This window comes from Rattus norvegicus, chromosome 1 (genome assembly GCF_021556685.1).
Source record: "Rattus norvegicus strain SHRSP/BbbUtx chromosome 1, alternate assembly SHRSP_T2T, whole genome shotgun sequence".
Lineage (NCBI taxonomy): Eukaryota > Metazoa > Chordata > Mammalia > Rodentia > Muridae > Rattus > Rattus norvegicus.
The window spans coordinates 60242901-60307428 of NC_141534.1; the positions used below are offsets into that span (position 1 = coordinate 60242901).

Consider the following 64528-nt stretch of genomic DNA (forward strand, 5'->3'; position numbering starts at 1 on the left):
AAGGCTACTAACTCAGTGGTAGAGTACTCGTGGGGAAACAGACTGCTGTCCATTGATACCTCTCCTTCCTTGCTCGGAAATACACAATGGTATTAGAAGAGTCAAAGGTTCCTGGCCTAGCATCCACTATTCTATTTGCTACATCATTAAGGGTGCAGTTTTTGGTATTTTGGTCAGGGATCAAATCTATGAAATAAAACTTAAGCAATACTCTCATTGCTGTCATAGTGCGAGGTGGATGATAAATGCTTGCCCACCTGCATCAGTACAAAGCTGGTTCCTTGGACTCCCTGCAAACACATCACTGATAACTGTGTGCCTTGTATAGGCTTTTCCAGCACTGTCATAGCTTGAAAACCTTCCCTGCTATGGACCCTTGAGTGGGCATCCTGCCTTTCTCAGTCTCAGAATGGAGCAAAGATCCCCTGCTCACCTCTAGGCTCACAGGTCAGGGACCTCTTCCATCCCATAGTGAACAAGACTGGCACAGCTGCACACACCTTGGAAAAAGAATGTATTGGCAACCCTTAACAAAAAAGATGGTTCTTACTTTCGATTATGGCATTCTATAAAATACGGGTATTTCCTGGTATAATTCCACATGTCATTGATTGTGTGTGCGCGTAGGTTTTTTGAGGTTGGAGGGGGATAATTCATTTCTCTAAGCCCCTTCCTCAATGCTGGGTGATAAACATTGACTCTCATATAGATTTTAATAATTATACATTTATTTTTATATTTTTAAGATTTGTTTATTTTTCCAACTTTTGTAGCTCTTTCTCTCTCTGTGTGTATGTGTGTGTGTGTGTGTGTGTGTGTGTGTGTGTGTGTGTGTGTGTGTAATTAGATATAATACTCAGGGTCAGTAATCCTACCCTTGAGCTACCTTATAACTTTTTATGTTTTAAACAGCTTTATTATGATATCTTTGATATATAAAGCTGATATGTGCTAGAGGTGAGCATCTTGATGTTCTTAAAGACATGTTCTTCCTCAGATACAGAACGCGAGCTGGCTAAAATCCTTGCTACTCCTGCAGATTAACCTTGTCATGCACTGAAGCAATGGGGCACATACTAAGCACACTCCCTGAGATGCCTCCTAGGTTGGTTGCACTGGCTCCATCCCAGGCACAGCTGGAGTGGGCAGCTGTAAGGTTGAGGACCTGCACTCAGGACACTGGGCCCCAGGAGCACCTCACCTGCTGGTCATCATGTGTACCTCTGAATGTCACTCCTGGGTTCTCACTGACTGGCACTTAACCATAGTCACCACTGTAGAACTGTCTAAGGCCAGAAGGGCAAAAACATTGTTGTTATAAATTTCTACTATGGAAACATCAAACGTTGTGCTTCTTGAACAGTTTTATTAAATGAACCTGGGAGAAACGCAAGAAATATGGCCTGAAGTCTCTTCTGGAACTGCCACTCCAGCATAAGCATCCACAGGCAGTCAGTCTCCTCTGCACTACCGTCCCCCTTGTTTTGCAACTCATGGATCTCCTTGCTTAGCATATCCACAAGGTGCATTTGCTGTTGCTTCTCCAGCTTCTTCCTGACATCTTATTTTTATGGGTCTGGAGACAGACTCCCCAGAGGACAGCACCTCTTTTCTGATAGTTATGAACTGCAGATCCCTGTGCTCAATAGTGGGGGGCTGCTGCAGGGACTACAACACCAGAATGACTGTTTCTTGGGGCCTCTGCAGTGTGGAAGGTTTTCCTGGTTTGGTCGGTGTGGTCAAAGTTGAGAAGGAAGCAAGTTCAGGGAATGAGAGTGCATCTGTCGCCCTTTCCTCTCCTGCTCCCTGTGCTTCCTCTCTGCTTCCTTGTCCAGACAGGCCTTCTATATCTCAGACCACCACTGCTGCTCCTCACTCTTTTTTCCCAGCCACCTGTGCAGACTGGGATGCTGCCTTGTTTGCAGAAGGAGGGGGGAGTGGCAAATCCACTGAAATGCCACCAATATCTGGTGTAGTGGACCTGTGGTAGAGGAGGTGGTGGAGGGAGTTCTGTTCATATGGGCTGGGAGACAGTCACAGGGGTGGGCAGCACCTCTGCTGGGGTTTCCCAATGGCCAGGACCACTCTTGGTCAGAGTGGAAGCAGGGGCAACTGACTTGGAGGAAGAGTTCAGGTGCTCCTGGCTGCATGTGCTAGATTCCACTGAGGACCTCTGGATCCACATATCACTGTCACACTAGAGACCCTTGCCAGCCTCTACACAGTGGAGCTCAAGTAGGTAAAACTTCCTGAAGCTCTTCCTTGGAAGGGGTAAGAGGCTGAGAAAAGAAAAGAGGAAGCTATACTACTTCAGGGACTCACCAGAGATATAACAAAATTTCATGCATGTTTCTTCCTCACAGAGGAGGTAACAAAAACTGGGGAATGGTTATATAACCAGACCTGACACTGCTTTATGGCTCACTGGCCAAGTAGCCAGCTGTTCCTGTGTCTACAAAGGAATAAAAAGATTTTTTCTATACACTGATGCATGCTGTTTGTGGCATTGTCACTCCTGAAATTTAGCTCCTAAATTCAGGTCTAGGTAGAGGGGTCTGTTCTTGTGAAATGTAAAGAAGTAAACAATCAGATGCTTAAAACTGCATAAAAGGCATACTTTTTCCTCAGGTATCTGTTTTACAATCTTTTAAAAAGCATTCATGGGGGTTGACACCCCGAAACAAGATTTGCCATTTCAGGAAAAGTGTGATGGAGGGAAGATTTGTATGGTGGGTTACTGGGAAGACAGGATTGTAAAGGAAATAAATAAATGGTTTTCTAAAAAGCATGTATTTTAAATGCCCTGCTAAAAACTATAATTTTGACACTATGCTTTCAATAAAAAACATTTCACATTTTCTTATTTACTCATTTAAACTAATTCTCATTTTCCCAGATTCATTAATTTAGTATTAATTTACTTGAGTAGCGTAATAAAAATAAAACTGAAAAAATAAAAAGTAAAAATAAAAGCTGAGTCAGGGTCATAAGGGGATTCACAATACTGCACCTAACAGACTGTGAATATATCTAGTAAACCGTACCATCAGATCTGATCTGTATCATGATCCAGAAGTATTTCTCAGCATCATGCACTCAGTCTCAACTAACTTCTTCCTTGAAAAGCTGAGCAAGAGCTGTGGTAGGAGCTACTACATGGGACTTTTAGGGTCTCACTTTATAAAAATAATTTATGTGTATGAGTGTTTGCCCAGCATGTGTGCACATGAATGCTTGACTGGTGTCCAAAGAACTTAGAAGAAGGTTTCAAATCCCCTGAAATTAGAGTTTTAGGCAGTTGTGAGCTAACACTGGTGTTGTAAAATACTGAACCATCTTTCCAGCCCCAGATTTTGATAACTTTTAGGAGGAGCCATATCTCAATACAGGATTACTATATGTTGGCTAACCTGGCTTGATTCACTAGCTCTTACCTCTCTGCACCATGGAGGACAATGGCTGGGTAAGACAGGTGGATAGGCAGTGAGAGAGGATGCCTTGATTTGCAACTTCCAGTGTAACCATGGAACTGGTTGTAGTCATGAGTTCTGCTGCCCTAGGAAGAAAATATAAAGAAACAGTGCTCACTGTCATAGAGGAGTCTATGTTCAGAATACTTGTTCTTAGGTTCCTCAGCCTGGTTGCTGTTTGGGGAAATAAACCAGACTTTCAGAAGATTATGTCCTGTCCACATCACTTATGATAATTAATTATAAAACAGGTAAATATATTCTATTCTATAACATAAACATTAAGATATTTAAAGATTTTATAAGCTCTAAGTATATGTGTACATATTTATATAATTATTTAATGAAATGTTCTATACTAATATACATTCTTATGAGTGAACCCAAAATGAGATTCATGTGCTCTAAGAACTAGGGTTATAGTGAAGGTGAGTAAACACAAAGAGCTTTTATATCACTTCTTTTTGAATTCAAAATTCAAAATTAAATGCAAACTATCACTTCAGTACACTAAAACTAACCAATTAGTTGACGTGTTTAAGTGACCAATTAGTCATACCTTTCCTAAGAAAGTCCAACCAGACTAAATTCATCCACAATGAGGAGTTGGTCATGGGCACCTAGTTGTCCAACCTGAGCCACCAGAAGGGTGTAGGGAGAAAAGAAAAAAGGCAGCGTCACTGGTTGCTGCCGCTGCGGAGAGCTCATAGGCAGCACCCCACGAGCAAACTTGAGCCTCGGGACCACAGGTAAGACCACCTTTTCTGCTGCAAGAGACCTGCCTGGTGAACTCAGGACACAGAGAGGCAAAAATCCTCTAGGACCAGGCACTTCCGGGGTTTACCGAGAGTCCCAAACCCGCGGATCCCGAAACGCAGCAGCTCTCTGCTCCCGAACCCTGTGGGAGAGAGACCTCACCACCTGGTCAGGTGGGCACTCCTGAGGCTGCAGAGCAGAGGAGACCACCAACACTGCCCACCCCAGCCCACATCCCTGGCCCAAGAGGAAACTGTATAAGGCCTCTGGGTTCTTGCAGAGGAGGGCCCAGGAGCAGCAGGACCGCTGCGTCTGAGACACCGCCAGAACCTGAAGGGACAGACCAGATAAACAGTTCTCTGCACCCAAATCCCATGGGAGGGAGAGCTAAACCTTCAGAGAGGCAGACACGCCTGGGAAACCAGAAGAGACTGCACTCTGCACACATCTCTGACGCCAGAGGAAAACACCAAACACCATCTGTAACCCTGGTGCACGGAAGCTCCCGGAAAGGGCGGTGCAGATCTTCCTGGTTGCTGCCACCGTGGAGAGCTCATAGGCAGCACCACACGAGCAAACTTGAGCCTCGGGACCACAGGTAAGACCAAATTTTCTGCTGCAAGAGACCTGCCTGGTGAACTCAGGACACAGAGAGGCAAAAATTCCTCTAGGATGGGCACTTCCGGGGTTTACCGGGAGTCCCAAACCCGCGGATCCCGGCCCGCAGCAGCTCTCTGCTCCCAAACCCCGTGGGAGAGAGACCTCACTGCCTGGTCAGGTGGGCACTCCTGAGGCTGCAGAGCAGAAGAGACCACCAACACTGCTCACCCCTGCCCACATCCCTGGACCAATAGGAAACTGTTTAAGGCCTCTGGGTTCCCGCAGAGGAGGGCCCAGGTGCAGCAGGACCGCTGCGTCTGAGACACCACCAGAACCTGAAGGGACAGACGGGATAAACAGTTCTCTGCACCCAAATCCCGTGGGAGGGAGAGCAAAACCTTCAGAGAGGCAGACATGCCTGGGAAACCAGAAGAGACTGCACTCTGCACATATATCTGACGCCAGAGGAAAACATCAAACTCCATCTGGAACCCTGGTGCACGGAAGCTCCCGGAAAGGGCAGCGCAGATCTTCCTGGTTGCTGCCGCCGCAGAGAGCTATAAGCAACACCCCACGAGCAAACTTGAGCCCCAGAACCACAGGTAAGACCAACTTTTCTGCTGCAAGTGACCTGCCTGGTGAACTCCAGACACAGGCCCACAGGAACAGCTGAAGACCTATAGATAGGAAAAAGTACACGCCCAAAGGCAGAACACTCTGTCCCCATAACTGGCTGAAAGAAAACAGGAAAACAGGTCTACAGCACTCCTGACACACAGGCTTATAGGACAGTCTAGCCACTGTCAGAAATAGCAGAACAAAGTAACAATAGAGATAAACTGATGGCGAGAGGCAAGCGCAGGAACCCAAGCAACAGAAACCAAGACTACATGGCACCATCGGAGCCCAATTCTCCCATCAAAACAAACATGGAATATCCAAACACACCAGAAAAGCAAGATCTAGTTTCAACATCATATTTGATCATGATGCTGGAGGACTTCAAGAAAGACGTGAAGAACTCCCTTAGAGAAACACAGGAAAACATTAATAAACAAGTAGAAGCCTACAGAGAGGAATCGCAAAAATCCCTGAAAGAATTCCAGGAAAACATAAATAAACAAGTAGAAGCCCATAGAGAGGAGTCAGAAAAATCCCTGAAAGAATTCCAGGAAAACACAATCAAACAGTTGAAGGAATTAAAAATGGAAATAGAAGCAATCAAGAAAGAACACATGGAAACAACCCTGGATATAGAAAACCAAAAGAGGAGACAAGGAGCTGTAGATACGAGCTTCACCAACAGAATACAAGAGATGGAAGAGAGAATCTCAGGAGCAGAAGATTCCATAGAAATCATTGACTCAACTGTCAAAGATAATGTAAAGCGGAAAAAGCTACTGGTCCAAAACATTGGTCCAGGACACAATGAGAAGATCAAACATAAGGACAATAGGTATAGAAGAGAGTGAAGACTCCCAGCACAAAGGACCAGTAAATATCTTCAACAAAATCATAGAAGAAAACTTCCCTAACCTAAACAAAGAGATACCCATAGGCATATAAGAAGCCTACAGAACTCCAAATGGATTGGACCAGAAAAGAAACACCTCCCGTCACATAATAGTCTAAACACCAAACGCACAAAATAAAGAAAGAATATTAAAAGCAGTAAGGGAAAAAGGTCAAGTAACATATAAAGGCAGACCTATCAGAATCACACCAGACTTTTCACCAGAAACTATGAAAGCCAGAAGATCCTGGACAGATGTCATACAGACCCTAAGAGAACACAAATGTCAGCCCAGGTTACTGTATCCTGCAAAACTCCCACTTAACATAGATGGAGAAACCAAGATATTCCAGGACAAAAACAAATTTACACAATATCTTTCTACAAATCCAGCACTACAAAGGATAAGAAATGGTAAAGCCCAACATAAGGAGGCAAGCTATACCCTAGAAGAAGCAAGAAACTAATCGTCTTGGCAACAAAACAAAGAGAAGAAAAGCACAAAAACATAACCTCATATCCAAATATAAATATAACAGGAAGCAATAATCACTATTCATTAATATCTCTCAACATCAGTGGCCTCAACTCCCCGATAAATAGGCATAGATTAACAAACTGGATACGCAACGAGGACCTTGCATTCTGCTGCCTACAGGAAACACACCTCAGACACAAAGACAGACACTACCTCAGAGTGAAAGGCTGGAAAACAACTTTCCAAGCAAATGGTCGGAAGAAGCAAGCTGGCGTAGCCATTCTAATATCACATACAATCAATTTTCAACTAAAAGTCATCAAAAAAGATAAGGAAGGACACTTCATATTCATCAAAGGAAAAATCCACCAAGATGAACTCTCAATCCTAAATATCTGGGCCCCAAATACAAGGGCACCTACATACATAAAAGAAACCTTACTAAAGCTCAAAACACACATTGCACCTCACACAATAATAGGAGATTTCAACACCCCCACTCTCATCAATGGACAGATCATGGAAACAGAAATTAAACAGAGACGTAGACAGACTAAGAGAAGTCATGAGCCAAATGGACTTAACAGATATTTATAGAACATTCTATCCTAAAGCAAAAGGATATACCTTCTTCTCAGCTCCTCATGGTACTTTCTCCAAAACTGACCATATAATTGGTCAAAAAACGGACCTCAAAAGGTACAGAAAGATAGAAATAATCCCATGCATGCTATCAGACCACCACGGCCTAAAACTGGTCTTCAATAACAATAAGGGAAGAATGCCCACATATACGTGGAAATTGAACAATGCTCTACTCAATGATAACCTGGTCAAGGAAGAAATAATGAAAGAAATTAAAGACTTTTTAGAACTTAATGAAAATGAAGGTACAACATACCCAAACTTATGGGACACAATGAAACCTGTGCTATAGAGGAAAACTCATAGTGCTGAGTGCCTGCAGAAAGAAACAGGAAAGAGCATATGTCAGCAGCTTGACAGCACACCTAAAAGCTCTAGAACAAAAAGATGCAAATACACCCAGGAGGAGTAGAAGGCAGGAAATAATCAAGCTCAGAGCTGAATCAACCAAATAGAAACAAAAAGGACCATAGAAAGGATCAACAGAACCAAAAGTTGGTTCTTTGAGAAAATCAGCAAGATAGATAAACCCTTAGCCAGACTAACGAGAGGACACAGAGAGTGTGTCCAAATTAACAAAATCAGAAATGAAAAGGGAGACATAACTACAGATTCAGAGGAAATTCTAAAAATCATCAGATCTTATTATAAAAGCCTATATTCAACAAAACTTGAAAATCTGTAGGAAATGGACAATTTCCTAGACAGATACCAGGTACCGAAGTTAAATCAGGAACAGATAAACCAGTTAAACTACCCCATAACGCCTAAGGAAATAGAAGCAGTCATTAAAGGTCTCTCAACCAAAAAGAGCCCAGGTCCCGACGGGTTTAGTGCAGAATTCTATCAGACCTTCATAGAAGACCTCATACCAATATTATCCAAACTATTCCACAAAATTGAAACAGATGGATCACTACCGAATTCCTTCTATGAAGCCACAATTACTCTTATACCTAAACCACACAAAGACACAACAAAGAAAGAGAACTTCAGACCAATTTCCCTTATGAATATCGACGCAAAAATACTCAATAAAATTCTGGCAAACCGAATCCAAGAGCAAATCAAAACAATCATCCACCATGATCAAGTAGGCTTCATCCCAGGCATGCAGGGATGGTTTAATATACGGAAAACCATCAACGTGATCCATTATATAAACAAACTGAAAGAACAAAACCACATGATCATTTCATTAGATGCTGAGAAAGCATTTGACAAAATTCAACACCCCTTCATGATAAAAGTCCTGGAAAGAATAGGAATTCAAGGCCCATACCTAAACATAGTAAAAGCCATATACAGCAAACCAGTTGCTAACATTAAACTAAATGGAGAGAAACTCGAAGCAATCCCACTAAAATCAGGGACTAGACAAGGCTGCCCACTCTCTCCCTATTTATTCAATATAGTTCTTGAAGTTCTAGCCAGAGCAATCAGAAAACAAAAGGAGGTCAAGGGGATACAGGTCGGAAAAGAAGAAGTCAAAATATCACTATTTGCAGATGATATGATAGTATATTTAAGTGATACCAAAAGTTCCACCAGAATACTACTAAAGCTGATAAACAACTTCAGCAAAGTGGCTGGGTATAAAATAAACTCAAATAAATCAGTAGCCTTCCCCTACACAAAAGAGAAACAAGCTGAGAAAGAAATTAGGGAAACACCACCCTTCTTAATAGACCCAAATACCAAAGTACCTCGGTGTGACTTTAACCAAGCAAGTAAAAGATTTGTACAATAAGAACTTCAAGACTCTGAAGAAAGAAATTGAAGAAGACCACAGAAGATGGAAAGATCTCCCATGCTCACGGATTGGCAGGATTAATATAGTAAAAATTGCCATTTTACCAAAAGCGATCTACAGATTCAATGCAATCCCCATCAAAATACCAATACAATTCTTCAAAGAGTTAGACAGAACAATTTTCAAATTCATCTGGAATAACAAAAAACCCAGGATAGCTAAAACTATCCTCAACAATAAAAGGACTTCAGGGGGAATCACTATCCCTGAACTCAAGCAGTATTACAGAGCAATAGTGACAAAAACTGCATGGTATTGGTACAGAGACAAACAGATACACCAATGGAACAGATTTGAAGACCCAGAAAAAAACCCACACACCTATGGGCACTTGATATTTGACAAGGAAGCCAAAACCATCAAATGGAAAAAAGATAGCATTTCCAGCAAATGGTGCTGGTTCAACTGGAGGTCAACATGTAGAAGAATGCAGGTCGATCCATGCTTATCACCCTGTACAAAGCTTAAGTCCAAGTGGATCAAGGACCTCCATATCAAACCAGATACACTCAAACTAATAGAAGAAACCTAGGGAAGCATCTGGAACACATGGGCACTGGAAAAAATTTCCTGAACAAAACACCAATGGCTTATGCTCCAAGTCAAGAATCGACAAATGGGATCTCATAAAACTGCAAAGCTTCTGTAAGGCAAAGGACACTGTGGTTAGGACAAAATGGCAACCAACAGATTGGGAAAAGATCTTTACCAATCCTACAACAGATAGAGGCCTTATATCCAAAATATACAAAGAACTCAAGAAATTAGACCGCAGGGAGACAAATAACCCTATTAAAAATGGGGTTCAGTGCTAAACAAAGAATTCACAGTTGAGGAATGCCGAATGGCTGAGAAACACCTAAAGAAATGTTCAACATTTTAGTCATAAGGGAAATGCAAATCAAAACAACCCTGAGATTTCACCTCACTCGAGTGAGAATGGCTAAGATCAAAATCTCAGGTGACAGCAGATGCTGGAGAGGATGTGAAGAAAGAGGAACACTCCTCCATTGTTGGTGGGATTGCAAACTGGTACAATCATTATGGAAATCAGTCTGGAGGTTCCTCAGAAAATTGGACATTGAACTACCTGAGGATCCACCTATACCTCTCTTGGGCATATACCCCAAAAATGCCCCAACATATAAAAAAGACACGTGCTCCACTATGTTCATCGCAGCCTTTATTTATAATAGCCAGAAGCTGGAAAGTACCCAGATGCCCTTCAACAGAGGAACGGATACAGAAAATGTGGTACATCTACACAATGGAATATCACTCAGCTATCAAAAAAAATGACTTTATGAAATTCGTAGGCAAATGGGTGGAACTGGAAAATATCATCCTGAGTGAGGTAACCCAATCACAGAAAAACACACATGGTATGCACTCACTGATAAGTGGCTATTAGCCCAAATGCTTGAATTATCCTAGATGCCTAGAACAAATGAAACTCAAGACAGATGATCAAAATGTGAATGCTTCACTCCTTCTTTAAAAGGGGAACAAGAATACACTTGACAGGGAATAGAGAGACAAAGATTAAAACAGACACAGAAGGAACACCCATTCAGAGCCTACCCCACATGTGGCCCATACATATACAGCCATCCAATTAGACAAGATGGATGAAGCAAATAAGTGCAGGCTGACAGCCGGATGTAGATCGTTCCTGAGAGACACAGCAAGAATACAGCAAACACAGAGGCGAATGCCAGCAGCAAACCACTGAACTGAGTATAGGACCCCCGTTGAAGGAATCAGAGAAAGAATTGGAAGAGCTTGAAGTGGCTCGAGACCCCATATGAACAACAATGCCAAGCAACTAGAGCTTCCAGGGACTAAGCCACTACCTAAATACTATACATGGACTGACCCTGGACTCTGACCTCATAGGTAGCAATGAATATCCTAGTAAGAGCACCAGTGGAAGGGGAAGCCCTGGGTCCTGCTAAGACTGAACCCCCAGTGAACTAGATTGTTGGGGGGAGGGTGGCAATGTGGGGAGGATGGGGAGGGGAACACCAATAAAGAAGGGGAGGAGGGAGGGGGATGTTTGCCCGGAAACCGGGAAAGGGAATAACACTCGAAATGTAAATAAGAAATACTCAAGTTAATAAAAAAAAAAAACAGTGGGGAAAAAAGGCAGCATCAATGCACAGCAGTATTCTTCACACCACACAGTCAGTGCACAGCAGCATCCCTCACACCACACAGTCAGTACACAGCAGCATTCCTCACACCACACAGTCAATGCACAGCCGCATTACTCACACCACACAGTCAGTGCACAGCAGCATTCCTCACACCACACAGTCAGTGTACAGCAGCATTCCTCACACCACACAGTCAGTGCTCAGCAGTATACCTCACACCATATTCAAAGAACTGCAGTGTTCTTCACACCACACAGCATCCACAGCCATGAGCATCTGCACACTTTTTCAGAAAGCTCGAGTGCAGAATGCCCTTCACTGATTCCTTTAAAACAAATACTGGCCACATCTGCAACACTGCCTTGGACAACGACTTAACATACATTTCCAGTTTATACCGGCCAGCACCCTATGCAAAAACAAGGTCAGAACAGCACAATGAAATCACACAGCAGAAAATGAGCAAAATCCTACCCACATATACCCTGGAATCTTGACTAGTTAGGAAAATTTCTATTTTATGGTTCCAAACTTCTAAGAAAAATACTCCTGTAAAATGGACAATTGGGTCAGAAAATGCCTATGGACTTGGAATACTCAAAATGATTATTTATAAAGTCTAAAACAGCTACAAATCTAAAGGAATGAGAAACATAACAAGTGACCAGCCCTTACCCACATCAAGACAGAAAACCAGCTTGGTACTAAATAATCCAGCATCTGCCTTCTCTATCTTCCATTTAAACATAATTTATAAATTTTAAAACAAGAAATTAACTTCTTGGAGGAAGCAGTTAACAGCATTTTGTAAGGAAATATTATCCAGAAAGTACTCTACTGGAATTCATACCCTGGAACTGAACAGTCAAATGCACTTATAATAGCATTCTATGGAAAGCTAATGAAATGTTTGAGAAAAATCTTAGGTATGGTATACAATTTCAGGATCATCAATATTCTGCTTAGAGATCATAATATAACAACAAAAGAACTTTGGATCACATAGGGAAATATTATACAATGCAGTCATGTGCATGAAGCCTTACCCGGACATTACTGGAAGTAGCAAACATTATGTGTATACTTTTGTACTAACAATAAAAATAACTTACCTTAATAACTGTGAGATAGTATATCATATAATAATGTATCATAAAAAGTGACTTCAAGAAATGAAGAAAAATTTCTAAAGAAGGAATCAAGAAGATGTTATTTTATATGCACACCATGTGTATTTCCACCCAGTAGTTAACATTTTAGTTTACCTTTTTCATTGGTGAGACTGGTCCATTTTCTCCCCTGCAGTAGGGAGTAGGGACAAGGCAGCAGTCATCAAGTATGCAGTGTGTTACTGTTTCATAGGCATACAACCTCTGTTTTATTTACATATAAATATATGGATGTATGTAATAAAATTATGAATAAAATAATAAATTACATTGTACATTAATATATAAATAGAAATTATATATTATAAAAGAGAATTGTCTTATATAGGGTTCTTTAGAGTCACAGAACTTATGGGTAATCTCTGTACAGAGAGACAATTTGTTGATGACTTGCAGTCTGTAGTCCAACTCCCCAACCATGATCAGCAGCAGGTATGAATGGGAGTCCAAGGATATAGCAGTGGCTCAGTCCCACAAGGAAGACAGGCAGGTGAAAAAGAGAGACTCTTCCTTCTTCCAATGTCCTCATGTAAATCCCCAGCAGAAGGTGTGTCCCATACAACCACAGCTGGATCTGGGACTTGCTTTGTCCCAGGTGACCTTGAACTCAGAGACCTCCTTGCCTTAAGCTCCTGAGATTCCTAGCCACTTTGCCTCATGATCTCCATGCCAAGATGCAGTTCAGAAACTTGTATCTCCCAGCCTCAACATCAGGATCAAAGGTGAGCTTTACAATTCTGGGTTGTAGTTCATTCCACTTATAGTCAAGTTCACAACCAGGAATAGCCACTACGAGTATATACGATGTGTCATTATACATGCACAATATATATATATATATATATATATATATATATATATATATATATATACATATAAATTTGCAAACACCACAACATTTTATTAGTATATGTTAACCGAGTAAAGTGACAGATGTGGCATTTGTCTGCACATCATGCATGGGTGGGAGAAGAAATTATAAGCCCTTGTATCAAATGAGGAGCTGCAGTTAACAGCAGCTGATAGAAATTCATTCTTCCTAGGGGGAAGGCCATTGGTACGACTCCCAGTGAACAGCTGTACACACAGTATGCAAGCCTGACCATGTCTAACAGGGCTTAATGAGATACAAAAAAATGTGCTTATGTGTATTTCTGTACACACACACACACACACACACACACACACACACACACACACACACACAGAGGGGTGGTTTAGTGGTGCTGACTGTTAACCCACGATCTGATTCAGGTGGACCTCTGTGAGTTCTAGACTAATCTGATTTACACAGCCAGTCCCAGACTAACCAGGGCTATAGAGTCAAAAGGGGGATTCTGAGAGGAATCTTTTAGAATTTGGAGGAGAGAAGTTAGGGTTGATAAGACCATATTTTACTGTATAGATGTATGGAAATTTAAATAAGTGAGAAAATACATGAAGTAACAGAGAGGAAAAAAGTACACTCAATAATGGCAACTTTTTGAACTGACTTTTGTCCAGTTACTTGGCAAAGCAGAAATAAATATGCCTTTAACTGATTTCATCTATGGCAATGCCACTTTCCTTGAGTCAAAACACTTAACATAGATGATTGGAAATGACCTTGAAATCACAGATACCCTCAGCATCCATGGGCTACATTGAAAATTTATAGTTCTGATTAAGAAGCTGGAAGATATTTCATAACTTTGTATTATCCACTGCGGATTATTTTATAGATCTATAGAATTCCACAACTCAGCTGTTAATTCATTCAATTCTCCCAGTAAACATCCATGATACAGGAATGATGCCCTAATCTCTTTGAACAGGTGCTCTGGTGCAGAGTTTGCCTGAGATAGCCCAACAGCTGCATCCTCTCTTGTCTCCTTCTAGAGAGCTTCATGACTCTGCTGAACAGATTATAAAGTTGGTTATTTGTTTGGATTTTACTTGGGATTTTTGTTTTTAGCCTTTTCCCTGATATCTTTCCATGATATATATTCTATTTTTCTAACTTTGATTTTAGTTCATTTCAAGCACATTATGCTACATGCAATTTTAAAATAACCCAGCACTAAGTCTGGCTAAACACAGGCATCAGAGTTTCACGCAGCCTCCATGGCTACTTCTATGCACTTGTTACTCTGCATCCTAAGGCTCGATTGCTAAGCCGATTGTGAACCAGTTTAACATAAAATACCTTGACTACTCAAGATGAAATTGCTCTTTGTTTGAGCATGTGAAAAGATAGTCTTTTTATGAGCCAAATTTAATAATAACCAATCATAAGTCTTTGCTCATGCCTTGTGAAGAATGGCATAAGGAATCTTTACCTTTCTTGTTTGGTTCTCTAGAATTTTCTAGTTCTTCAGGGTGGCTCCCTCTGCCCTTTCTGACCCCGAGAACTCTGGAAGGAGTCCAGGGCCTAATTACTTTTCCTGTAAGCAGAAACATAAGGTCTTTCTCCCAAACTAGCATGTCCTTTAGCCAGTAACCAGAAAGATTTTTAGCTTGACATCTTTCCCAGAAAAATAGTAAAATAACCAGAAAATTCAAAATCACACACATTTTGAAAATTAACTTCTCAACAAAGTAACTAAACCAAACAAGCACAGTAGAAACCTTTCTTTCAGGCCTTTTCTAATCTGCCATGCCAGGATATTGAACCCACTTTTGAGAGAACAGGAGCATCCTGTGAGACACTGAGACTTTCCTAGAGGATTTTATCCTCATCCAATCTCTGTTGTCTGCTTTGCAGGTTGTAGTTTTTCTGTTAGCTCAGCTTCTCCCTGCACAGCAGGAGCTCCCAGATAATCTGGGCCCATTTTCCCTGAGTTAGCTCTGAACCTCAGGAGGAATTCCCCAGGTGACTGAGGCCAAAATTGTGTCCTCTTCTATCCAATTAAACCAAATTAGCAACAACTAAACCAAACTTTATTAAAAGCAGGCACCCTTTACTTTCCCTCTCTGCCTGGAGCCATTCATTATACTGATTCTTTTTACAGGAGGAGAACTCAGAGCCTGATTTGGGTCTGTCTATCCCTGTGTTTAAGATTCCCATGTTTTGGAGTCCCTTGACTCATCTCTGCTCATTCAGGAATCTAATTCTCTCATCCCTAGGACAAGAATCCTAACTCCCTAGTGGATTGTTGACTACCACACTCGACGTCATCTATTGCATGTAGTTTTAAATTAAACCCATGCTAATTCATTCTATGCTCTGGTATCAGTGGTTAGGTTCACCCTACATGGCTAGTTCTATGCAGCCATCTTGTCTTGGTTCCTGCTGTTAGTTTGCTACTTTAACCAAACAAATTTTAACTGAAGTGCCTGGAGTGCTGTTGCATTTCTCATCCCACCCACACCCTCTGGCTGGCCTGCAGAAGGCTGGGTAAAATTCCTCTCACAGGACTTGCCTTCGTCATTTGAAATGAAAATACCAGAGGTTTATACTAACCAGATTTACATGGGTAAATCTCCAAACCAAAAACGCCAATGGAAGGAACAGAAAACTCAATAATATAACGACAAAGTGTGCGATTAGATTGGACAAATACACCTCTACACTACTCTGGTGCCCATTTATGAAATCTCTAGCTATTTGTGGCTCCTCCAGGCCACAGGGGTCTGCTCCATTTTCAACCTCTTCCTCCTCCACCTACTTCTTCCCCACATCTTCCATCTCTATTTTTCTTTCTCTCCCTTTTCCAATGCATTCTGCTCTACCTTTTCCTTCCATTGTCCAATCAGAGGAAGTAACCTTTATTTGGCTAATTACTATTTCACCTGACATCATCTGAATATGTGATCTATTGCACTACAGGTCCACCCTGTTGGGAAAGCAAAATACAAAGAGCAATCCACAAGACCTTTTGCTCATTTTGCGTTAACACATATAGTAATTTCACTACATCTTTTTCATCATTTTTATTCTATTCTTATTAAGTTATTTCTAGGGAATATTTGTAGTTTTTAACTACAATGCTTACACATAGTAAGGAGGAGTTACAACACACTAGACCTGAGCAGAATCTCTGAGGTGGTATACTTCCACTGTCAATACAAAGACTTAAGGACCATGGGACACAGGAGCAACACCAAGGTCCCAATACCACACCATCAGCTCCCTGGCTGCCCCATGACCATCAAACTGCTTCTAAAGAAGCAATGGTGCCAGCCACTCATGACCAAGGCAGAGACAATGATGATGGTCGACCACCTGAACAGCATCTTATTTCCCCAATAAGAGCTAATTGAAGGACAACAGTTTTATGAAAACACCAGAAAATGGGGGTAAGGTAGAGGAGGATAAAGTCAGGCAAATATTTAGACAAATTAGAGCAACTGTGAGCTAATGCCATGAGCACGGTATAGTACACAGGGAACTCAAACCACATAAGATTATGTTGGACATAAATGGATAAGTTAAAATCATAGACTCTCTTTCGCCTTAGAACACAAGTTGAACCAGGGCAATGCTGAACTGGCACTGTGGTGCTTTGTCTTTTGGAACTCCTGAACTGTTGCCCAGCAAACTTTATGATAGTCCACAAAATGACATTTGGACCTTAGTTTTACATGGTACTTAAAAAGTTAAGATCTTTACTCTGTATTCATACTAGATTTGAAAAGACTTGTTGTGGCAATTGTATTCTGCCACCTGTTGGGTGTTAGAAGAGATGGATAACCTGCTTAGCCTCTTAATGATACTCAACATGAAATATAGGATGACAGTCACTGATGTGATGATGTACCGCTGGTTAAAGGAAGACCGGAAGGCTTTCTCAAATCCCTATGAGGACTGAGCTCCATCACACAAGACCCTGTAATTGTGGACAACAGGGAACATACTGAGTCCAGAGCCTAAGATATTACAATGTATAATCAACCCATGGGATCATGTTGCTTACTGTCCTGGCAAGTTCTCCAGGGGCAAGGCTGAACAACAGAGGCTCACACATTGAGTTCAGTTATTCCCTATCCTTGATGATAATGATTCATTCCCTTTGGGCTCAAGAGGAGTGGAAGCTACCCCACCCTAAGCACACTGGTCTCATCATCCTCCAATGGCTTTCTGTTTCCCTGCGGCCATAAACTGGTCCATCATTAGGCATAAGAGCACCTGGTGCTGCCCTTCTCTCTTCAGGCCACCCCAGATGACACCCACACTGGAGAAACATGCATCCATGCCTCCAGTGTCGCCTGAATACACTAAATAATCAGCCTCACTGAGAAGAACAATGGCAATAAGAACACAGAAGCCAATCTACTCTCCTGGTATGCCTCAGTAGGGAGAAAGTCTGTCCTCAGCTAGTGCCAGCCCAGAGGTTATAGGGACAGACCAAGCAAAAGTGGTGTTCCTGACACAATGAGGTCCATTGTCAATGGAGGTCCTGGGACAGTGGATGTGCTTCAACTGTTGAGGTCCTCAGAATATAGAGTAGAAGCTATGGAGGTCCCAGTGCCATATCAATGGTGCTTCGACAACGGTGGAGGTGCTGCAACATTCGAGTTCCTTCAAATTGGAAGACTTGTGACAGTGGAGTGGCTGAGTTTTTGGAGGTACTGCAAGAGTGGAGGTACTGTGACAGTTGAGGTGCTTCATCAGTTGAGGTCCTGTAACAGTGGAGTTCCTAAGACATTTCAGGTCCTTTGACAGTGGAGTAGCAGCTAGGCCAGTGGATATGCTGCTACAGTGGAGGTCTTGAAAAACTTCAATTGATGCACGAGTCAGGATCTTTGACCTAGGAGGTGATGGGACAGTACAGGTGTAGGAGAGCCAGTAGAGGTGTGGCGACAATAGAAATGCTATAATAGTGAAAGCCTTGCAGCACTAGAGGTCCTGTGATAGTGGAAGTGCTTCGACAGTAGACGTACTGTGACAGAGGAGGTCCTGCCAATTCTAGTTTCAGAGGAAATAGATGTCCTGAAAAGTGGAGGTCGTTCAATAGTGGGCTTCATGTGATAGTTGAGGTGCTACCACAGTGAAAGTCCAACATCAGTGGGTGGACACGCTGTGCCAGTTGAGGTAATGGAACTTGGATTTCCTGAGTTATTGGAGGTCCTGTGACTGTGGGGTCCTGGGAGAGTAGAGGTGCTGAGACACTGCTCTGTGACATTGGATGACCTTGTGACAGTTTAGGTGCAGTGACAATGAAAGTCCAGCAACAGTACACATACTGTGACAGTAGATGTCCTGAAAATTGAGGGTCCTGACAATGCAGCCGCTGTTAGTGAGAAGGTCCTATGACACTGGAGGTCCAGTGATAGTGGAGGTACTGGGACAGAAGCCACACTGGAACAGTGGATGTCCTGCTACAGTGCACATCTAAGTGCTTGTAACGATGATGATTTTTGACCACTCTAACTTCATTTCACTACGCAATTAATTGAGTCTGAGACAAGATAATACCTTGTCATGGTGCTACTTGAATGCCACTAGTTTTACACTTAAGTCTGAAGGTCTAGGCTGTGACAGAGGAGGTCCTTTGACAGTGATGGCCCTGCAAAATTGGACATCCTACAACACTGGAGCTCCTGCAACAGTGGAAGACTTGAGACTCTAGAATTACATTGACATTGCAGGTCCTGCGGCAGTGGAATTTCTCTGCGAGCTGAGGTCCTGCAACATACTAGTTGCTGAGAGAATCAATTTTCTGCAACAGTGAAGGTCCTACAATAGTTCAGGTCCTGAAAAGTTGAGACTCTGTGAGAGTAGAAGTACAGGGAAAGTGTATGTCCTGTGCCAGGAGAGGCCGTGCAATTTGGAGGCCCTGAGAATGTTGAGTTGATTTGACAACAGAGTTTCTACCACACTGGTGTTCCTGTGATAGTGTCCAACAAATTCCTTGTATTAGAGAAGAAATAATGCCAGCCAGCAATGACCATGGAAGTGATGATGATGGTTGATCACCCCAACATCATCTCGATTCTTCAAGTAATTTAGACCAAAACAATACATCTAATCATGGAGCTGGTTGAAGGGCAACAGCTTTACAAATACACCCAAAAGTATGGCTACCTAGAGCAAGGCAAGGCCAGCAAAATATTGTGTAAATAATAGCTGTGATGAGCTACTGCTTTGGGCACACAATATTTCACAGGCACCTAAAGCCAAAGAATATTGTGTTGTACATCAATGGGAAAGTCAAAATTACCAACTTTGGCCTTAGTATCCCATTCCAATCAGGGTAAATGATGAACCAGCACTGCAGTACTTATACTTTTTGTGTTCCTGAACTCTTCTTTGGCAAATTTTATGACCTTCCAAAGAACTAAATTTGACGCTTACGTGGAGTTTTATATTTCATGGCAGTCAGAAAGTTTCCATTTGACTCTCTCTTCATTCTAGAGTTGAGAAGACAGGTTGTAGCAGGAGTGTGTGGTGCCTCTGGTGTGGTGTCAGAAGGACCTACTTAGCCTCGTAATGAGAGTCAACCCTAGATATAGGCCAAAAGTCACTGTGGTCATGATGCAACCCTAGTTCAACTAAGGCTAGACGCAGTTCCCAAATCCCTATGAGCAAATGATCCCCCTCAGGCCAGACCCTGTAAGTATAAGAGCAATGGAATATATAGGATTCCGAGTGCCGGAAACTAAGGACACTTCAACTGAACAAAATTATAACCAGACCATGGCATCCTACTTCCTTCTGCAAAGGCAGGAAGTTCACAGGCAAGACAGCACAAAACAGGCTTGGACAGTCAGCACAGTGGAGGTGTGGGGAAAAAGCAGGTGCTAAGACAGTGGATGTCCTGCTACAGTGGCCTCCAAGTCCTTGTGAGGAAGAAGCACTTATGCCATCCAATAATGACCATGGCAATGATGACAATTGTGGTTAACCACTCCAACATCATCTTCAATAATTGAGACGAAAACAAGTAGATACCTTGTCATGGAGCTGTGTGAGGCTCAATGTCTTCATAAATGTATCTGAAAGTATGGCTACATAGTGAAAGACAAGGCATGGGAAATACTTATGCAGATATTAGCAGCCTGGATCTACTGTCAGGGGCACAGAATAAAAACAGGACTTCAAAACAAATAAAATGGTGGATAAGAACAATAAAGTCAAAATCATCGACATTGGCCTTAGTACCCAAGACAAACCAGAGCAAATGCTGAACCTGTATTACAGTACTAACACTTTTGATGCCCCTGAACTCTTCCTGTGTTATACTTATGATGGTCCAAAGAACCACATATGAATGTTAGGCTCACATTTTATGGTAGCTGAAAAAGTTACCTCTGTTTTAATATAAGAGCTGAAAAGACTGGTTGTGGCAGGTGTGCATCTTGACCACTGTGGGGTTTCAAGAGAGCTAGATGACCTGCTTAGCATTTAATAACAGTCAAACCCAGAAATATCAGTCACAGACATGATAATGCACCCCTGTTTCAAAGAAGATTGGGAGCGTTTCCCAAATCCCTATGAAGAAATGATTCCTCTCAGGCCACACCCTGGAATTTTGGATGTAGTGCAACATGTTCCATTCAAAACACAAGACAAAGATTCTTTACATCAAAGAAAGTCTAAGCGGATCATGGCATCCAACTGCTTACTGGAAGGACAGGCTATTCTGATGCCTGGCTTCATACCCAGCCTCAGACAGTGAGTCTAGTAATGGCTCCATTCCCTACCCTTAATGATTATGCTGCTGTCCCTCTAGGACTGGACTGCAGAGGAGTGGAAACCAACCCACCATTGACACATTGGACTTTTCAACCCCATGGCCTCATTTATGCTTTGTCCATATTCTAGTCATTGAGCTTTCAGAAGAACCACTGGGACTGGCTTTCTTCACAGGCCACTACAGATGACCTGGACAAAACATACATGCCAGAGTGTCTTCTTCTTTCATTCAACAAGCAGCCTCAGGCCGAACAGAAGCATTAATGAGAACACAGAAGACAACCTATTATCTCTCTGTGCATGAGGAGAGGGCGAGTCTGTCCCCATCAGTGGCTGGCTAAGAGGATTCAAGGGAGGGTCCAAGAAATTAGGAATATCCAAATGAAGCAGTGTTCCTGTGCTCAATCAAGCAAGAAAACTCTCCTGGGACAGGACAGTATCTCTCCTGAGAAATGAGGGCTGGAGACAGCATCCAAAAAATAAGCGGCAGGCAGGCAAGGACAGGTACTTTGTACTTTGTTCTACCCAGTTTGCTCTGTGTTGCTTAGCTCTGTCTCTGGTATCCATTTCTGCAAAATCGTTTCTGTCTTAACTTTTTAAGTACTGTATGATTCTTCCGCCAATTCTTCTCCCTCTTCTAGATTTCTCCTCTTCCGAACAAGGACTCAATATGACTGATGTGTACCCCAGACTTCAGAGTTGTCCTGTTACCCCATGCCTCTACCAGGACGGTATCACCACCAAAAGGAAACGGTTCCCACAAGGTGAGGTCTAGTGGCCTATGGATTCATGCAATCTTCTAGGGGCAACTGATCCTTGCACATATGGCAATTAATCACAAGCGGTTTGGAACAAATTCTTATTTTGTCAAAAGTAACATCATTCTCCATTAAGCTTCAAAATAAATAACCAGTAAAGCCTTGTAATAAGTGATAGTGGTGTTGATAAAACAGTGCAGCACCCGTGACATTGTAGGTCCTTCAACAGTGGAGGCACTGAGAGACATTGTAGTTCGTGCAACAGTGGAGGCACTGAGAAGGCGAAGGTCCTTTTACATTCAAGATCATGCAACAGTGGAGGTCCTGAAAGAGTGGGCGTCCTGAGACATTGGAGATGGGATTGGTACAGTGGAGGTCCTGAGACAATGCAGGTGTTGCAAGAATGGATGTCCTGCAACAGTGGAGTTCCTTGCACAGTAAAGGTCCTGCAATAGGGGTTGTCTTTAGACAGAGGAGGTCCTGCTACAGTGGAATTCCTGTGATAGCTGAAGTTTTGAGACAATGTCTGACCAGGCACAATGGAGATGCTGTGCCAGGAGAGGTTCTACACAAGTCGAGTTGGTGATAGAGTGGATGTTCTAAGACAGTGGAGATCTGGTGACAGTGGAGGTCCTGCACCATTGGAGGTTCTGGAACAATCAAGGTCCTGAGACAGTGCAGTTGCTCGGCCATTGGAGTTTATGCATCATTGTAGGTCATGTGAGAGTGGAGGTGCTGGGCCAGTAATGGTGATGGGACAATGGAGGTCCTGTGACTGTTTTGGTGCTGCGATATTGGAGATCCTTCATCAGTTGAGGTCCTGGCACATTTGAGGTCCTGAAATATTGGATGTCCTGCATTATTGGAGGTCCTCAGTCAGTGGAGATGGGCCTGGGACAGCTGAGATCTGGTAAAAATGGGGGTGTTTCCACACTACAGGTCATGCAAAGTAAATGTCCTGATACAATGCAGTTGTTCCAACACTGTAGGTTCTGCAATAGTTGGTTTGCTAGAACAGTGAAAGTGGAGATCCCGCATCAACAGAGGTCCTTTGACAGAGAATGCCCTGCAACAGTGAACATCCTTCAACATTGGAGGTCCTGCAACAGTGGATGTCATGAGTCAGTGCCATTGAACTGACGGTGGAGGTCCAACAACAGAGGAATTATTGTGCCAGTAGAGGTCCTGCAAAAGTCTGGCTGCTAAAAGTGTGCATGTTCTAAATTGGAGGTCCTGCAACAGTTAAGGTACTGCAAAAGTCTAAGTATAGATACTGTGCATATCCTGTGCTAGTAGAGGTCTTGCACATTGGTGTTGCTCACCGTGAAGTTGATGAGACACTGAAGGTCCTGCCACAGTGGAGGTCCTTAAACAGTTGAGGTCCTGCAACAGTGGAAAAGCAGTGTCAATGGATAACCTGTGCCAGTAGAGTTCCTGCAGCTTGGAGGTCCTGAGAAAGTGGAAGGGCTGAGACAATGGAGGTCTTTTGACAATGCAGGTCCTTATAACCGTGATATAGGAGGTCTTGCGACAATAGAGGTCCTTGAAACAGTTGAAGTGCTGTGACAGTGGATGTTCAGGGACAGTAGAATTCCTGTGCCAGTAGAGATCTTGCAGTTTGGAGGTACTGAGTCTGTGGAGTTTCCTGACAGCCGAGGTACTACCACAGTGGATGTCCTGTGACAAGGGAGTTCTTAGGGTAGTGCAGGTTCTGGGACAGTGGAAGTACTCCTACAATGGTTATCAAAATGCATGGAAAGAAGCAGCAAGGATGCCACCAAGACCAGACCATGGCAAATATAATGAAGATATTAATCCACCCCAAATTCATATTGCTTCACCAAGGAATTGAGTCTGAGACACGTCTATACCTTCTCATGGAGCTCTTTGAAGTTCTACAGCTTTACAAATTCATCTGAAAGTCTGTGATAGTGGAGGCCTTAGACAATGTAAGACCAGCCACAATGGAGATCCTGTTCCAGTAGAAGTTCTGCAAAAGTCTAGTTGGTGATAGAGTGGATGACCTGAGACAGTGGAAGTCTGGTGACAGTGGAGGTCCTGCACCATTAGAGGTTCTGGATCATTCGAGGTCCTGAGACATGCAGGTGCTCAGACAATGGAGTTCCTGCAACAGTGTAGGTCCTGTGAGAGTGGAGGTGCTAGGAAAGTGAAGGTGATGGACAGTGTAGGTCCAGTGTAGGAATATTGTGTTCCTACAACATTGGAGGTCCTGCAACAGTTGAGGCTCTCATACCGTGCAGTTCTTCCAACTTTGGAGGTCATGCAACTGAATAGGTCGTGGGAAAATTGAGGTTCTGGGACAGTAAGGGTGTTGGGACAATGGAGGTGCTATGTCACCTGAGGTCCTGGGACATTTGAGGTCCTGCAATATTGGAGGTCCTAAGACAGTGTAGATGACCTTGGAATAGTTGAAGTCTGGAATAAAGGGAGGCTCTGCACCAGTAAATGTCTTGAGACACTGGAGATCCTGCAGTTTGCCTGGACAGTGAAGGTCCTACAAAAGTGGAGGTCCTGTGACAATGGAGGTCATGAACCGATGCATTGGCACTGACCGTAGAGAGCCAGCAGCAGTGGACTGTCTTTGCCAGTAGAGGTCCTGCAAGATTCTAGCTGTTGTGAAAGTGGATATCCTACAACATTGGAGAGCTGGCATTAGTGAATGCCCTGAGACAATGGAGATCCTGCAGGAGTTGGTTTGCTTGGACAGTGAAGGTGCTACAAAAGTGGAAGTCTTGCGTCAGTGGAGGGGCTTGGCAAAAATGGATGTGCTGCCCCACTACTGGTACAGCAACAGTGAATATCATGAGACAGTGCATTTGCAGTGACAGTGGAGCTCCAGCAACTGTGGAATTTTTGTGCCAGTAGAGGTCCTGCAAATTCTAGCTGCTGAGAGGGTCTATGTCCTGCAACCTTGTTGGTCCTGCAACAGTTGAGGTACTGCAACAGTGTAAGTCCAGCTACAGTGGATATCCTGTTATAGTAGAGGTCCTTTAAATTGGCCTTGGTGAGACAGTGGACGTCCTGTGATAGTGGAGGTCCTATGACACTGGAGGTGCTGGAACACTGGAGGTCATGCCAAAATTGCAGTTCTTGTAATGGTTGCGGTGTTGTGACAGTGGAAATCTAGCGACAGTGGACATTCTGTAGGACAGTAGAGGTCCTACAATATAAAATTCCTTGGACAGTGGAGGTACTGACGCACTGGAGGTCCTGTGAGAATGGAGGTTCTTATAACAGCTGTGACACTGGAATTACAGAAAATGTAAATGTCCTCTGATAGGAGAGCTCCAACAAACTGAAGTTGCTGAGAGACAGGAGGTCCTCCAACAGCAGTGGTCCTAAGACAGTAGAGATCCTGTAACAGTGGAGAGGCTGAGACCCTGGAGGTCCTTTGACAGTGGACTACTTTGTAACAATACACGTGCTATGACAAGGGGGTTGTACAATAGTAGAGGTCCTTGTTATAGTTGAGGTATTCCAACAGTGGAAGTTTATGGACAGTGACTTCCAGTGCCCGTAAAGCTCTTGCAATTTGGAGGGTCTGAGACAGAGGGGTTGCCTGACCACAGACGCCCTACCACAATATTGGTCCTTTGACTGTGGAGGTCTTGGGATAGTTCAGGTGCTGGGACAGTGGAAGTTCTGATACAGGGGTTATCAAAGTGCATGCAAAGAAGAAGCAATGGTGCCAGCCAAACATGACCATGGCAAATATAATGAAGTTTTTCATCCACCCCAACATCATCTTGCTTCTCCAATTGAGTCTGAGACAATTCTAATAACTTATCGTGAAACTGGTTGAAATTTTAGAGCTTTACAAATACATCTGAAAATCTTTCCACCGAGAGGAGGAAGGAGCCAAGGAAATATTTAGGCAAATGTTAGCAGGCTTTATCTATGGCTATGGGCACTGTATAAGTTCACAGTGACCTGAAACCAGATTATATTTTGTTAGAGAAGAACGGAAAAGTCAAAAGCATCGACTTTGGCCTTCAACTCAACACAAACCTGGGCAAATGCTGAACTGGCAGCATGGTGCTTACCCTATTGGTGCACCTGACTCTTCCTAGGACAACTTTATGATGGTGCAAAAAAAAAAAAAAAAAAAAAACAACAACGTATGCATCTTAGGAGTAGGCTTATATTTCACTGTTGTATTTGACTCTGTTGTCATACAACAGTTCAGAAGACAGGTTGTAGCAGGTGTGTACCCTGCTCACTGTGGGGTGTCAGAAGAGGCAGCTTAGCCTCTTAATAAAAGTCAATCCAAACTATGGGCTGACAGTCTCAGAGGTGATGATGTACCCCTGGTCAATAAAACCAGAAGAGGTTCACAAATCCTTATGAAGAAGTGATCCCTCCCATGCCAGATACTCCAAAAGAGGAAGAAACGTAATATATTGAGGTTTGAGGTAAAATATAATAGATTCATTGCATCAAAAATGTATAACCAGAACATGGCATCCTATTGCTTAATGTAACAGCAAGTTATACACAGGAATTGCTTCACAACACAGGCTCAGCAGCTTTGTCCAGTTACGGTCCCATTCTCTACCCTTGCTGATTTCCCTCTAGGACTAAATAGGAATAGAAGTGAACACAACATAGACACATTGTTCTCCTCATCTTCCAATGGCCTAGTGTATCTCTATGATCATAAGACTAGTCAAAGAGGAAGCAAAGAGCCATTGGGCATGCCCTTCTTCTTTTCAGGACACTCCTGACAACACCCACAGTGAACAAAGCATACATACACACCAGAAGTGTCCTGTGTCTTCACTCAACAATCATCCACACTTAGAAGAGCTGTAGCAACGAGAAAACAGAGGACAACCTACTTTCCTGCTGTCTCTCAGCAGAGAGCAGGACATTCCCCTGCTGGGGATTTCCCAGAGGCATTAAAGGATGAACCAATTCCAATGGGGAAATTCACTGATGAAGTTGTGTTGCTACTTTCCTTCAAGAATGAAACATTACAAGTGGGTGGAGGAAGAGTTTTCTCCCAGAAATGAGGCCAAGGGAGATTGTCCAGAGAACACGCAGATGGCAAAACCCACGTGCCTTTGTACTTTGTCCTTCCCAGTTTGCTCTGTGCTCATTCTTCCTCTGGCTCTGTTTTCCAGTTCCCCATAATTCTTACCTTCTTATATCCTCTAAGTATTTTATGATTCTTCCCCCAACCCAAGCCTTCTCCCTCTTCTGGATTTCTTCTCTTCCCAGCAAGGACTCAATATGACTGCTGTGTAGCACACTATAGAGCGTGGTGCAGCTGAATGAATCCATTCACCTGAAGTTTATCACACTCTAAAAACACCAGCTTCCACAAAGTGAGGTGGAGAGTGGTATGAGCTCATGAAGTCTTCCATAGGTTACTGGTCCTAGCACACACGGCATTTATCACAAGAGCTATAGAACAAATTCTTATGCTGTCAAAAGTAGCATCACATTTCATTCAGCCTCAAATCTAATAACCAGCAATGACTTTGAAAAATTGAAATTACAGTTGCTGCAACAGTGCAGATCCTGTGAAGAGGTAGGTCCTGCGACAGTGGAGGCACTGAAATAGCGCCGGTTCTGTGACAGTGAAGGTCCTTTGAAAGTGGAGGCACTGAGATCGTGGCGGTCAATCTACTTACAGGGGAGCTGCTGCACAATTGAAGGTTCTGCTACAGTGGAGGTCCTGCAAAATTGGAATTGCTGATACAGGGGTATTCCTGTCACTGTAGAGATCCTGTGGCAGTGAAGTTGCAGAATCATGGGAGATCTTGCTTCAGTTGATGTCCTGAAACACTTTCGTTGCTACGGGTGGTGCTACGACAGTGGAATTCCTGGGAAAGTGGAGGTTATAGGACAGTGGGTGTCCTGAGACAGTTGTAGTGCTCCTACAGTGGAAGTCCTGCAATAGTAGTGTTGCTTGGACAGTCCAGTTCTTGGACAAAGGAGGTCCTGTGACACTTGAGATGCTGAGACTCTTGAGCTCCTGAACAGTAGAAGTGCTGTGATAGTTGAAGTGCTGAGACACTTGTGGTCCTGTAACAGTGGAGTTGACACACAGACAGTGGACTTCCTGAGGTAGTGGTGGTGCTTAAACAGTGGATGTCCTGTGACAGAGGAGGTCCTGCAATAGAGGAAGAACAATATATGCTGGCTGATGACCCAGAGCTTCCAGAAAATAGACCACCAACCAATATATATCAAAGGATGGCATTATTTGAAACCAATGAGATGGAAGGCCCTTGGTCCTGTGGAGATGTGATGCTCGAACGTAGGAGGAGGCTGGAGTGGTGGGTTTCGAAAAGTTGGGTGAGTTTAGGAGCAGCATCATAGTGGCAAAATGGAGGGAGGAGGGAGAAGATGTAGGAGTGGGCATTTGTGGATTGGCACCTAGAACGTTGGACATCATTTGAGATGTTAAAAACAGTGGAAATGATAAGGTTTACATTGTCTGACCCAAACCTAAGGGATACTACATAAGGAACACAAAAACCCACAGGTGCTCACCAACAATCAGATATAATTTGGCCTTTGGCGGTCTACTCCAAAGAAAGTCTTCCAAGAACACTGTTTAGTTTTTTCAAACAAAGTTTAAAACTCTTAAGTGTACTCTCAAATCTGCCCTAATTTGCATAAATCGGTCAAAACTGTTGGCTTTGTAAATACTTCTATCTTGTCCCAATAGTCACATGCTGGTCATCCCAACAAGATACTTGTCAAGGTGGGCGTCAATCAACATGGGATCCTTTTTCCAACTCGGCATGCAGACCATCAGCTCACCTTCACACACACACACACACACACACACACACACACACACACACACACACACAAACACACACACACACACACACACACAGAGAGAGAGAGACAGAGAGAGAGAGAGAAAGAGAGAGAGAGAGACAGACAGACAGACAGACACACAGACACAGCTTCACAAACACATGCACACACACACACAGACACACACACACCCATGAGAGAGTGATAGATCGAAAGTGAGAGAGAGAGAGAGAGAGAGAGAGAGAGAGAGAGAGAGAGAGAAAGAGAGTTCTTATCATCTACTTTCTAATGCATATTGTGTGCTCTTGGAGTTGAGCACAGAGACTTGCACATGTAAACCAGTCCTGTACACCTAGGAACATTTTCTGATCAGTATTTTCTCTTCTTTATGCAGTTCTTAAATTATCTTTAAGAGAGTGTAGGGCATTGACCTACCATGAAATCTTGGACCTAAAGGTACACTTTAATACAAAGCTTACATATCACTTACAGATGACTCTAGTAGGAAGTACATTAAGTTCAGAATCATTCAATCAGAAACCCTTAATGTATATACCCCATTCTAACTGCCTTCACTTAACCTCATGTTTGGAACACTGTTCCTACCTGGAGATTCCTGTTTATCTCCCAGAATAAACGGGAGGCTCCATGCTCTAGTGGAACAGCAGATTCAAGGTGGGACTGTTGGGTGACATTACAGTGAACATCAGGGACTGTCCCACAGAGGCAGGTAGTGGCCCTTTCTTTCCTCCTGGGGAATCATTATCTACATTGTCCTGAGCAGAGAAGGATCCTCTCATTCTAGCAGATGTTCTGGATGACACAAGGAATGTGAATAGATTATGAAATCACTTTACCACATTTCTTTCTGAGGCAGAGACCCTTGAGACCCTTGGCTCAGGAGTAACAGTTCCAGATAGCAAGGTGAGGTCAGTGTGGGCCCTGTGTTCACCTATGAATAGTTATTTATGTTAATCACCAAATCTTTAAAACTTAGAGCATGTGAGAGAAAAGTCTCCTAGGAGTCTCAGCTAAAACTAATCAGTGAGTTTTTAAGAACAAGAACAAGTAGGAAATTTAAATTCATGTGATTGCTACAAATAAAGCAAGACACTGTCACTAGATCACCTTTGTGTAAGGGCCCTGACGACATACACAACTTAAGATGTGAAGTGCTCAGCTAGCACGCTTCGTGGCATGAACACAAGACACAGTTTCTCTGTGTCTCATCACCTCTGAAGCATGGTCCCCAAACAATGGCAACAAACCTTCTCCTCCTCAGAGTTCAAAGTTACCTTTATTGTTAGTGATAGTTTCCACAGTTAACTAACCTCTACTGGATAGACAGGTTTGACTAACCTTCTCTGAGCTTCTCCCAACCATGTACAGATGATACATCCCTCTGCACATGAGGCCTGTTCCTCTCAGGCCTGCTGTTCTCCTTCCCAGATTAGAAACTGGATACCTTTCAATCCTACATTCTTAAGTCATCTATCAACTTTGGGTACATGATAGCACAACATGACATTGGGTGCCAAATAACACTTTCCTACCTGACAGTGAATATGATCCAGGGGTACCAAACATGAAAACTGGTTAGGTAAGGTCAGGTAACCCCCATGCTATCTCCATGTGGAGATGAAGATTGACACACCTTCCCAAGCAGACTTTCTCAGTTTTCTCAGCCCACACAGCAGTCCTTTGCTGAGCTTCCTTACTCCCAGTGACTGATGAGAGTACATGAGAAGATGCCTGATTTCTGGAAAGCCCTGGGCCCCATGACCCACAGAAGCAACAGCTTGTGATCACAGGTGATTTCAGGAACTGAAAATGCCTAATGTTCCTGTGTTGATTTGAATATGCTCAGCCCAGGGCGTGGGACTATTTGCAGATGAGCCCTCATTGGATAGGTGTAGCCTTGATTGAGGAAGTGTGTCACTGTAGATGTGACCCTTATGTTCCTTGTTATAGCTGCATGAAAATCAGTTTTCTAGTAGCGGCCTTCAGATGATGATGTAGAACACCCAGCTCCTCCTGTATCATGTCTCCTAGATGCTGCCATGCTCCCACCTTGATGATAATGAACCAAACTGCTGAACTTGTAAGCCAAACCCAAAGCAGTGTTCTTCTTATAAGATTTGCATTGGTCATGGAGTCTGTTAATAGCAGGAAAACACTAAGTAAGTCACTTTCTACCACAGATTACGAGGTTAATTGAGTGATGTCATCACCTGAGGAGACATGGCCTCTTATTAAGGTTCTAATCTCCTAAGTAATTGCAGGCTCTCTTCTGGCCTAGGCATTGGCTATAATATTAATCTTCCCAGTGTCTTTTTCTCTGTAAACTATACATTTTGTATTTCTATTTGCCCCATTTGCTCTTTTTCATTGAAGTCCTATAACCTCAGTATAACAGAGGCCATACTGGGCTCTCTTCAAATTTTCATCGAAGAAATTTGTTTATTACTTTTTAATTTAGCCTCAGGTAGGTTTTTACGATGTGGGCTGCAGGAAGCCACATTTTTGTAAAAGCATCATACAAATTATCCCAGACCAGTTACAAATATTATTGCCTTCTGAATCCACTTGTCCTGGGCTTCCACATTCTGGATAGGTCTTGGCACTCCTGACTCCCAAGCTCCTGCCAGTATACCCCATTAAACTCTTCTTAGAGCACTGGGCCACTTCTAGTTCAAAGTTCTGAATTCTTGCATATTTTCCAAAACAAGTAACAAGCACAAACTGGCATGGTCAGGTATCACAGAGCAAGAGTCTGCTCTATTACATCCCCTTCTGCATTAGTTACCTTTGTATTTCTGTGACAGAAATGCCATGAGCACAGCAAACTATAAAACATGTAGGCGATTAGTGATCCTATTTCACAGACCACCTGTTACCATAGGTTAAGTTCCATGACTACAGGGCACAGGGGAAGGAGCAGGAAGCAGAGGACTCACATCTGGAATCACAAGTACAAAGCAGACAGTGCACAGGGAGTGGTGCAGAGCACTAAAACCTCAAAGCCCAGCCCCACTGGCATTCTTTCTCCAGCAAGGGCACACCTCCTGAGTCTTCCCAAACAGAGTCACCAACTGGGAAAGGAGTACTCAACTGCCCGAGACAGTGGAGGATAGCTCATGCAAAATGTCATGATGATTCAGGAATTCGAATCAGTAACAGAGAGAACCTTCACTCTGGGTCAATGTGTGTTGCTGCAAAACCAGAAAGCTGCTCTCCCTCCTCTTGAACATAAGATGTGGATTAAGTAAAAATGTAAACAAGCATCTCCATGGAAAATCAACAGCCCTGTTAATCTGGTAATACTTATAGGATAAGTCCAGAGGTGCTGGATACTGAAATCACAGAAGAAGCCAACACAAACTCAAACCGTTTAGTCTATAGGAATAAAAATACCACAGAAGCCAAAATGGGTAACGATATGGAGCAAACACTCACTCACTCAGCAGATAAAATTACACCTAGCCCTTACTCACAGACCTACTTCATAAACAGTGTACATTCTGCTGGTACCTACTCAACACAATCCTAAATGCTGCAATCAAACCAAATGGTTTCTTACTTTGTTGAGTATGACTTAAAAACACTGAAGTACTCTGAAGGAGGTTAATGGAATCTTCTCTGGGCCTGGGGAAGATGGCTAAGGGAGTACAGATTAACAAAGCAACACAACCCAATTTCCCCACCAGCAAGCAGAAACCGGCCTGATGTCAGTTGCCAATTCCGGAGGGTTTAAGAGAAGCCTACAGACTGGAAGGACTGAGGTAGGTGAGATTAAAGTACAGTTACACTGATTGCTCACTTGAGGAATGGGAAGGGTAGCAACTGGAAAGTGCTCTGTGTGTGTGTGTGTGTGTGTGTGTGTGTGTGTGTGTGTTCCATGCATGTGTTTCTGTGTGAGTGTGGTTGGGTTGTTGCTGTTGTGTGCTTAATTTGAGACAGAGTGTTACCACAAACTGAAGCTGTCCTAAAACTCACCCTGTACACAAGGGTGGTTTGGACAGTAAAGAGACCTTCTCTCTCATGAAAGGGGGATTAATGATGTGTAGCACAAGCTATGAGTGAATGTAAATTTCAAAATCTGAAAATTTTATAAATCTCCTTTGGCTTGCTTTAACAATGCTGGTGATTATAGAAATACATGGTACACTGAGGACAGAACAGAACATATAGTGTGAGCTTTTGAGATGGTTCAGAGGTGAAAGGAATAGCTGATGATCTGAGTTTAGTTCCAGAGGCACTGTTAATAATCAAACACAAATGTAGCCAACTTTTATCCTGTGTAAAAATCAGTCACGGCATCCAGTCATCTAAAGTCTGGAAGCTGGGGAAGGGAACATGGAAAATGAATATCCTAGTAAGAGCACCATTGGAAGGGGAAGCCCTGGGTCCTGCTAAGACTGAACCCCCAGTGAACTAGATTGTTGGGAGGAGGGCGACAAGGGGGGGATGATGGGGAGGAGGGAAGGGGATGTTTGCACGGAAACTGGGAAAGGGAATACTGGAAATGTATATAAAAATACTCAAGTTAATATATATATATATATATATATATATATATATATATATATATATATATATATATATACACTGAGGTCAACCCTAGATAGGGCATAGAGCAATCCACACATCATGGGATTCAACGGGGCGTTTTATGAAAGAGCTATTTCCCAGGAGCACACCTGTGTGTCAAGGCCTCCCTTCCAGCTAGGCCTTTGGAATCTCCAGTGCTAAACACTGTCTCTTCCTTTGCAGAAGTGAAACATAATAAAAATTCACACTTCACAGTACAGTGAATAGCAGTAATCGCGAAAGGTGTAAATAGAACCTATGAGTACCAGAGTATGTGGATTGATGTTATATGAAATGTGTTTGGATGCCGTGCAGTATCCTCTTCCATGTTCCTACATACTGAGCAACGACCCTGTACAATTTCTCTCTAGACAGAACCATCTGGAATTCACTCACAGAGGGACTTATGCCCTGGAGTGGCAGCTACAGGTAGGACTTGTGCAACCATGTCACGAAGCGAAGAGACAGAGATGCATGGATTAAATGGAGAGAAGCAGATTGGAATGGTGGAGAGGCTAACCTGCCAACAACTCCAAACCCCCAGCAGGATCACAATGGAGAACAGCGAGCAGTTTCCCAGCCAGCCTCACTCTCCATAGACAGACTTCTTCCAGTCCTTCCATTTTCCCAAGGAAGAAAAGTTCAAAAAACAGGGACAGGGAAAGAAAAACTGCTCTACTCCCAGGAGCCAAGGGCAAACCCCCTGGCACCTCCCTGTCTGAGCCCATAAGCAGACACAGCCCAGTCCTGGGATCATCTCTAGAGGCTCAGGGACCCAGGCAGATGAGCCCTTGAATCACAAAGGGCTCCTCTACAGCATTCTATGGGTGTCAGTCCTGAGTCCCTGAGCCTGAGGTGCTCTGCACAGCTATTCAGAGAAGCTTTCTCCTGATCTCTGTACAAAGATCTCTGTGTTGGATGTCAAAGGAGAGTGTCCACCCAGCATGGGTTGGGGCTCTGGCCCTCTAATCTGTTGGTCCATGTTAACTTCTCCACAGAGAAAGCTTGTGAGCTTTGCTGATGCATCCATTAGGCGTTTGGGGGATTCAAACTCAAGTTTCTGCCTAGTCCTGCAGCTTTGTCTCAGGTGTTTGATGATAACCTAGAGCCTTTCTGAGGACTTATGAGAACAGTGTCCTCTTGATGGGTCAGTTTAGAAACAGCTTTGTCTTTAAAAAAAGAAATCTATACCATCAGTTTGAGGCTAATTCTTCAGAATTCAAAGAAAACGTGACACCCTGAGTGTAGACATGAGGACTTTAAAGCAGGATGCAGAGTAAACATTCAAAACAGAGAACTATGGACAGCTAAACATCTTACAGGGTTTTATTTCTAACAGCCTAAAGTCTTTCCATAGCCCATAGAAGCCACGGTCTCAGAGTCCTTCCCAACCATGTTGACAGGTCCTATTGTGACCTCATGAGGAGCGATTGTGAGGCGGCCCAGCAAACACATATTAAGCTGTTGCCAGGCCTGGAATTCTTTGACTGCTTTGAGAGGAGGTGTGGAGTGGAGCCCTCTGCGACTTGGTTGTATCTAGTGAGCTGTGTGTGGTTGTATCGAATTTTACTGTATTGTGTATATGTGTATGTATCAGTGTGTGTAAGAGAGTGTGTGTTGACAGATTGGCCTGTGTGTGAGTGCGTGTACACTTTTGCCTGTGTGTTTGTCAGTATATGTAGGAGTGTGTGAGTTTACAGGTTTGTATGTGTGTATGTGTTTGTATGTGTGTATGTCTTCTTGTGCGTATGTGTATCCCTGTGTGTATGTGTGTATGTGTCTGACGTGTGTTTTTCCAGCTTTGCTTGTGTGTAAGTATGCGTGTTTTGTGTGAATCTGGGTGTTTGTAAGAGTTTGTGTGAGTATAAGTTCACTTCTGTGTATTTCTGTGTGTGTGCCTGTGTGTGTGCCTGTGCCTGTGTGAGTGCCCGTGTGTGTGTGTGTGTGTGCGTGTGTGTGTGTGTGTGTGTGTCTGTGTGTGTCTGTGTGTGCACGTGCCCATCCCCTTTTGCCCCTTGTATCTATATTACCTGCACCTCAGTGCAAGAGAGTGTAGAGGCCAGTAGTCACTCCGGCTGCTGTTCCTGAGGTAGGTTCTCAACCTTATTTTCAAGACAGGCTCTCTCACTGGCCTGCAGCTGCCCAAGTATCTGGGCTGACTGACCAGTCGCTCCCAGGCATTTGGTATGCCAACCCCATAATATCAGTTTAAAGGCCTATGTAGATGGCTGGCTGCCTATTTCTTGATTGATTGATTGATTTTTGGATGACTTCAAGAGAAAGAATTAGGTCACATATTGCCACGCCACTGGCTATTTCCTTATTGGGGTTTTGTTTTTTGTTTTATTTATTTATTTATTTATTTATTTATTTATTTATTTATTTATTTATTTATTATGGATTGCTGGTTTCATTTTTTAGTGGTTTTTATGTTCTCACATGCTATATTACTTCTTTGATTATACGGTTCTGCAGTCGGATGATTCACTCTATCTCCATTTTCAATGTCCTGTGGTTTCATCCTTTTACATTATTCCTGTTTCTCTATTTATTGAGTACAAGCAATCATTGGCTTAGACTTGATGCAAATTTGCCCTTTGTGACACTTTGACTCTTCGGCCTTTGTTTAAGGTTTACTATTCACTGATATTTAACTGCCTTATTCCTTGTGGTTGGTTAATTTTAATTTTCAGTATTTTGCTCTGGAGAGTTGTGGATTTTTGTGGATCACAAGGTCCTGAAATTCAATGGAGTTTTCCCTTAAGTGTTGGCTTTTTATATTTGTTTGTTTTGTCTTATACTAATTCTTTCTCCTCTCGTTTCTTTCATCTGTTTTTTTTTTTCTTCAATGAACATCTATTCATAGTATTGAACATCTTTGGCCGCCCAATCCTATTGTAGTATGACGATTTTTATTTTCATCATTGCATTTATTATGTGTGTGCTCTTGGCTTTCTCTTTTGGGGTTGGATATTTGGGTGGCTTTTACTTATGACTCTTCATATTTTCCCCTTAACTTTTTCAAAATTTTGCTCTATATTTCTAGTCTAGTTTTTACTTTGTCTTTGTTTGTTTTTTTTCTTTTTCTTTTGTTTGTTTCTTTTAGGTACCAAAGTGTAATTTTAGCTCCTATATTGCTCCATCTTTTTTATTATTTCATTCCATATTTGTTATTTTTAGGTAGCATTAGTACTGATAAAATGCCTACAGAGACTGAGGAGGAGTTACCAACCCCTACACCCGAGCCCAGTATCTCTGAGGAGGGCAACTTCCATTCCCAATACCAAGTATTGGGGACAATTGGGCAAGGGGGCAACGCCAAAGTCCTCCTGGCCCACCACCGGCTCACAGGAACCCCGGTGGCTGTCAAAGTTCTGCGAAAGGACAAGCAGTGGTTCCAGCCAGCCATGATGGAAGCAAACATAATGAGAAAGATCAACCACCCCAACATAGTGTCTCTCATACAAGTTATTGAAAAGGAAACGAGAATATACCTCATAATGGAGCTGGTGGAAGGCCAAGAACTCTACCAGTACATCAGAGAGTCAGGGCACATAGAGGAGGATGAGGCCCGGCAAATATTTGAACAGATATTGTCAGCAGTGAGCTACTGCCATGGAAAGGGGATTGTTCACCGAGACCTCAAACTGGACAATATAATGATTGATAAAAACAAAAAGGTCAAAGTCATCGACTTTGGGCTTAGCACCCAATTTCAACCTGGAAAAATGCTAAACCACCACTGCGGCACGTACTCCTTTGGTTCCCCTGAACTCCTCCTTGGCCATCGGTATGACGGGCCGAAGAATGATATGTGGATTATAGGAGTGGTCTTGTACTGTATGGTAGTGGGAAAGCTCCCATTTGATTCAGTGATCATCCAAGAACTGCAAAGACAAGTAGTGGCAGGGGTATATCCTGCTCCCTGTGGGGTTTCAAAAGAACTGGAGGACCTCCTTAGTAAATTACTGAGGGTAAATCCCAACTTTAGACCAAGAGCAAGAAAGGCAATGAAACACCCTTGGTTCAAAGAACACTGGACGGATTGATAGGTCCCTATGAAGAAATGCTTCCCCTCACACCAGACCCAGCCATTTTGGATGCCATGAAAAGCATTGGATTCCAAGCCTCTGTAGTAAAACACTCTTTAAAACAAAGAAAATATAATGAGGAAATGGCAACTTATTTCTTTCTACAAAAGCAGGCTCTCCAGGGGGATGGCTGCACAGCCCAGGCACAGCAAGTGAGTCCCGTTGCAGCCCCATTTCCTAGCCTTGATCCTGCTGCTGCTTTTAGATTAGAACCAAAGAGGAGTGGAAGCCTGCCAGTCCTTGGCACCTTGCGGGTGTCATCCTCCCATGGTCACGTATCTCACTATGGCCAGAATGCTCATCCAAAAGGAGGCAAAAGATCCACTGTGGCTGGTCGTCTCAGGCCTCTACCGATGACACCTACACAGGACCACTATCACAAATGTGCCGTGAGTGTCCCATGCATTAAAACAACAAGCATCTTCAGTGAGAAGAGTAGCAATAAGGAAATCAAAGAAGACAACCCACTCTCCCACAGAGTCCCATTTGAGGATAAGCCCATCCCCAGCAGGGTCCGGCCCAGAGGTTTTAAGGGGTGGACCAGGAATATAGCAAATGCCCTGATAAAGCTGTGTTGCTGCATGCCAAGGAGAAAGAAACCTCGCCTGGGGCAGAACAGAATCTCTCCCCAGAAATGAGCCACAGGGAGAGTCCAGAGAACAAGCAGCAGGCATAGCCCAGGTACCTTTGTGCTTTGTCCTTTTCAGTTTGCTCTATGCTGGTCCTTCCTCTGTCTCTGGTTTCCATTTTCCCAACAATTCTTACCTTGTATCTGCTCTAAGTTCTTTATGAGGTTTCCCCAACACCAAGCCTTCTCCCTCTTCTTGATTTCTCCTCTTTCCAGCAGGGACCCAATAGGATTGATAAGTTCCACACTCTACTGAGTTTTCTAGTTGGCCCATCCCTTCAGATAGACTCCAGCTCCCCCTTAGGCCAATAGCTCCCACAGGGTGAGGACTAGAGGTTCATGGGCTCATGGACTCCTCCACGGGCTACTGATCTTTTCACATGTGGTCATCAATCACAAGTGCTGCAGAACACAGTCTTATGTTTTCAAATGTAACATCGCATTCCATTAAGCCTCAAAACTAATTAACAAGGTTTGTCATTGAATAAGTATCAACAACCTAGTTTGTGGGTTATAGTTGATGGTCAGAATCCTGCATGCATGCATATTGTTTTGCATACTGGTTTTTTTTTGTTCCTAAGACCTAGTGATCTATTGAATTTTATAGGTAGTAGTTCTAAATGGTTTCTTTCAAAGATCTCAACTGAGAAGTAGAAAAAAGAAGTTATAATATAGTAAGGCAAATCAAAGCCCCAAATGGTAAGCTAAGAATTCTACCTCACTGTCTTTTTTGCTTGGAATAAATTGTCTTGTCTATTTCACAGTGTCATCTGGAAATTCTTTCATGTCCTCAGTATAAACAGTAGGTGATTTCAGACACATGGCAATGGAAAAGACACCAGCAGAAACTACAGCAGCAACAGGAGTATCAACAATAGCAGAAGCAGCATTAGGCACAGCAGCAGCAGGAGGAGGAGAACGAGGAGCAGAGGAGGAGGAGGAGGAGGAGGAGGAGGAGGAGGAGGAGGAGGAGGAGGAGGAGGAGGAAGATGAAGAGAGGAGGAGAAAGAAGAGGAGGAGGAGGAAGAGAAGGAAGAGGAGGAGAAAGAGGAAGATGAAGAGCAGGGGGAAGATTTTGATTCCCTGTCCCCGTGAGAATTGCTGATGACTACTTCTGGACACAGATATCATGCTGAGAACTGTTTATCAAAATGATTTAACAGAATATTAATTTTCATAGAAGACATGTCAATGTTCCTGAGGGCATGCAGCCCTGGAAAAGAGAGCCAGATGGCAGAAGCAAGCAGTGTGGAATGTTCTTACTGAGGAAGACCTTCTCAAAGCTGATGATGTAATAGGTATGAAGGAGCATTTCATGGGAGTCACAGTCCCATGCACCTGTGTCAGGGCACACAGAGCTCCTAGCCTTGCATCCTGCGTGAGATGTGACCTGGAATATTCCCTGATCCCAACAGGGTCCTGGGTTGCATGGTTCCCCCTCAGTCATGGTCCTCCCTGTGCCTCATGGGGTACGCAGCTTCTACGGGCTGAATTTATATCAGTGATTAACTGGAGCTGGACCACAACCACACCACAGGCAAGCCCTGGGCACTGAGGACATTAGGAGCAGCAGACAACATCTCCTCCGCTGCTTCTGACTCTGTTCCACAAGCCAAGGCAGCTCCCACACAGCAGGCATCCAGCCTAACTCCCAGCAGGGAGAGTGTGAGATGTCTGTGGATGAGCCCACAGGGACTACAGGATTCTGTGGGAAGACATCTGGTAGCTTCTGGAGCAGCTGCAGCATCCAGGACACATGAACTACAGTGGAGGTGAGCTATAGGAACAGGTAGCAAAGAGCCTGATCTGGCCAATGCTGATCTGAATCCCTGAGGGCAGGCTGGAATGGTCACTCAGGGCTATTAGTGTGAAGGCCAGCCAAGGGCATACAATGTGTCACTAACATTCTCAAAGTCTTGTCCAGGAAAAAAACCACTGGCCTTGACCACTAAATTTGAGTCCAGACTCATGGGCTACAGGATAGCAGATTGAACTGAGTTTCAATTCCCATGAGTATGACCTCTGGCTGCTCCCTAGGCTCAGTATAGATGAACATGAGAAGGCACCATTGCTGTGTTTGCAGGAGTAGCAGAGAGCTCGGAATACATGACCCACTCCTAACCCAGACTGGAGCCACTCTGGGGAGGAGATGGCATCATTTGAAAGATGGGCTTATGCGGGACACTGTGCTCTGGTTTGTGGCACATACAGCTCCTGTCTTTCTTGCTGACAGTTCAGATCCTCAGCTGGCCTCATCACGGACAGTCCCATGAGGAGTGGGTGTTTGGTTCCTGCTTCCCAGTTAGGGCAGGAACAAGCCCAGACGCAGTGAGTAAGGACAGTGCTTCTGTCTTGACCCAGCTTCCTTGTCCTCCCCCTCCCCCAACTCATATCAGGAGCCACCCAGAGACCTTCATAGGAGTGTGGGTCATGTTAATCGGAATGCACAGCTGGAGATTAAATTCTGGGTAAGGTCTCCATACAGCCCTGGTGGCTCCCACACCCTGCCTACCTAAGTTTTCCCAATTGGGTCCTCAGGGTCGTGGAGAATCTTCTACAGGCTGCCATGAAGATACAGCCAGTTTCTTGGTAACATTGTGTTTAGCAGAGGTTCTCTGCTTCAGGCACAGAGCCTTCCAGTGAGAGGGTTTGCTGAGTAGCACACCAGGACCAGAAAAGTGTAGAGCCCTCCAGTGGTAGACATGAAGTACTGCAGGAGTTTATTTCCTGATTTCTTCACATCTACCTTGTTCTAAAGGCTTGTTGTCAGAAACATAGGGACCTAAGAAACTTGAGTTTGCACCCCCATAGGGAACCCAGGACACTAAACCAGCAGCCCTGTTAAACGTCGGCAGAGGACAGTCTGGGCTCTGTGTTTATAGAATGGCTCTAGACTGGTAAAGACTGATTGACCAGCCAGTCAAGGAGAGTTAGGGACAGTTAGAGACTTGGAGGAGAGCATGAGCGGCAGACACAGCAGAGTCCAGGCCAACAGTGGAACCAGTTCATTTAATAGAGAAGCATATGCCCTCCCAAAAGGCTGTCAGCTTAAGGCACTGCACTGAAGACCTGACCCAATAACATGCCCAATTTACACATCACCCACCTGTGGCTTGTGGAGGGTCCTCAGGGTAGATCCTAAAGTCCATCATGGCTGAAAGGCAGAAGTTTGCACATCATTGCAATGTGGAGGCTACTCTCTGCTGATGGGACCCACACAGTGTGTGAAAAAGTTTGCTTAAGTGAAAGTTGGCCGTCCTTGAACTCTCTGGTCTTCCAGGGTAGTTTGTGTTGACCACATGCAGAGCCATTCCTGAAAAACGTAAGAGCCAAAATTCAACAATAGGGAGAGAATCCTGTGCCAGATGGAATCCCTCAGGCCAGTGCGGATTCAGAGACATCCTATGCCATGGCATGGAGGCTCCCAAGAACTTCTAGGATCAATGTGAGCCACAGCAGAAGCCACAGTCCATCCCGGGAGAACATTAAAGTATCTGGAATTATCAGGGACCCTAAGGTAGGTTCGTCAGTATATGGAGCTGATGCATGGTGGGATGCTTGGAGGATACAGCCTAAGGCAACGTAGTGGAAAGTGTGTTATGAGAGCTAAGACAGAGCAACCACACAGTCTGAGAACAAGTTTGCTTAAGTGAAATTTGGCCGTCCTTGAACTCTCTGTTCTTCCAGGGTAGGATGGCCTATCGGGCCCAGGACAGAGCGACTATGCCAGAATTACAATGGTCTGTAATAGAGATGGAGAAGGTGTCAGGATGGGACTTGGGCAGTGGATGGAGCTCTATGACTGCAAAGCCTGCCTAGGCTCCCAGGACCCAGAGCTGGCTGCTGCAGGAAGTCCTAGATCACAACTCTGCCGTTCCTCTTCCCAGGTCTTGCTTTTAACTACTGGACCCAACACAAAGCCTCCCTTGCAGGCTTACCAGAGCATGAAAACGAAATGGCCACCTCCTGTAACAAGAAAGACTTCTAGAAGAGGAAGGAGACATCAATACATTCACAAAACCTTCAACTCGAAATCTGTCTTGCCAATAAGTGTGTAGGGATAAAGGTAAAGCAGATATTGAGGGACCAACCAGTCAATGACTGACACAAAGTGAGATCTGTCTCATGTGACAGACACAACCTCTGACGCTATTTATGGTATTCTTTCTGATTTACTTGCAGACAGAAAAGTAGCACACCTGTCTCCAGAGGCTTCACTCAGCAGCTGAAAGCCACAGCCAATCCTCAGATGGAGCTCGGGAAGTCTTGTGGAAGAGTGGGGGGAGAGTGACAAGGAAACTGGTTGGGTTAAAACACTACAAGAAGTCCCCTACCGTCAGATACCTTGGACCATGGAGTATGCTAGAGCCTGTGCAACCAACCCCAGAGCCGGGTTAGCTATCTGCAGTTGGTCTCCATGTGGGTCATCTGACAAGTAGATCCAGGACTGTCTCAGTCTGTGTTGCCTGCCATTGGATCTGTTCCCCATACCCGGACTGCCTGATTGTAAATCTGTGGGGCAGAATGTGCTCGGGCCACCTGGGACTAGATGTCCCGGGGTGGTGTGGTACCCAGGGACTTTCCGCTTGTCCAAAGAGAAGGGAGAGCATTATGGTAGAAAGGATTTGTAAGGTGGGACTGGGAAGGGAAGAGGGAGAGTGACTGGGATCAGGATGTAACCTGAATAAAGAAGACATTATTGGAAGTAAAAAAGTTAGCCTGGAAAATGGAAAGATTGATAAGTGGCTAAGAGCACTGAATGCTCTTTCAGAGGTCCTGAGTTCAAATCCCAGCAAGCACATGGAGGCTCACCAATGTCTCTAATGACATCTGATGCCCTCTCTGGTCTTTCTAAATACAGCTACCCTGTACGTATGCATAACGAATGATTGATTGAATGAATGAATGAATGAATGAATGAATGAATAAATAAATTTTACCTAGTCTTAGTTATCAGGCAATGAATAAAATGTCGAGATTATGTTCAAACCCATGTCATGGATTGCCTGGATCTTTTAGATCTGCAGGAAACATCTCAACGAAGAACAAGAGAGGCTGGAGAAGAATGGGGAAGGGTTTGATCCCTGAAGTTCCTCAGTGTCCACTAGCACAGCACTTGTCCTTGGGAGATGACATCTTTCACTCTTCCTGACTGTTGCACCAATCAGAACTACAAGCTCTGTGGATGAACCTGTAAAAGAGGACAGTTGCTCTTCGGCCATTATGGAGGTTCCTGACCTCTCAGCAAGCTCACTGCTGCCTTTTGAGGTCTCTGGAGGGTGAGCAAAATGAAGACACACAGAGTAGCCTCAGGTTGAGTCAGCCAGGCCCAGAGGGCTCAGTGGTGTCTCTCAGATTCCCAGGCCCTCCCTGAGATTGAACACACTACACAGTGTAAGAGTATTAGGGGATAACCAGGAAATGCAGTTGCTCAGGTGTCTGGCTCTGTAGGAGGGAAATAAATCACAGTGCGAAGCTTCAGGACAGTCAGGTGACCTGAGCCCTCCACAGAGTCTAAGTCCAGACTCACAGACATTCATCTGTCCACAAGTCTCCTAAACACAGGCCTTGACTGACCTGCAGTCCAGAGTATGTTATTATACAGTGTCGCTTAGAGAGAGGACATACTTTCCAATTAGGCCTTTTCTGTGTCACACTGAGACTGGGTTTATGGTACAGCTGATGCAGATGGGGACTGGCCACAAGTGGCAGTCTATCGCAGATCATGAAATAAATAAATAAATAAATAAATAAATAAATAAATAAATAAATACCCACTTATCTCACTGCCTGCAATCCTCATTGTCACCACAAGGGAGCGCTGCTTTGACCTTCTCAGAAATAAAAGCTGACTTCCCTCAGGGAAATGGATGGATGGATGGATGGATGGATGGATGGATGGATGGATGGATGGATGGATGGATGGATGGGTGGGTGGGTGGATGGATGGATGGATGGATGGATGGATGGATGGTTGGATGGATGGATGGATGGATAGACAGAGAAGTGATTTGACTTAATCACTTTCTTCCAGTCCTACTTTTCTGGTCGAAAACACACTGAACATGTCTGCTGCAATTGCTTTTTCTTCATTTCTGCTTTCTTTGGCTGTTCATTCAAGGCAGCTCCCTTAGAATCTGCTCATCTCAATAAAGGTCCATCTGTGGAATGTATAGCTTCTCAGTTAGGAGCTAAGGGATTCTTGGAAGGAGTTCCCAAAATCCCCTCTGGGGCACTTGCCAGTGTTCTCTACTTCAGACAGCAGCTGCATGAAGCAAACACACACCTGTCTGAACATTCCAGCTTGGGTGCACGTCACAGTGCACCTGCCCCAGAGTCCCTGCCAGTTGCACATGCCACAGGGCCACAACTACAAGATCCCTTCCCCAGGACTCATGCCCCATTGCATCTCCCCCAGGATTCCTGCTCTGTTGTAACTGAACCAGGGTCCCTGCCCGGTTGTTCCTGGCTCACGTTTCCTACTCAGTTTTACCTGCCCCAACGACCCTGTCCCACTGCACCAGCCTCAGGGATCCTGTCCCATTGTGCCCACCATGCTGCACCTTCCTGAGAGTACCTACTAACTGTTCCTAGGTGGCATTTTTCAAAATCTAATTCAAAGATCTTGCCAGTCAGAACCCATTGTCTTTATTAACACCAAGTAGATATTTGCAGGGCTTCCTCACCTACACTTAATCAATCCCTTCTCTCAGTTGTCCATGTGGAAGCAAAGAAACTAGCAGCAGAACATGGATTATTCATCCAGGATATCAGCAGCCCTAGAATTCTCATGAGATGGGCTGCTGTGACTGTGATACAGGGGTGGCAGGGAGGCTTTGACACTGAACAAGCCCAGAGTGCTGCCTCTGCTCACATTGTGCCAGCATATTAGCCTACCTCTAGATGTCCTAAACTCTGAGAGGAGGAAGGAGATCTTCCTATATAGAAGATGTTCTCTGAATCTGTGCTGGCCAAGGTCAAGCCAGAGTGTTTGAACATGCCAGTTCCAGCCCCTGAGGGTTCTCTGCCTGCCTGGTGTTTTGTTGTGCTTTATGTCTGGCAAGGTGAAGATGTGGCCCATACTAGGAATATCTTTGAAGACAACTGCCCTGGGTTCCCATGCTAAAATTCAATTAGGGACTGACAGGGACCTAAATAACAACAAGACAGTGCCAAGACCATGAGTTCCAAAATCAAGAGCAAATGGGGCCTTGATGGTATCCTGTGCTGATCTGACAGGAGTCAGCACACACAATTCTCCTGCACATCCAATGCCCCTTGGAAAAATCCTCTGTCAAGGGTAAGTGATGTCTCATGAGAATGAACTGTCAGCATAGGACAAGAAACTTGGGACTACTGTCCTGAACTCACCAGTCTCAGATGAATGGGCTTTGAAAAGTTTTCAGGACACAGAATAGGGGTGTGTAAGCAAGTGCAGGTAATCCTTGGGTAACACATAGTTCCTGAGGAGGTTCTGAGAGCTGTTGGATCCACTCCTGGAAAAGGCAGCATTGTGTTCAGGGGGGTAAGAAAGCATGAGCCTGCTGATGTTTTCACAGTATTGCATGGGAACAGTAACAATGCCCTTAGGAGCAGGATGTCCTGACACTCTCAGATCAAGCAGACAACCTAGAGCCTATTAGGCCCATATCCCAAGAGAATACCGCTCATGTGTGAAGCTTCTATAGCCAGGAAGCTGGAGCAGGGAACATTGACATTGTCTCAGTTAGGGATTTACTGCTGAGAACAGACACACCATGACCAATGCAGCTCTTATGAGGACAACATTAATGGACACAGGATTGCAGGTTCAGAGACTCAGTCCAGTATCATCAAGCTGGGAGCATGGCAGCATCCAGGCAGTCATGGTGCCAGAGTAAGTGAGAGGTCTACATATTCATCTGAAGGCTGCTTGGGGAAGATTGGCTTGCATGTGGATAGGAAAAGGGTTTTAAAGCCCATGCCCACAGTGACACACCTACTTTAACAAGACCACGCCTCCTAATATTGCCACTCCCTGAGCTAAGCATATACAAACCATCATAGACATCTTGCAGGAGGGTGGTACTGTTCGATCAGAGAGAAGCCTCTGCTCCCGTTAATATACTGAGGTCAACCCTTGGTAGGGCACAGAGCCCTCCACACATCCTGGGACTCAGGGAGGCATCCTATGAAAGAGCTTTTTCCTAGAAGGACACATGGGTGTAGGCCTCCCTTCCAGCCAGGCTGTAGGGAGTCTCCAATGCTAAACTCTGTCTTTTTGCAGAAGTGAAACAACGAAAATTCACCCTTAACATTACAGTGAATAGCAAAAATGGTGAAAGATATAAAAAGAACCAATTAGTACCTGAGCATGAGGATTGGTTTTATATGAAATGTGGGTGGGTGCAGTGCAGTATCCTCCTCCATGTACCCACATGTTCAGTAACTACCCTGTTCGATGCAGCTTTACACAGAACCATCTGGAATCCATTCACTGAGGGACTCCATCCCTGGACTGGAAGCTACAGGTGGGACTTTTGTATCCAGGTCTCCCAGCCCTGGGACAGGGATGCATGGATAAAGTGGAGAGAAGCAGACTGGAATGGTGCAGAGGTTATCCTGCCAACAACCCCAAGCCCCCAGCTGCATGACAATGTAGAACAGCGAGCAGTTTCCCAGCCAGCCTCACTCCCCATACACAGACTTCTTCCAGTCCCTCCTTATGCCAAGGAAAGAAAAGCAAAAAAAGTAGGGGCAGGGAAAGAAAAATTGCTCTACTCCCAGGAGCCAAGGACAAGCCCCCTCCCATCCTCTGATCTGACCCCATAACCAGCCACAGCCAAGTCCTGGGCTCATCTCTAGAGGCACATGGACCCAGGCAGATGAGCCCTTGAATCACAATCGGCTCCTGAAAAGCATCCTATGGGTGTCAGTCCTAAGTCCATGAATCGGAGGTGCTCTGCACAGCTATTCAGAGAAGCCTTCTCTTGATCTCTGTGAAGACCTCCCTGTTGGATGTCAGAGGAGGGTGTCCATCCAGCATCAATCCAGGGACTGTGGCCCTCTAATGTGTTAGCCCATGTGAACCTCCCCACAGAGCCCTACCTGTCCTTGTGCAACTCCTCCTTGATCGCCTTTTACAGGAAGATATTTAGGGTCCCTTGCAGGAGGCAGGGAAAATGGCACACAGCTGAGGGTGGTTGACAAAACTGGGAACACATCAAATATTGAGTTGGTGTGAGGCTCCCTAAGCCATGCTTGGGGAGGTCTGTGCCAGCGATCCCATAAGACCCTTTGATTCTCCCCATGTACACAGCAGGAACCAATTGCCAGGCCTACCCTCTGCCCAGAGCAAAGGGAGATTGGAACTTGGATTCCAACCCTGGCCATTCCTATAATAACTGACCTTGTAACCCTTGCTCCCTTGGGGGCTCAACAGTCCCCCTCAAATGTAGACAACAATGTCTAGATGGTGTTCACAGCTTTTCTTGCCTGAAACTGTGCTGTGTTTGATACTACAAACCAGGAAGTAGGGACTTAAACTTGAGATCACTGACTCAGGCTAGGGAGGACTGCAGGGCACCTGAACTCAGCTGCAAAGGCAGAAGCTGAACCACAGTGAGCAGAGGTGGCACATTTTGCTGTTTCTTTCCTTTTCTGCTCTCAGGCCTTTCAGTGAACTCTACAGATGAGGATCTTTCCTCCCAGGCTTAGTGTCTGCAGCCATGAGAGTCCTCTACAGGGGACTCCAAACCCCAGAAGAGTCTTCAGAAGGAAAGCGCTACACACTGCACTGCCCCCAGCACTCTGAGAAACAGAGACCCTTTCTGGGCTTGGGACAGTCAGTGCTCAATAGTTAGCTTCTGGCTGCACTGGCTGCTCACAAATAACACAGCAGACTGGGTCCTGTGACCTGGCTGTCACAGACTGTGATTGAGAATTCATTTCAACTGTGTCAGCATAGCCACTCTGTTCCTTCTGGCCCCAGGTTGCACAGAGCTCCTTGTCCTCATACATGCCTGTTCCATCACTGGACCTTAATATTTAAAGTGAGCCCTACACTCAGGATGGACTTGGTTTTCTATACATCATGCCAACCTCTGTGTGATAGGAAGTGTCTGCCTGTATATGCATACCCCCTTATGTGCCTAGGTGTCCATGCATACCACTACCCCATGTCCTGTCAGAGACTATCCTCTGACAGGTCCTCACGCCTGCATGTCAGACCACCTGTCTTCAAGCCCCAACCCCTCCCCACACCACATATGTTGAGCTTATGGGCTTTGCTGATGCATCCAACATTGATGGGGGTTTTGGGGATTGAAACTCAATTCCTTACCCTTGGGAGGCAAGTGCTCTGCCTATCCCTGCAGCTTTGTCTCAGGTGTTTGATGATTACCTAGAGCCTTTCTGAGGGCTTATGAGAACAGTGTCCTCTTGATGGGTCAGTTTAGAAACACAGCTTTGTCGTTTTTTATTTTTATAACACTGTACCATCAGTTTGAGGCTAATCATTCAGAATTCAAAGAAAAAGTGACACAGCGAGAATAGACATGAGGACTTTAAAGCAGGAGGCACAGCAAACATTCAAAACAGAGAACTAAGGAGAGGTAAACATCTTACAGGCTTTGATTTCTAAAAGCCTTAAATCTCGCCATAGCCCACAGAAGCCAGAGCCTTGAAGCCCTTCCCAACCGTGTCATGACAGGTCCTATTGTGACTAATGAGGAGCGACTGTGAGGCGTCCCAGCCAACAGATGTTAAGCTGTTGCCAGGCCTGGATTTCTTTGAGTGCTTTGAGAGGAGGTGTGGAGTGGAGCCCTCTGCGACTTGTTTGTATCTTGTGAGCTGTGTGTGGTTGTATTGGATTTTACTGTACTGTGTATATGTGTATGTATCAGTGTGTGTAAGAGAGTGTGTGCTGACAGATTTGCCTGTGTGTGTGTGTACACTTTCGCTTGTGTGTTTGTCAGTATATGTAGGAGTGTGTGAGTTTACAGGTTTGTTTGTGTGTATGTTTGTATGTGTGTACCACTTCTTTTGTGTGTGTGTGTGTGTCCCTGTGTGTGTGTGTGTGTGTGTGTGTGTGTGTGTGTCTGTGATGTGCATTTTTCCAGGTTTACTTGTGTGTAAGTATGTGTGTGCCTGTTCCTACGTGAGTGTGTTTTGTATGAATCTGGGTGTTTGTCTGTTTGTGTGCCTGTGTGTGTGTGTGTGTGTGTGTGTGTGTGTGTGTGTTTGTGTGTGCACACACGTGCCCATCCCCTTTTGCCCCTTGTATCTATATTACCTGCACCTCAGTGCAAAAGAGTGTAGAGGCTAGAAGTCACCCTGGCTCCTGTTCCTGAGGCAGGTCCTCAACCTCATTTTCAAGACAGGCTCTCTCACTGGCCTGCAGCTGCCCAAGTACCTGTCTTGGCTCTCCAGTGGCTCCCAGGAATTTGATATGCCAACCCCATAATATCAGATTAAAGGCCTACGTAGACCGCTGGCTGCTTATTTATGGATTGATTTTTTTTTCTATGTGTTTACGAGATAGAATTAGACCATATATTCTCACGACCACTGGCTATTTCCTTATTGTGGTTTTGTTTTATTCATTTATTTATTTATTTATTTACTTATTTATTTATTTATTTATTATGGATTGCTGGATTCCTTTTTGTGGTGGTTTTTATGTTCTCACATGCTATATTATTGCTTTGATTATTTACGGTTCTGCAGTCGGATGATTCACTCTATCTCCATTTTCAATGTCCTGCGGTTTCATCCTTTACATTATTCCTGTTTCTCTATTTATTGAGTACAAGCAATCATTGGCTTAGACTTGATACAAATTTGCCCTTTGTGACACTTTGACTCTTCGGCCTTTGTTTAAGTTTTACTGTTCACTGATATTTAACTGCCTTATTCCTTGTGGTTGGTTCATTTTAATTTTCAGTATTTTGCTCTGGAGAGTTGTGGATTTTTGTGGATCACTAGGTCCTGAAATTCAATGGAGTTTTCCCTTAAGTGTTGGCTTTTTATATTTGTTTGTTTGTCTTATACTCAGTCTTTCTCCTCTCATTTCTTTCATCTGACCTTTTTCTTCAAATAATCCATTCACAGTATTGATCAGCTTTGGCCGCCCAATCCTATTGTAGTATGACGATTTTTATTTTCATCATTGCATTTAGTATGGGTGTGCTCTTGGCTTTCTCTTTTGGGGTTGGTTATTTGGCTGGCTTTACTTATGATTCTTCATATTTCCCCCTGTTCATAATTTTATTCTATTTTTCTAGTCTAGTCTTTTCTTTGTTATTATTTTTTTCTTTTTGTTTCATTTGTTTCTTTTAGGTTCCACATGTGTAATTTTAGTTCCTGAATTGCTCCATCTTTTTCATTGTTTGATTCCATTTGTTTGTTATTTTTAGGTAGCATTAGTACTGATAAAATGCCTACAGAGACTGAGGAGGAGTTACCACCTTCTAGTCCCGATCCCAGTATCTCTCAGGAGGGAACCTTTCATTCCCATTATAAAGTACTGAAGACTATTGGAAAAGGAAGCCATGCCAAGGTCCTCCTGGCCCACCGCCAGCTCACAGGTACCCGAGTGGCGGTCAAATTTCTCTGAAAGATCAAGCAGTGGTTCTGGCCAGCCATGACAGAAGCAAACATAATGAGAAAGATCAACCACCCCAACATTGTTTCTCTCTTACAAGTCATTGAAAACAAAACTAGAATATTCCTCATAATGGAGCTGGTGGAAGGCCAACAACTCTACCAGTACATCAGAGAGTCAGGGCACATAGAGGAGGATGAGGCCCGGCAAATATTTGAACAGATATTATCAGCAGTGAGCTACTGCCATGGAAAGGGGATTGTTCACCGAGACCTGAAAGTGGACAATATAATGATTGATAAAAACAAAAAGGTCAAAGTCATCGACTTTGGGCTTAGCACCGAAACACAACCTGGACAAATGCTAAACCAGCACTGCGGTGCGTATTCTTTTGGTTCCCCGGAACGCTTCCTTGGACTTCTGTATGACGGCATGAAGAATGATATGTGGACAATAGGAGTGGTCTTGTATTATATGGTAGTGGGAAAGCTCCCCTTTGATTCTGTGATCATCCAAGAATTACAAAAACAAGTTGTTGCAGGGGTGTATCCTGCCCCCTGTGGGGTTTCAGAAGAACTGGAGAACCTCCTTAGTCAATTACTAACAGTAAATCCAATGTATAGACCAACAGCCAGCGAGGTGATGAAACACGCCTGGTTCAAAGAACACGGGAAGGGGTTCACAGTTCATTGTGAAGAACTGCTTCCCCTCAGGCCAGACCCTGAAATTTTGGGTGCGATGAAATGCATGGGATTTCAAGCCTCTGTAATAAAATACTCCCTAATAAAAAGAAAATATAATGAGGAAATGGCAACTTATTGCTTCCTACAACAGCAGGCTCTCCCGGGGTATGGCTGCACAGCCCAGGCACAGCAAGTGAGTCCCATTGCAGCCCCATTTCCTAGCCTTGACCCTGCTGCTGCTTTTAGATTACAAAGAAAGAGGAGTGGAAGCCTGCCAGTCCTTGGCACCTTGCAGATGTCATTCCCCCAAGGTCACGTATCTCATTATGGCCAGAAGGTTCATCCAAAAGGAGGAAGAAGGTCCACTGTGGCTGGTCGTCTCAGGCCACTACCGATGACACGTACACAGGACCACTATCACAAATGTGCCATGAGTGTCCCATACATTCAAACAACAAGCATCTTCAGTGAGAAGAGTAGCAACAAGGAAATAAAAGAAGATAATCTACTCTCCCACAGAGCCCCATTAGAGGATAAGCCCATCTCCAGCAGGGTCGGGCACAGAGGTTTTAACGGGTGGACCAGGAATATAGCAAATGCCCTGATAAAGCTTTGTTGCTGCTTGCCAAGGAGAAAGAAACTTCGCCTGGGGCAGAACAGAATCTCACCCCAGAAATGAGCCACAGGGAAAGTCCAGATAAGAAGCAGCAGGCACAGCCCAGGTACCTTCGTGCTTTGTCCTTGCTAGTTTGCTCTATGCTGGTCCTTCCTCTGTCTCTGGTTTCCATTTTCCCCACAATTCTTACCTTGTATCTTCTCTAAGTTCTTTTATGAGGTTTCCCCAACACCAAGCCTTCACCCTCTTCTTGATTTCTCCTTTTCCCAGCAGGGACTCAATATGAATTCCCCACTCTACAGAGTTTTCTTGTTGACCCATCCCTTCAGATGGACTCCAGCTCCCCCTTAGGCCAATAGCTCCCACAAGGTGAGGACTAGAGATTCATGGGCTCATGCACTCATCCATGGGCTACTGGTTCTAGCACATGTGGTCATCAATCACAAGTGCTGCAGAACAGAGTCTTATGTTTTCAAATGTAACATCCCACTCCATTACGCCTTAAAATTAATAACAAGGTTTGTCACTGAATAAGTATCAACAACCTAGTTTGTTGGTTATTGTTGATGGTCTGAATCCTGCATGCATGCATATTGTTTTGCATACTGATATTTTTCATTCCTAAGACCTAGCAATTGATATATATATATATATATATATATATATATATATATATATATATGTAACATTTCTAAATGATTTCTTTCAAAAATCTTAACTGAGAAGTAGAAGAGAAGATTTGATAAAATAATAAGGCAATCAAAGCTCCAAATGGTAATCTAAGTATTCTACCGCATAAGATTTTTGCTTAGAATAAATTGACTTTTTTTCTCTCACAGTGCCATCTTGAAATTCTGTCATGTCCTGAGTATAAACAGTAGGTGATTTCAGACACATGGCCAAGGAAAAGACACCAGCAGAAGCTACAGCACCAACAGGAGAAACAGCAATAGCACCAGCAGCATTAGCAGCAGAAGGAGGAGGAGGAGGAGAAAGAGGAGGAAGAGGAGGATTCCCCAACACCAATCTCCTCCCTCCTCTTGATTTCTCCTCTTCCCAGCAGGGACCCAATATAAATGATGAGTTCCCCACTCTACAGAGTTGTCTTGTTGACCCATCCCTTCAGATGGACTCCATCTCCCCCTTAGGCCAATAGCTCCACAGGGTGAGAACTAGAGGGTCATGGGATCATGGACTCTTCCATGGGCTACTAATCCATAGAGAAACGGGCCTGTAATACCAGACACTCAAGACACACAGTAGGTAGGGGGATCAGAACTTCAAGGCTAGCCTGGTCTACATCATGAGTTTAAGATCAGCTTGGACAACTTAGTGACACCCTTTTTCTAGAGGTGAGGAGGGCTAAGGCTACTAACTCAGTGGTAGAGTACTCGTGGGGAAACAGACTGCTGTCCATTGATACCTCTCCTTCCTTGCTCGGAAATACACAATGGTATTAGAAGAGTCAAAGGTTCCTGGCCTAGCATCCACTATTCTATTTGCTACATCATTAAGGGTGCAGTTTTTGGTATTTTGGTCAGGGATCAAATCTATGAAATAAAACTTAAGCAATACTCTCATTGCTGTCATAGTGCGAGGTGGATGATAAATGCTTGCCCACCTGCATCAGTACAAAGCTGGTTCCTTGGACTCCCTGCAAACACATCACTGATAACTGTGTGCCTTGTATAGGCTTTTCCAGCACTGTCATAGCTTGAAAACCTTCCCTGCTATGGACCCTTGAGTGGGCATCCTGCCTTTCTCAGTCTCAGAATGGAGCAAAGATCCCCTGCTCACCTCTAGGCTCACAGGTCAGGGACCTCTTCCATCCCATAGTGAACAAGACTGGCACAGCTGCACACACCTTGAAAAAAGAATGTATTGGCAACCCTTAACAAAAAAGATGGTTCTTACTTTCGATTATGGCATTCTATAAAATACGGGTATTTCCTGGTACAATTACACATGTCATTGATTGTGTGTGTGCGTAGGTTTTTTGAGGTTGGAGGGGGATAATTCATTTCTCTAAGCCCCTTCTTCAATGCTGGGTGATAAACATAGACTCTCATATAGATTTTAATAATTATACATTTATTTATATATTTTTAAGATTCGTTTATTTTTCCAACTTTTGTAGCTCTTTCTGTGTGTGTGTGTGTGTGTGTGTGTGTGTGTGTGTGTGTGTGTGTGTGTGTGTGTGTAATTAGATATAATACTCAGGGTCAGTAATCCTACCCTTGAGCTACCTTATAACTTTTTATGTTTTAAACAGCTTTATTATGATATCTTTGATATATAAAGCTGATATGTGCTAGAGGTGAGCATCTTGATGTTCTTAAAGACATGTTCTTCCTCAGATACAGAACGCGAGCTGGCTAAAATCCTTGCTACTCCTGCAGATTAAACTTGTCATGCACTGAAGCAATGGGGCACATACTAAGCACACTCCCTGAGCTGCTTCCTAGGTTGGTAGCACTGGCTCCATCCCAGGCACAGCTGGAGTGGGCAGCTGTAAGGTTGAGGACCTGCACTCAGGACACTGGGCCCCAGGAGCACCTCACCTGCTGGTAATTCTTTGTACCTCTGAATGTCACTCCTGGGTTCTCACTGCCTGGCACTTAACCATAGACACCACTGTAGAACTGTCTAAGGCCAGAAGGGCAAAAATATTGTTGTTATAAACTTCTACTATGGAAACATCAAATGTTGTGCTTCTTGAACAGTTTTATGAAATGAACCTGGGAGAAACGCAAGAAATATGGCCTGAAGTCTCTTCTGGAACTGCCACTCCAGCATAAGCGTCCACAGGCAGTCAGTCTCCTCTGCACTATCGTCCCCCTTGTTTTGCAACTCATGGATCTCCTTGCTTAGCATATGCACAAGGTGCATTTGCTGTTGCTTCTCCAGCTTCTTCCTGACATCTTATTTTTATGGGTCTGGAGACAGACTCCCAGGAGGACAGCACCTCTTTTCTGATAGTTATGAACTGCAGATCCCTGTACTCAATAGTGGGGGGCTGCTGCAGGGACTAAAACACCAGAATGACTGTTTCTTGGGGCCTCTGCAGTGTGGAAGGTTTTCCTGGTTTGGTCGGTGTGGTCAAAGTTGAGAAGGAAGCAAGTTCAGGGAATGAGAGTGCATCTGTCGCCCTTTCCTCTCCTGCTCCCTGTGCTTCCTCTCTGCTTCCTTGTCCAGACAGGCCTTCTATATCTCAGACCACCACTGCTGCTCCTCACTCTTTTTTCCCAGCCACCTGTGCAGACTGGGATGCTGCCTTGTTTGCAGAAGGAGGGGGGAGTGGCAAATCCACTGAATTGCCACCAATATCTGGTGTAGGGGACCTGTGGGAGAGGAGGTGGTGGAGGGAGGTCTGTTCATATGGGCTGGGAGACAGTCACAGGGGTGGGCAGCACCTCTGCTGGGGTTTCCCAATGGCCAGGACCACTCTTGGTCAGAGTGGAAGCAGGGGCAACTGACTTGGAGGAAGAGTTCAGGTGCTCCTGGCTGCATGTGCTAGATTCCACTGAGGACCTCTGGATCCACATATCACTGTCACACTAGAGACCCTTGCCAGCCTCTACTCAGTGGAGCTCAAGTAGGTAAAACTTCCTGAAGCTCTTCCTTGGAAGGGGTAAGAGGCTGAGAAAAGAAAAGAGGAAGCTATACTACTTTAGGGACTCACCAGAGATATTAGCAAAATTTCATGCATGTTTCTTCCTCACAGAGGAGGTAACAAAAACTGGGGAATGGTTATATAACCAGACCTGACACTGCTTTATGGCTCACTGGCCAAGTAGCCAGCTGTTCCTGTGTCTACAAAGGAATAAAACGATTTTTTCTATACACTGATGCATGCTGTTTGTGGCATTGTACTCCTGAAATTTAGCTCCTAACTTCAGGTCTAGGTAGAGGGGTCTGTTCTTGTGAAATGTAAAGAAGTAAACAACCAGATGCTTAAAACTGCATAAAAGGCATACTTTTTCCTCAGGTATCTGTTTTACAATCTTTTAAAAAGCATTCATGGGGGTTGACACCCCGAAACAAGCTTTGCCATTTCAGGAAAAGTATGATGGAGGGAAGATTTGTATGGTGGGTTACTGGGAAGACAGGAGTGTAAAGGAAATAAATAAATGGTTTTCTAAAAAGCATGTATTTTAAATGCCCTGCTAAAAACTATAATTTTGACACTATGCTTTCAATAAAAAACATTTCACATTTTATTTACTCATTTAAACTAATTCTCATTTTCCCAGATTCATTAATTTAGTATTAATTTACTTGATTAGCGTAATAAAAATAAAACTGAAAAAATAAAAAGTAAAAATAAAAGCTGAGTCAGGGTCAGAAGAGGATTCACAATACTGCACCTAACAGACTGTGAATATATCTAGTAAACCGTACCATCAGATCTGATCTGTATCATGATCCAGAAGTATTTCTCAGCATCATGAACTCAGTCTCAACTAACTTCTTCCTTGAAAAGCTGAGTAAGAGCTGTGGTAGGAGCTACTACATGGGACTTTTTGGGTCTCACTTTATAAAAATAATTTATGTGTATGAGTGTTTGCCCAGCATGTGTGCACATGAATGCTTGACTGGTGTCCAAAGAACTTAGAAGAAGGTTTCAAATCCCATGAAATTAGAGTTTTAGGCAGTTGTGAGCTAACACTGGTGTTGTAAAATACTGAACCATCTTTCCAGGCCCAGATTTTGATAACTTTTAGGAGGAGCCATATCTCAATACAGGATTACTATATGTTTGCTAACCTGGCTTGAGTCACTAGCTCTTACCTCTCTGCACCATGGAGGACAATGGCTGGGTAAGATAGGTGGACAGGCAGTGAGAGAGGATGCCTTGATTTGCAACTTCCAGTGTAACCATGGAACTGGTTGTAGTCATGAGTTCTGCTGCCCTAGGAAGAAAATATAAAGAAACAGTGGTCACTGTCATAGAGGAGTCTATGTTCAGAATACTTGTGCTTAGGTTCCTCAGCCTGGTTGCTGTTTGGGGAAATAAACCAGACTTTCAGAAGATTATGTCCTGTCCACATCACTTATGATAATTAATTATAAAACAGGTAAATATATTCTATTCTATAACATAAACATTAAGATATTTAAAGATTTTACAAGCTCTAAGTATATGTGTAAATATTTATATAATTATTTAATGAAATGTTCTATACTAATATACATTCTTATGAGTGAACCCAAAATGAGATTCATGTGCTCTAAGAACTAGGGTTATAGTGAAGGTGAGTAAACACAAAGAGCTTTTACATCACTTCTTTTTGAATTCAAATTTCAAAATTAAATGCAAACTATCACTTCAGTACACTAAAACTAACCAATTAGTTGACGCGTTTAAGTGACCAATTAGTCATACCTTTCCTGAGAAAGTCCAACCAGACTAAATTCATCCACAATGAGGAGTTGGTCATGGGCACCTAGTTGTCCAACCTGAGCCACCAGAAGGGTGGAGGGAGAAAAGAAAAAAGGCAGCGTCACTGGTTGCTGCCGCTGCGGAGAGCTCATAGGCAGCACCCCACGAGCAAACTTGAGCCTCGGGACCACAGGTAAGACCAACTTTTCTGCTGCAAGAGACATGCCTGGTGAACTCAGGACACAGAGAGGCAAAAATCCTCTAGGACCAGGCACTTCCGGGGTTTACCGAGAGTCCCAAACCCGCGGATCCCGAAACGCAGCAGCTCTCTGCTCCCGAACCCTGTGGGAGAGAGACCTCACCACCTGGTCAGGTGGGCACTCCTGAGGCTGCAGAGCAGAGGAGACCACCAACACTGCCCACCCCAGCCCACATCCCTGGCCCAAGAGGAAACTGTATAAGGCTTCTGGGTTCCTGCAGAGGAGGGCCCAGGAGCAGCAGGACCGCTGCATCTGAGACACCGCCAGAACCTGAAGGGACAGACCAGATAAACAGTTTTCTGCACCCAAATCCCGTGGGAGGGAGAGCTAAACCTTCAGAGAGGCAGACACGCCTGGGAAACCAGAAGAGACTGCACTCTGCACACATCTCTGACGCCAGAGGAAAACACCAAACACCATGTGTAACCCTGGTGCAAGGAAGCTCCCTGAAAGGGCGGTGCAGATCTTCCTGGTTGCTGCCACCGTGGAGAGCTCATAGGCAGCACCACACGAGCAAACTTGAGCCTCGGGACCACAGGTAAGACCAAATTTTCTGCTGCAAGAGACCTGCCTGGTGAACTCAGGACACAGAGAGGCTAAAATTCCTCTAGGACTGGGCACTTCCGGGGTTTACCAAGAGTCCCAAACCCGCGGATCCCGGCCCGCAGCAGCTCTCTGCTCCCAAACCCCGTGGGAGAGAGAGCTCACTGCCTGGTCAGGTGGGCACTCCTGAGGCTGCAGAGCAGAAGAGACCACCAACACTGCTCACCCCTGCCCACATCCCTGGCCCAATAGGAAACTGTTTAAGGCCTTTGGGTTCCCGCAGAGGAGGGCCCAGGTGCAGCAGGACCGCTGCGTCTGAGACACCACCAGAACCTGAAGGGACAGACGGGATAAACAGTTCTCTGCACCCAAATCCCGTGGGAGGGAGAGCTAAACCTTCAGAGAGGTAGACATGTCTGGGAAACCAGAACAGACTGCACTCTGCATATATCTCTGACGCCAGAGGAAAACACCAACTCCATCTGGAACCCTGGTGCACGGAAGCTCCCGGAAAGGACAGCACAGGTCTTCCTGGTTGCTGCCGCCGCAGAGAGCTCATAAGCAACACCCCACGAGCAAATTCGAGCCCCAGGACCACAGGTAAGACCAACTTTTCTGCTGCAAGTGTCCTGCCTTGTGAACTCCAGACACAGGCCCACAGGAACAGCTGAAGACCTATAGATAGGAAAAACTACACGCGCGAAGGCAGAACACTCTGTCCCCATAATTGGCTGAAAGAAAACAGGAAAACAGGTCTACAGCACTCCTGACACACAGGCTTATAGGACAATCTAGCCACTGTCAGAAATAGCAGAACAAAGTAACACTAGAGATAAACTGATGGCGAGAGGCAAGCACAGGAACCCAAGCAACAGAAACCAAGACTACATGGCACCATCGGAGCCCAATTCTCCCATCAAAACAAACATGGAATATCCAAACACACCAGAAAAGCAAGATCTAGTTTCAAAATCATATTTGATCATGATGCTGGAGGACTTCAAGAAAGACGTGAAGAACTCCCTTAGAGAAACACAGGAAAACATTAATAAACAAGTAGAAGCCTACAGAGAGGAATCGCAAAAATCCCTGAAAGAATTCCAGGAAAACATAAATAAACAAGTAGAAGCCCATAGAGAGGAGTCACAAAAATCCCTGAAAGAATTCCAGGAAAACACAATCAAACAGTTGAAGGAATTAAAAATGGAAATAGAAGCAATCAAGAAACAACACATGGAAACAACCCTGGATATAGAAAACCAAAAGAAGAGACAAGGAGCTGTAGATACGAGCTTCACCAACAGAATACAAGAGATGGAAGAGAGAATCTCAGGAGCAGAAGATTCCATAGAAATCATTGACTCAACTGTCAAAGATAATGTAAAGCGGAAAAAGCTACTGGTCCAAAACATTGGTCCAGGACTCAATGAGAAGATCAAACCTAAGGACAATAGGTATAGAAGAGAGTGAAGACTCCCAGCACAAAGGACCAGTAAATATCTTCAACAAAATCATAGAAGAAAACTTCCCTAACCTAAACAAAGAGATACCCATAGGCATACAAGAAGCCTACAGAACTCCATATGGATTGGACCAGAAAAGAAACACCTTCCGTCACATAATAGTCAAAACACCAAACGCACAAAATAAAGAAAGAATATTAAAAGCAGTAAGGGAAAAAGGTCAAGTAACATATAAAGGCAGACCTATCAGAATCACACCAGACTTTTCACCAGAATCTATGAAAGCCAGAAGATCCTGGACAGATGTCATACAGACCCTAAGAGAACACAAATGTCAGCCCAGGTTACTGTATCCTGCAAAACTCCCACTTAACATAGATGGAGAAACCAAGATATTCCAGGACAAAAACAAATTTACACAATATCTTTCTACAAATCCAGCACTACAAAGGATAATAAATGGTAAAGCCCAACATAAGGAGGCAAGCTATACCCTAGAAGAAGCAAGAAACTAATCGTCTTGGCAACAAAACAAAGAGAAGAAAAGCACAAAAACATAACCTCATATCCAAATATAAATATAACAGGAAGCAATAATCACTATTCATTAATATCTCTCAAAATCAGCGGCCTCAACTCCCCAATAAAAAGGCATAGATTAACAAACTGGATACGCAACGAGGACCTTGCATTATACTGCCTACAGGAAACACACCTCAGAGACAAAGACAGACACTACCTCAGAGTGAAAGGCTGGAAAACAACTTTCCAAGCAAATGGTCGGAAGAAGCAAGCTGGCGTAGCCATTCTAATATCACATACAATCAATTTCAACTAAAAGTCATCAAAAAAGATAAGGAAGGACACTTCATAATCATCAAAGGAAAAATCCACCAAGATGAACTCTCAATCCTAAATATCTGGGCCCCAAATACAAGGGCACCTACATACGTAAAAGAAACCTTACTAAAGCTCAAAACACACATTGCACCTCACACAATAATAGGAGATTTCAACACCCCCACTCTCATCAATGGACAGATCATGGAAACAGAAATTAAACAGTGATGTCGACAGACTAAGAGAAGTCATGAGCCAAATGGACTTAACGGATATTTATAGAACATTCTATCCTAAAGCAAAAGGATATACCTTCTTCTCAGCTCCTCATGGTACTTTCTCCAAAATTGACCATATAATTGGTCAAAAAACGGGCCTCAACAGGTACAGAAAGATAGAAATAATCCCATGCGTGCTATCGGACCACCACGGCCTAAAACTGGTCTTCAATATTAATAAGGGAAGAATGCCCACATATACGTGGAAATTGAACAATGCTCTACTCAATGATAACCTGGTCAAGGAAGAAATAAAGAAAGAAATTAAAGACTTTTTAGAATTTAATGAAAAGGAAGGTACAACATACCCAAACTTATGGGACACAATGAAACCTGTGCTATAAGGAAAACTCATAGTGCTGAGTGCCTGCAGAAAGAAACAGGAAAGAGCATATGTCAGCAGCTTGACAGCACACCTAAAAGCTCTAGAACAAAAAGAAGCAAATACACCCAGGAGGAGTAGAAGGCAGGAAATAATCAAGCTCAGAGCTGAAATCAACCAAATAGAAACAAAAAGGACCATAGAAAGAATCAACAGAACCAAAAGTTGGTTCTTTGAGAAAATCAGCAAGATAGATAAACCCTTAGCCAGACTAACGAGAGGACACAGAGAGTGTGTTCAAATTAACAAAATCAGAAATGAAAAGGGAGACATAACTACAGATTCAGAGGAAATTCTATAAATCATCAGATGTTATTATAAAAGCCTATATTCAACAAAACTTGAAAATCTGCAGGAAATGGACAATTTCCTAGACAGATACCAGGTACCGAAGTTAAATCAGGAACAGATAAACCAGTTAAACAACCCCATAACGCCTAAGGAAATAGAAGCAGACATTAAAGGTCTCCCAACCAAAAAGAGCCCAGGTCCAGACGGGTTTAGTGCAGAATTCTATCAGACCTTCATAGAAGACCTCATACCAATATTATCCAAACTATTCCACAAAATTGAAACAGATGGATCACTACCGAATTCCTTCTATGAAGCCACAATTACTCTTATACCTAAACCACACAAAGTCCCAACAAAGAAAGAGAACTTCAGACCAATTTCCCTTATGAATATCGTCGCAAAAATACTCAATAAAATTCTGGCAAACTGAATCCAAGAGCACATTAAAACAATCATCCACCATGATCAAGTAGGCTTCATCCAGGCATGCAGGGATGGTTTAATATACGGAAAACCATCAACGTGATCCATTATATAAACAAAGTGAAAGAACAAAACCACATGATCATTTCATTAGATGCTGAGAAAGCATTTGACAAAATTCAACACCCCTTCATGATAAAAGTCCTGGAAAGAATAGGAATTCAAGGCCCATACCTAAACATAGTAATAGCCATATACAGCAAACCAGTTGCTAACATTAAACTAAATGGAGAGAAACTTGAAGCAATCCCACTAAAATCATGGACTAGACAAGGCTGCCCACTCTCTCCCTATTTATTCAATATAGTTCTTGAAGTTCTAGCCAGAGCAATCAGACAACAAAAGGAGGTCAAGGAGATACAGGTCAGAAAAGAAGAAGTCAAAATATCACTATTTGCAGATGATATGATAGTATATTTAAGTGATACCAAAAGTTCCACCAGAGAACTACTAAAGCTGATAAACAACTTCAGCAAAGTGGCTGGGTATAAAATAAACTCAAATAAATCAGTAGCCTTCCTCTACACAAAAGAGAAACAAGCTGAGAAAGAAATTAGGGAAACACCACCCTTCTTAATAGACCCAAATACCAAAGTACCTCGGTGTGACTTTAACCAAGCAAGTAAAAGATTTGTACAATAAGAACTTCAAGACTCTGAAGAAAAAAATTGAAGAAGACCACAGAAGATGGAAAGACCTCCCATGCTCACGGATTGGCAGGATTAATATAGTAAAGATTGCCATTTTACCAAAAGCGATCTACAGATTCAATGCAATCCCCATCAAAATACCAATACAATTCTTCAAAGAGTTAGACAGAACAATTTTCAAATTCATCTGGAATAACAAAAAACCCAGGATAGCTAAAACTATCCTCAACAATAAAAGGACTTCAGGGGGAATCACTATCCCTGAACCCAAGCAGTATTACAGAGCAATAGTGATAAAAACTGCATGGTATTGGTACAGAGACAGACAGATACACCAATGGAACAGATTTGAAGACCCAGAAAAAAACCCACACACCTATGGGCACTTGATTTTTGACAAGGGAGCCAAAACCATCAAAGGGAAAAAAGATAGCATTTCCAGCAAATGGTGCTGGTTCAACTGGAGGTCAACATGTAGAAGAATGCAGATCGATCCATGCTTATCACCCTGTACAAAGCTTAAGTCCAAGTGGATCAAGGACCTCCATATCAAACCAGATACACTCAAACTAATAGAAGAAAAACTAGGGAAGCATCTGGAACACATGGGCACTGGAAAAAATTTCCTGAACAAAACACCAATGGCTTATGCTCCAAGATCAAGAATAGACAAATGGGATCTCATAAAACTGCAAAGCTTCTGTAAGGCAAAGGACACTGTGGTTAGGACAAAACGGCAACCAACAGATTGGGAAAAGATCTTTACCAATCCTACAACAGATAGAGGCCTTATATCCAAAATGTACAAAGAACTCAAGAGATTAGACCGCAGGGAGACAAATAACCCCATTCAAAATGGGGTTCAGAGCTAAAGAAAGAATTCACAATTGAGGAATGCCGAATGGCTGAGAAACACCTAAAGAAATGTTCAACATTTTAGTCATAAGGGAAATGCAAATCAAAACAACCCTGAGATTTCACCTCACTCCAGTGAGAATGGCTAAGATCAAAATCTCAGGTGACAGCAGATGCTGGCGAGGATGTGGAGAAAGAGGAACACTCCTCCATTGTTGGTGGGATTGCACACTGGTACAATCATTCTGGAAATCAGTCTGGAGGTTCCTCAGAAAATTGGACATTGAACTGCCTGAGGATCCAGCTATACCTCTCTTGGGCATATACCCCAAAAATGCCCCAACATATAAAAAGACACGTGCTCCACTATGTTCATCGCAGCCTTTATTTATAATAGCCAGAAGCTGGAAAGAACCCAGATGCCCTTCAACAGAGGAATGGATACAGAAAATGTGGTACATCTACACAATGGAATATCACTCAGCTATCAAAAAAAATGACTTTATGAAATTCGTTGGCAAATGAGTGGAACTGGAAAATATCATCCTGAGTGAGGTAACCCAATCACAGAAAAACACACATGGTATGCACTCACTGATAAGTGGCTATTAGCCCAAATGCTTGAATTACCCTAGATGCCTAGAACAAATGAAACTCAAGACAGATGATCAAAATGTGAATGCTTCACTCCTTCTTTAAAAGGAGAACAAGAATACACTTGACAGGGAATAGAGAGACAAAGATTAAAACAGACACAGAAGGAACACCCATTCAGAGCCTGCCCCACAAGTGGCCCATACATATACAGCCATCCAATTAGACAAGATGGATGAAGCACATAAGTGCAGGCTGACAGCCGGATGTAGATCGCTCCTGAGAGACACAGCCAGAATACAGCAAACACAGAGGCGAATGCCAGCAGCAAACCACTGAACTGAGTATAGGACCCCCTTTGAAGGAATCAGAGAAAGAATTGGAAGAGCTTGAAGTGGCTCGAGACCCCATATGAACAACAATGACAAGCAACTAGAGCTTCCAGGGACTAAGCCACTACCTAAAGACTATACATGGACTGACCCTGGACTCTGACCTCATAGGTACCAATGAATATCCTAGTAAGAGCACCAGTGGAA

At 43.8% G+C, this 64528-nt stretch overlaps 1 long non-coding RNA gene and 2 pseudogenes across 3 annotated transcripts in view; all 3 read left to right on the plus strand.

Annotated features, from left to right (window-relative positions):
- Window positions 1–216, plus strand: part of LOC148007053 (sperm motility kinase Y pseudogene) — a 3057-nt pseudogene extending 2841 nt beyond the window's left edge. Inside the window, exon 2 of the transcript XR_015646142.1 lies at window positions 1–216. This exon is cut by the window's left edge and continues 524 nt beyond it. The product of XR_015646142.1 is annotated as a sperm motility kinase Y pseudogene (transcript).
- Window positions 217–38934: 38718 nt separating this feature from the next.
- On the plus strand, window positions 38935–43064 carry LOC148007054 (uncharacterized). Its single transcript, XR_015646146.1, has 4 exons — window positions 38935–39854; window positions 40316–40410; window positions 41970–42148; window positions 42265–43064. It is a non-coding gene; the product is annotated as an uncharacterized LOC148007054 (long non-coding RNA).
- A 5789-nt stretch (window positions 43065–48853) lies between these two features.
- Window positions 48854–54117, plus strand: LOC148007055 (sperm motility kinase Y pseudogene; annotated as a pseudogene). The gene is made up of 2 exons (XR_015646145.1): window positions 48854–52070; window positions 52804–54117. The product of XR_015646145.1 is annotated as a sperm motility kinase Y pseudogene, transcript variant X2 (transcript).
- Window positions 54118–64528: the final 10411 nt, after the last annotated feature.